Here is a 72089-nt window from a genome sequence, read left to right on the forward strand (position 1 = left end):
GTTATTACCATTTCTATCTCAGCATTGCCTCCAAATGTAGCCCTGTTATAGGGGGGCCATATAAAGTTGCCCTCTCCTCCCAGGCTATGGCGATAACTTGCAGGTAACCGAAGGAGCCAGAGCCTTCGCTAAAGGTAGACTGGACTATGAATATATAATTGGCAGTGCCTCCACCCTAGAGTAGGGCTCCAGTGTATGTAGAGACAATCCCTTTCTAGGACAATAACTAGTAACTCACACCCAAAATAACTGACAGCAATAGTACTCATATACCCAGCACAGATTTCTAAGAGTAAAGATATGCAGACATATCAGCAGGTGATAATTGTAACTTTATATATGATAAAGTGATGGCATTACATACAACCAAATCAATAACAAAAAGAATGTACAAATGTCTGAAAAGAACAGTGTATATATGTATCCGGATATATAACTAAAGGCCTTTAACACCAATACCTCCAATTAGGCACTGTGGCACAGTTCAGTTGCAGGGGCCCCTGATGAGCTGGCTTGCAAGGTGTAACACAATCCAGCTTGAGAGGATGAACGCTGATGCATCTGTGGAGTGGTGGCTTCCTGGGGACGCTTGTACAGATGAACACAAGTCTGGAACACGCCACCTGCAAGGCAAATCAGGCCTATCTAGCCTATCTCTTGGTCCCTAACCAAACCAACTGACAGGACTTGGATCTGTGTGTTTACACACACAGATCCATGGTCCTGCTCTGTAACGAGCGATTGCAAGTGCCCGGCGATCAGCGCACGCCCCCAATGCCGTCGGGAAGCCGAGGATGTCATATAACGCCCACCCAGGAAGTGGTTAAGGCTCCATTCACACTAATGTTTTTTTTCATGCTTTTTGCAGAAATGCAGGACATTTTTTTAACATGGGTTCCTATGGAACATGTTCACATCAATGCATTTTTGTGCCTCTGCATTTTTGGAAAGGGTCAGGGACTTTTTAAAATGCAAAACGTTACATTTTTACTTTTTTTGGTTCAATAGATTTCAATGGAGAAGCTGCAGAAAAGCATGTGATGCGTTTTTACCTCATTTTTGCGGCGATTTGCATTTTTAAATCTGCCCAACAACAAATCCCCCCCCCAAAAAAAACAAAATTGCGGTAAAAAACACAGAAAGTACAACAAAAAGCACTGCAGAAATGCTCAAAAGCAACATGCATAGATGTGAATCAAGATTAAAAGAGCTACCAGGCTGTGCTGCATTGGCTTGGCCTCCACTGACATTATCCCTTGTGACTGCAGAATAGCTGGCCCTACTTACCCTAGGGACAGGTACAGCATAAGAAATTACAGCATTCCTTGCACCATCCTGCACACCACTTTTATTGTATATTCTATTCATATTCTTCCAACTCCCAGTTCCAATCCCCCCTCCCAGCACAAATCTTTGCCCCCCCAATCCTGCCCCCCCAGCTCAAATCCGACCCAAATCCCCTCTCCTAACACAAATCTCCCTCACCCCAAAAACAACACCCTATCTAGCACACATTCTCTTTCTTCTCAAACTTTGTATCCTAGCACAAATCTTTTTCCCCAAATCCCCCCAACCCCCCCCCAATCCCTCCTATTAGCCAAAATCCTCCACCCCCTCCTGGCACAAAATCACCTCCCCCCCCATCCAGCACAAATCTTCGTTCTTCATTTCCCCTCCTGGGACAAATACCCTCAAACCCCTCCTCCTAGCCAAACCTCCTCTAAATGACCCTCCCTACCTAAATCCCCCACCCCCCACCTAACACAAATACCCCATCTCCTGGCACATATCCCCTGTCCTCCAGCTTACAAGGGAAGCCACTACAAAGCCAGGAGTAAGAATGAGCCGAACACCCTCCGGTTCGGTGCGCACCAAAACACCCTAACATGCAAAAAAGTTTGTTCGAACACGTGAACACCGTTAAAGTCTATGGGACACGAACATGAAAAAACAAAAGTGCTAATTTTAAAGGTTATATGCAAGTTTTTACCCTAAAAAAGTGTTTGGGGACCCGGGCCCTGCCCCAGGGGACATGTATCAATGCAAAAAAAAGTTTTTGGGGGGAGCAGTGATTTTAAGAATGCTTAAAGTGAAAAAATAAAAATGAAATATTCCTTTAAATATCGTGCCTGGGGGGTGTCTATAGTATGCCTGTAAAGTGGCGCAATTTACCAGTGTTTAGAACAATACCACAGCAAAATGACATTTCTAAAGGAAAAAAAGTAATTTAAAACTGCTTGCGGCTGTAATGTATTGTCGGGTCCCGGCAATATAGATGAAAATCATTGAGAAAAACGGCATGGGTCCGCCCCCACCCCCAAGCCCATTACAAGGCTCTTTGGGTCTGGTATGGATATTAAGGGGAACACCGCACCCAAATTTAAAAAAAAAATGGCGTGGGGGGCCCCAGGCACTATATACTCTGAACAGAAGTATATACACGATACAGCCTGCCCTATATACTCTGCAGAAAATTGAGCCTTAGGTGTTGGTGGTGCCAGAACACTGTAACCCCTCACAGTTACTCTTTTTGGGCGAGGAACAGGCCCTGCTGTTAAATATTATTTCAAAAACTGTAATTACATGTCCGTATTAAACCGGGCAGAAAAATTTGGCCTTTGGTGGTGGTGCCACAACACTGTAACCCCTCACAGTTACTCTTGGTGGGTGCAGGAACGTGCCCGCTGTGAAATATTAGATCAAGAATTGTAATTACATGCCCCTGTTAAACAGGGGCAGAAAAATTGGGCCTTTGGTGGTGGTGGTGCCACAACACTGTAGGCACTCACAGTTACTCTTGGTGGGTGCAGGAACGGGCCCTGCTGTTAAATATTATATCAAAAATTGTAATTACATGCCCCTGTTAAACAGGGGCAGAAAAAATGGGCCTTGGGTGGTGGTGCCACAGCACTGTAACCCTTCACAGATACTCTTGTTGGGCGCAGGAACGGGCCCTGCTGTGAAATATTAGATCAAAAATTTTAATTACAATACAGTGCAGCCATAGTGCAGTTGCTACTACTTTTCTGGTGGTGTACACAGTACACAATACAGTGCAGTGTGGTGTTGCAAAACAAAATATACATCATGTACGGAAGGCCACCAAGGAGAGGCAGACGCTCACAGGCCAATAAAAGAGGGAAAGCAGGCTCTGTGTCTACAGTCAACAGTGGCTCTGTGTCTACAGTCAACAGTGCTGGTCGTGGACATGGTGCATCCTCTGTAGGTGGCTGTGGGGCACGCTTGTCCTATTTCTCTGCTGCTGGCCGTGTTATTGAGCCACAACATGCAGAAGAGTTGGTGGAGTGGATAACAAAGCCATCCTCATCCTCCTCATCTTCTGTCACCCAGGCTCAGAGTAGTTTGCCTTCCTATGCAGCTGCTAAAGCGGCCTATTCCAATTTGAAGACTCCGATGTTGGTTCCTAGGTTGGGGAAGGGAGTAACGTGAGCCTAGAGAGAGGGGGTGCCCAAGAAGGACAAGAAATGGGCTGTCATGTTCCCCCAGCTGCAGCATAGTGCCAGGTTTGCTCCAGTGACGAGGAGGGAGGGGATGATGAGGTCACTCCCTCTACTTGGGTGCCTGATAGAATAGAGGAGGAGGAGGCACAATTCCAATGAGGCAGGATGTCCTCTAGGGGGCAGCTTAAGGGCAGCCACCCTACTGCATCACACCGCAGAGCTCCACAGGTGCAGGGCGCTGCGGACTCCCCGCTGATTTTGAAAAGTTCCTTGGTGTGGGCATTTTTTGACACATATGCAGCAGATCGCACCGTTGCTGTTTGTAACCTATGTCTGAAGCGGATCAAGCGTGGCCAGAACAACAGCCGCTTTGGCATCACATGCTTGACCAGGCATATGACGGCCTCCCATGCAGTCTGTTCCCGTATACTATATTTGAGATTTAATATCTCTCAGATATGATTTGGGTTAAATGAGAGTGCTTTGACCATGAGTGAAAGCTTTAACACAATAACAACATTTATTGGTGAGTACTAGTTGAAAGTCTAATACACGACCATCTATCTATAGTCTACACACCAAGGAAGAAAATATTAGGTTAAAATAAGAGAATTACATGAAGGAATACAGAGTATATTTCTTAAAACATTAATCTACAAACATATTTAGTTACAAGTAAAATGCAGACCTTTCCCATAATTACCCTTTGCACCAATGTTCCATTCTGATCTGTTCCATAAAAGTGTGTGTTTCCCTCTCATCTAGTCTGTGTATATCATTACAGGTGTTTTGGAAATGTTTATACCTGACTTAAATGATTAACGATACAAAATATAAGTGATTAAACCTTTGTCTATATAAGAATAAAAACGAACGATAACAGGGCAAAAAGATAAACAATTACATTTATTTACACAGAAAAGAAATGTTAGAATAATTAGAATCTATCATATATCTCAATCAATATTACAGGTACAGTGTAGTCAGGCTACCGAGATGATTTAGGCCAAACTTAGATAAGGTTACCATGGACATACACAGGCTATCAATGTTATAAGACAAATCCTAGGATACAAAAGGTTAGGGAAGAAACTTGGAGATACAAAAATACTTTACAAGGACATCCTCTGGTCTCGATGGTCTGGAGCTGGACAGAGACCAAACAGCTGGATCTTTCCCTATATTATATACATTCTCCACCAATCAAGCCACGCATTCATTGGTTCAGAGTTACCTCAAAGTCTGGTTGGCTACATTTGAAGCTTACTGTTCATTGGTTTACAGTTGCCTCACATTCTGATTGGCTGCACCTCAAGCCTCTTTGAGTACCATGCCCAGGACTAAAACTTCCAGTGCCTTTCTGTCTGAGAACCTGAGTACCTGTTTAACTATCTCTTGATTTCCAACCGTCAGTCCTCTGTGATAACATAAATTTGCATTTCAAGGACTTGAGAGACACAATGTCTGCCCTGTCTCTCTCTATGAACAATAGGGTAACTTAGTTACTATGCAAACAGGGCAGCACAGTGGTGTAGTGGGTAGCACTCTCGCCTAGCAGTAAAAAGGGTCGCTGGTTCGTATTCCAACCACGACACTACCTGCCTTGAGTTTGCATGTTCTCCCTGTGCCTGCGTGGGTTTCCTTCGGGTACTCCGGTTTCCTCCCACACTCCAAAGACATGCTGGCAGGTTAATTGGCTTCTGTCCAAAATTGGCCCTAGTATATGAATGTCAGTTGGGGACCTTGGATTGTGGACTCTTTGAGGGTAGGGACCAATGTGAGTGTGCGATGTATGTGTGGAGCGCTTCGTAAATTGACGGCACTCTATGGATACCTTAAATAAATAAGGATAATTGTAGACATGCACCCACACTCACTCAGGTTGAACTGGATGGACTGATGTCTTTATTGAACCTTACTAACTATGTAACTATGTAGCAGACCAACACATAGGTGTGTTTGAGATACCAAAAACAGTAAATAGGCCCACCTTCTAGTATACATGTTGCTATAACAAATACACCTATATACACCCATATACCTTAATTTTATATATATATATATATATATATATATATATATATATATATATATACATAAACATACACACACACACATACGAAATGGGTTATGGTAATCTAATTAGAAAGTCCTCACGATCGTTCCCTTGATATAAGCTCCTTGATATAAATATGAATATTCAAAATCTCCATCACATTCCCCCCTGAATTCTTGTTCATTCTTGAACTTATGTCCTTCAATGATTCTGTACCCACCCACAACAGCCCAGAAGCCCCGACCCTTCCCCACCACCATCACGGCCTCCTCTTCCTTTCTTGAACACGCCTGAGCTCCTCAAGGTAGGCTTGAGACAGCAAAGAAATCCTAGTGCCTTTGAGACTTCACATCCAAACCATGAGTGTCTGTACTGCAATGTTTCATCACCCCTCTGCCTTGGAAGAGCGGAACTCCAACAATGATGGCGGGATCCTGACATATCTAGTCCTGTAACTTGGTAAGACCGTGTAATGGTAGCACCGATTGGATTGGACCGCTAGACAGCACTTTTCTTATTTGCTGCACATTTGTCTCAAGAAATGACTTGGTTGTCTTCTGGTGGTGGTTGAGTGGGCCTCTGGACAGTCGTACATGAATACAAAAAGAGAGAGAAGAATGTCAGTGTACAGTTATTGGAGGAATGCCAGACAGGAGCGGCGGTGTGGCCATTAAGGCTAAATACTTATGAGGGGTGTAATGTGGACGAGTAAAGTGGGATCCCCACAGGGTACAGAGTCCGAGCAACAGCCAGTATCATTCATGGCCCTTGATGGTAGGGATAGTCAACACTGCCTGCCCTGGGTTCACCACACCTGCTCACGGGGCTCAGGTTAAAGCAGTGGGTGGACTAGGGGAGGTAGAATTACGTTAAGACATAAAATCTGGATGTCCAGGGATACTTTGTGAAATACGGTACTTGTATGTTTCAGGAAACCATTCTATAGGACTCACTGGACTTTTAAAAACGGAGTCTGGCAGAAACGGTAAACAATTCACAGCTCATCTCTGATACTAATACATTTACTTTTAAAGATATAGCTAATGGACTGGTACCATCACTCAAAGTAATTAAAGATAAGAATATGAAACAAAGAAAGTAGGAACGAGAAAGAATAGAAAAAATAAAATAAAATAAGCAAAAAACAAACATACATACAGGTTTAATGCTGCTTCAACCCAGCACTTTATGTCAAAGAGCATTGAATCTGCATTTATAAAAACAAACGAACAATATAAAACTGTCCTGAAAAATTATTATAAAGTGCCTTGAAAAATAATACATTGCAGCTGTTGCAGCAGCAACTTAACAATAAACAAAAAATAAAGAGGAACAAAACAAAAGCGAAAAAAAAATAAAAAATAAAAATAGATAACTCCTCTCCCATATTAGTGATCAGCAGGTGAACAGGATCACTGTCACTAAAAATTTACAAGTCGGGTACAAAAAAAAAAAAAAAAGAGAATAAAACAATGGTTGCCAAAAACTTTTAGAATTTAGTCAAACCCGACTACACTTTATTGCTCAAACATTTTTTAGAGGCCTTTTCCCAAAACAACAAAAAGAAAAATATACTTCTAGGGTCCTCTTTTTAAATTTGCACAATACTCTACATCGGTCTCTTAATAGCTACCCACATCAGGACAGCAACAGGGTGGAGTTTACTAAAGCTGTGGCCCTACGACGGTAAACCTGAATAAACTTTTCCCACTAAGAAAGCTTAGTTTGAGATATTTGGATTAACCTCTTTTGATCTTGAGATCACCCAAATCGTGCACTTCACTCTCCCTAAGACATCCTGATTTTCAGCTCCATTGTTACCTCCCCCTACGCTCAACCCTTAGGACTGCTCCAGAACCTCTGGAACTCCCCACCCTGATATGTCCAGCCAGGCCCTACCCTTTTCACACTTTTATCCTGGGAAGCCTACCCCGCCTCCACCTAAAATGTTACCTTAGCCAGCTCCATATTCCCAGCCGCTATTATTTTTGTACCACCCTCCTCCCCTTAGATCATAAACAGGGCGCTTCTCTTCATGCCCTGCACAGACTGTTGGCACTATCTACCTGTTGCCCAAACTACCCAACTACCCCAACTTTTAACTCCTCCCCGAATCCCAACGGAAGTTTCAGTAGGTGTAAGGGGATGTCAGGTTTTCTAAAAAACCTTTCTTCAGGGTTGATCGGGGTACAACCCTTGTGTCCCTGCTATATCTATTCCAAGGACAGGGGAAGATGTGCAGTAGACTCCCTCGGGTAGTGTACCACGCTGAGTACAGTTCAACCTGTATGCAGAATATAGGGCATCACTGGATATTCGCTACCAGCACCAATACCCTTGTCTCAGGTCTCAAGTATTTTTAACTTTGTTTAGGACCAGTTGGGACACTACCCTGGCATCCACTAGACATGACCCCCTCCTGTGCCAGAATTGTTGCCTTTTCCCATATCACAACACCTTCCTTTCTCCAGCATTCATCAGTACCAGTCATCTGAGGCTGTCCAGACTCAAACTATCAGAACAAGATGGACTCCAGGGTGTAACACAGTAGAGTCTGATAGGATAGTACCCAGATTGACCGTGATATCTGCACAATGTTCCATCCCTGCCATTAGGGATGAGAACAGTGCAAGTTAGATTTTTGATGATCCTGGAACTGAGTCATCCACCAATCTATTACGACTCATAGGCAACCTGGATACTACCCCCACCTGTCTGTCCTTGCAAAGTGATGCTGGACAGAGCAAGTTGGCTTTCCTAACCCCTTCCTTGATATGTAGCACAAGACCCCACTAATGTGATCCTGAGTATCTCCAGCTCCATAGTGTTTTAAGGTACCCAGTGCCCCACCTCCAGCTCCAAAGACAGTCTCCATTAAGCCTCTCTTTCCTAAGGATAGCAAATAGTCAGAATACCCGGATTGAAAACCACCTGCCACCAGGTACACTTGTTTCTTTATAGAGGCTGCACACCTTCTCGCTCCTTTATCAATTCGGTAATCAGACCATTTTATCCTTTGTCCATACAAAATAAACTGTCTACACTATTCAGACAGGACTCACATGAATGACAGGGGCATAGTGCAACACTGGGGCACTGGTCTTCCTGGCATGCAGGACACAGACCACTAGTTAAGGTACACAAGGAGTCTAGGACAGGAAGGACACCTATGGGCATTAACTTAGGAGAATACAGCATGCCCACACATTTAACCAAAGTGAGGGCCCTTGGAACAACCACGAGCTGGTAACACCCCACATCATCTTCCTGCACAACTCTTCTCCAGACTCACCCAAAACAATACAATACGAGGCCAGACCTATTCACTCTCAACTTGTATTCCGTCAGGCAGGCCCTTATACTACACATCTGAAGGTAAATCTAAAGGAAACTGAACAACAAAAATTGCATAATGTGTATCCAGCTCGAGGAACTGCTGCTACCAAACACAACTGTCCAAAGGGCAAAGAAAAATCCCTTGCAGCACTGAGGCGCCGGGATCACTGAACAGTAGCGGGTACACGAGCCGACCGGTGTGCCTTGAAACACAGATATTAGTGACAGACACGCCACAGACACATTAGACAATTGGTAACAAATAGCCACATAAAAACAGTGACACTGGGCAGGAAGCAGGTTTCAAATACACTTGGAGACACACAGATTGCTAGGGACATTAACATACCTTAGCCTAAGGGCAAAGAGCAGAGCTGGAACAGCCAGGCATGGCTGGGCATGTAACTAATTACAATAACAGCAGGGGGGATTAAGCAGTCTTAAACAAATCTACAGAAAAGTCAGCATAGCCACTGATTTTTTTTTAGAATTGGATCAGAACATACAACACACACTTAGGTAGTCAAAAACACAGCCGAATGGGCTGACAATTAGAAGCACCAACTAGATAATGGTGCTGAAAGCAGGAAAAATAAAAACATTGTCTATGGAGGCTGTGATATTCTTTGTTCTGAAAGCCATGAAACCCAATTATCGAATCTGAGGGATAAAATAAATAAATAAAATTTAGTAATAAACATTCCATTTTTCGCCTAGAAACAACAAACCAATGGTTATATACCTGTAACAAGACATTAGCATATGACACACAAATATACATTACATTACATTACATAAACAGTGCACTTTTTTTAAATTACCAAAAATTGTTGAGCTCAACTTATTATTAATATGTATTACTTAATACATATTAATACCACGTGGATTTTTGTTTTATGGTATACCAATAATTCCCCAAAAAAAAATTATTCACCATGGTGAGAAAAAAAAATTAGCAACTTGTAATAAACCTTTTAGCAGTACCATTTCCTCTTGCAGAACTGTCATCTCTAGAAAACAAAGACAATTTAGTAAATGCCCCTTTCTATTCAGTATTAGATAATTATCTTGGCTCAGGTAATTTGCATGTCAATACAGTTCGCTTTACACTTTCACTGACCTGGTCAGAAAGAAGGGGGGTCATTTGGGTGGGCTGTCAGCGGCTGAGAACAAACGTCACACGACATACTATATATTGCATATTCCACACACACATTCACACAATTAGCTAGGTCAAAGATGACCTCTAGACATCACACATATCAACATGTTTTCTATAATAACCTGTACTTCTTCTTAAACCCATAACATCTGTTTGGTAAGGTTGAAATTCTTTCAGAGATCCATCCCATTTCCTTAGCCCCTTCTCCGCCTGTATGTATGCATTCTCAGGATTTTGGAATGGGACCCATGATGTAGGCGGTTCATACTTCGTACACTTCGTAATCACGTGTTGTGGTCCTGTATGGATTATGCTTACAGACTTTTTGACTGGAAATGGATAGACAGAATCTCGCGATGTGGCCAGATAAACCACATAAGTGACATTTTATCTTATTTAAAGTGGTACAACATCTCTTAAGAAAAGACTTTGTTTTAGACGACTGAGAATGTGGGATGGCCTTTTTTGGATTAGTAGTTTTTACCTGCGGCTTACAAAATATAGGGGCAATTTTTAAAGAGCTCTTACCTTCCTGGGATTAATTCTTGTTGGTACATACCTTAGGTGTGGAGGACATCCCTCTGAATTCAGACCTACCCAAATCAGTTACCCTGTTATCTTCTCTATCTGAAAACTGAGCCAACGGCTCCTGGCAGCTGACAGATAATGGTTTCACTTCTCTTTCTGCATCCTCCAGTCTTTCTCACAACAAATGAATGTCTTCCTGTAATCATTGGTTTTCTAGTACTAATTGCTGGTGGATAGCCTCAGAATTTAACATAGAAGCTTCTAGAGTGACGGATGTTACCTTTAGTTATTTCTAGCGCTTCTTTTAGGGATGTGTTTTGCACTTTCAAATGTTCATACTGTTTCACTAACCACCTGGCCGCAAAGATTAGTGGCGTTTTTCCCATGCGCTTACTACAGCTTCTTTCAGTGAAATTTAATTTCACATCCTCTCCCGTCAGCGGGACAGAAAGTGTCCCTTCTGCCCGGAGACTTTCGTCCCTTAATGCCAGCATGGCCATTTCGTCTCCATGTCCTGCTACTCTGCCTTCCTCTTCCTGTACCTCACAATCCCCCTGTAATCCACATTTTACTGGGATATCAGACTTGTGTTGTGGCTCTCTCTTTTTGTCCACCACTAAAGGGTGACAATTCATGTCAGCCCATAAGCACTCTGCTGACAAGGGCTGGGCAACTGCATAAGGCCCAAGTCCTGACAACTGCTCCTTGTCTCCCTGAAAATCACGGTCACCACTTGTTGGGGGTGTTGTGATGGTTTCCGCCTGTCCCTGCGTTCAAGCATTGTTTGGAATGATTTCTCCTTAAATCCCATAGTAGTAACATTAATTTCCTCTGTTTTATTCACTGACTCCAGCATCCATATAAATAAAGTATCTTTTTCATATGGCCGTGTCATCTTTTTGTGGTGAGCACGGTACAGATCTTCCCATATTTTAAGTTTAAAAGTACCTTTCTTAGAAAAACTCGTTTTCATCCACCTATCCCACTCACACATATATTTTACCACCCAGGGCCCATATTTAGCTATCATCTCTTCCCTTGGGGTAATTTCATAGGGTTTACCCCATTCGGACCCCCTCTTTGAAGCGATTCTATTACCCATCCTTATGGGCGCTTGGACCCTGACCTGATTTCCCAACCTTTTATAGGTTACTCCTCCAGAGGTAGCTACTCTCTGGACCGTGATTGAGTTGACAGGTACCGCCCCTGTCATGGTTGCTGCTTTTCACTACTTGTCAGAACAATATTTTCCCTGTTCGTGACGATAGTCCTTCAAGTCAGCCTGGAGATTTTCCCAAACTCTTTAGTTCAATCTCCCCCGTGGACTTTTTCAAAATATTCTAAAAGAAATGCTTAACGAAAGGCTATTACTTCTGTTGCCTCAAGAATGATTATCACAAACTTGGATAATCAGGACCCTATGCTTGTAGTGCAGGAGGTAGTTAACTGATGCACACCTAATTGCAATATGATTTGTTAGAGTTACAACACAGCCAGTGCCTACAGATCTAATTACAAAGCTTACGACCCTCACTTAGTAGTTTACACAGAAAGATAGATTCATACAAATCGAAGATCATTCAGTGTGACCTAGGCCCACAGGTGCAATTCAATCTCAAAGATCGGGAAGTGTCTTGACCTAGACTAATCCAAGGGTCAATCAGAAGTGCTTGTTGGCAGAAAGGCCCAGATCCTAATTCTTTTCACTGTCTTTAAGCGTCCAATCAGAGTCCCTTATCATTCACGCTGACACCCTCCTGCAGTTTTGGCCCAACAAAGCAGGATGTCTTCTCATACACTCTCAGTACAATTTTATTTCACTTATACTGTTCATATCAGTCTCATCAAAGTATTAGTACAGACAAAAGGTTATATATATATATATATATATATATATATATATATATATATATATATATATATATATAAACAATGTTAGACAGACATACAAACAAGGACATAAAAAAGCTTACCGTTTTTGGAGTTAGACTTGTCTTCCACACACAAAACCACAAATCACCCAAATGTCAAGCTTCCTCACACGAAGGGCACCATATGTTTTGGAAATGTTTGTACCTCACTTAAATGACGATACAAAAAATAAGTGATTAAACCTTTGTCTATATAAGAATAAAAACGAACAATAACAGGGCAAAAAGATAAACAATTACATTTATTTACACAGAAAAGAAACGTTAGAATAATTAGAATCTATCATATATCTCAATCGATATTACAGGTACAGTGTAGTCAGGCTACCGAGATGATTTAGGCCAAACTTAGATAAGGTTAACATGGACATACACAGGCTATCAATGCTATAAGACAAATCCTAGAATACAAAAGGTTAGGGAAAAAACTTGGAGATACAAAAATACTTTACACGGACATCCTCTGGTCTCGATGGTCTGGAGCTGGACAGAGACCAAACAGCTGGCTCTTTCCCTATTTTATATACATTCTCCACCAATCAACAGATGCCACACATTCATTGGTTCAGAGTTGCCTCAAAGTCTGGTTGGCTACATTTGAAGCTTACTGCTCATTGGTTTACAGTTGCCTCAAACTCTGATTGGCTGCACCTCAAGCCTCGTTGCGTACCATGCTCAGGACTAAAACTTACGGTGCCTTTCTGTCTAAGAACCTGAGTACCTGTTTAATCATCTCTTGATTTCCAAACGTCAGCCCTCTGTGATATAACATAAATTAGCATTTCAAGGACTTGAGAGACGCAATGTCTGCCCCTGGCTCTCTCTACGAACAATAGGGTAACTTAGTTACTATGCAAACAGCAGACCAACACATAGGTATGCTTTGAGATTCCAAAAACAGTAAATAGGCCCACCTTCTAGTACACATGTTCCTATATCAAATACACCTATATACACCCATATACCTTAATAAATATATGTTACATGATACATATGATAAATTCTAGATATTCTAACTTTCTTTTCTGTGTAAATAAATGTAATTGTTTATCTTTTTACCCTGTTATCGTTCCTCTTTTTATTCTTATATAGACAAAGGTTTAATCACTTATTTATATATTGTTAATCATTTAAGTGAGGTATATACATAGTCAACACACAGGCTGATGCCTCATTGGTTGGCATAGCGTGGCTCTGATTGGTGAGCTTCCCTATCCCTGGTTAAGGACTGGCTACATCTGCAATCCCTATACTTTGCATAAGTCAGCCCCCTTTAATGCAAATTCTTGTGACTATTAACTATATTAAGTATTGATTACGGGTTGGCCTCCCTTCATTGCATATCCCAGCATGGGATCCTTTTAAGTGAGTATGTATAAAACAATGAGGTTTGGATCCCATTGTTCGTATACACATGCCTAGGCACCGACTTGTCTGGTCTACCAGAGATTTCTATTAAGATATGTTCCACCCTACATAGATATAAGCTAAATTAAATATATTCATAATTACAATATTTTACAGCTATTAATGGAGATTTCACATAAACTCATAAGGCAACAAGTCCGTTGGCAACAGCAGACTTCTCCTTGCTCCTCATCTGGGATCTCCAACCCTACTATACCGCCAGTCCTCTCAAAAACCTGCACTGAGAGGAATGAAGGTATAGCAATAGGTGTCCCAAGTACTTGTAGCCAATCTGGTAGCAGTACACCACCATTTGATTTTAGCAGGCAAATTTCCCTACCCCAGTTGCTAAACCTTAAAAAGAAATTCGGTCCCAGCCATCCACATGCTCAGCGTCTAAATGCTAGCTTGGCCAAATTGCTAGCACTACAACTACTGCCTTTTCAGCTGGTAGACTCTGCCCCCTTTTGTGAATTGGAATGTGCTGTACCTTAGTGGCAGGTTCCAAAACGCCATTTCTTTTCACAGAAGGCCATTCCGACTCTCTACCAGCACGTGGAAGGCAATGTTTTTGTCTCGTTGGAGAGGGCAGTCAGCAGTAAGGTGTATATTACCGCTGACTCATGGTCTAGCAGGAATGGGCAGGGATGTTACCTTTCCTTCACGGCACACTGGGTAACTCTGCTGGCAGCTGGGAAGGATGCAGGACAGGGTTCAGTAATGTTGGAGCTTGTTCCACCACCACGCCTCCAAAATGCTAGCAGTGATTCTGCCACAGCTCTCTCCTCCACCCCCTCCTCTTCTTCTTCCTCTATGGCCTCTTCTGCAGATTTGTCTTCGGAACCAGCGGTGCTCCATAAGCATTCAAAGGGCTACGCAAGCACTCAGGCAAAAAGATGCCATGCGGTGCATGAGTTACATAGTAGGTGAGGTTGAAAAAAGACACAAGTCCATCAAGTCCAACCTATGTGTGTGTGATTATATGTCAGTATTACATTGTATATCCCTATATGTTGCGGCCGTTCAGGTACTTATATAATAGTTTCTTGAAACTATTGATGCGCTGAGACCACCACCTGTGGAAGGGAATTCCACATCCTTGCCGCTCTTACAGTAAAGAACCCTCTACTTAGTTTAAGGTTAAACTACTGCTTAGGGGACAGGAGCCACGCTGGGGCAGAGATTCTGTCAGCTCTGCAGGGGAAGGCTCAGAGGTGGTTGACGCCACGCCAGCTTCAGCCAGGAATGGTTGTATGCGACAATGGCACCAACCTTTTCTTCGCCCTCCGACAGAGACACTTGACACCATGTTTGGCACACATCCTGAATTTGGTGGTGCAGCGGTTCTTGAGCAGGTACCCAGGCTTACAAGATCTCCTGAGGCAGGCCAGAAAAGTCTGTGATCATTTCCACCGATCATACAATGCCAGGGCTCAGCTGGCTGACATTCAAAGGGAATGCAACATGCCCACCAACTGCCTCATTTGTGACATGTTCCCCAGTAGAACTCAACATTGGCAATGCTGCAGCGGCTGCACATGCAGCAGAGGGCCATCAATAAGTACCCGTGTGAGTATGGCACCAAGACAGGGTCAGAGGAGCTTGGCTTCTTTTCGCCACGCCAGTGGCTACTGATCAAGGATGCATGCACTGTCCTGTCACCATTTGAGGAGGCCACGAGGATGGTGAGCACCAACAATGCATGCATCAGTGATACTGTCCCTCTTGTTTTCCTGTTGGAGCATACGCTTCATGGAATAATGGACATGGCACTTGAGGCAGAACAGCGGGAGGAAGAGGAGGACTTCCTTACCTCTCAAGGCCCCTTTTATCCAGATATTATTCCTGCGGGCCTGCCATACACACAGGAAGAAGATGGTTTTCAGTCCTCAGAAACCCAAGGAGTTGTACGTGGCTGGGAGGAGGTTGTTACAGATCATGTTATCCTTAGTGACCCAGAGGACTCAGAATCGAATGCCTCTGCAGACTTTTGCAGGCTTTGCAGAATCAGGAAGGCCATGCAGCGTAAGGACCCTAGGATTCATGGTATCAAAGAGAGGGATCAATAATGGCTGGCAACCCTTCTTGATCCATGTTACAAGGGTAAGGTTGCAGAACTCTTCCTGCCTTGGCAGAGGGAGCAGAGGATGAAACATCTTCAGGAGGCCTTGAAGAAAGGTTTGCATTTCCAGACCCTGGGAGGTTACAATTTCCTGGTGCTGGACAACGTGTTGCTCAGTCACACAAAGAGTGGTGGAGAAGGTGGCCGGCTGACCGATGCCTTAAGACAATTTTTCAGTCCTCAGCGCCAAGGTCTGATTTGTTCAAGCAACCATCGCCAGCGTCTGCATTACATGGTTCAGGAATATCTAGGGGCAAGAGCAGACTTGGAGACCTTTCCAACAGAGCATCCACTGGGTTACTGGGTCTTGAGGACCACTGGCCATAACTTGCCCAATATGCAATTGAGCTACTGGCCTGCCCTTCATCCAGCATGCTTTCTAAACTCACATTCAGTGCTGCTGAAGAGTTTGTAACGGATCAAAGAGTGCACCTGTCCACAGACTCTGTTGATGGCTCACATTCATAAAAATGAATCAGTCTTGGATCAGCAGCTATCAGGCACCTGATGCTGATGTAACTGATTGAATTTGGTTTTGATCTGGGATCCCTTGAAGACTGCCTATGCTGACTATCCTATTCCTCCCCAATCTTGATGATGCTAGCTTTCAACAATATTTTTGGTTTAGGGCACCACCACCACTGCCTAAGGCCCAATTTTCCTGTCCCTGTTTAACAGGGGCATGTAATTACAATTTTTGATCTAATATTTCACAGCAGGGCCCATTCCTGCACTCAACAAGAGTGTCTGTGAGGGGTTACAGTGTTGTGGCACCACCACCACTAAAGGCCCAATTTTTCTGCCCCTGCCCCAGCAGCAGAAAAAAAGGACAAGTGTGCCCCACAGCCACCTGCATAGGATGCACCATGTCCACAACCAACACTGTTGACTATAGACACTAGACATGTGCACACTGAAATATTTCGTTTCGGAATTTCGTTTTCGTCCGAGAAATAAATGTATTTAGTTACTCCCGAAATTCGTTTTTATTTATTTCGTTTTAGTTAAAAATTGCATTCGTCTGAAAATCCAAATTAAGGTTGAATCTGTCATTGAAGGCTTATGGTGTCTTTTGAATGTTCAAAGAAGATTCGGCGGAGCAGCTAACTGTACAACGCTGTATAGTTTACCTGCCCGTCGAATCTTCTTAGAACTTTCGACACCATAAGCCAAAGAACGTGTGTACTTAGTTCTAGTTAATTTACTTCTGCTCCTCCTTGGTTACAATCAGCCAATAACATTCATCATCATCATTATTTTTATTTATCTTTTCTCCCCTACGTCGAATCTTTTCTCCACGACGTCGAATCTTTCTCCCCTACATCGAATCTTTTCTCTCTATGTCGAATCTTTTCTCTCTATGTAGAATAATCTTGGACTAATAGAGTTAAGGTTAGGCACATTCGACCAGAGGTTCGATGGACACAGATTGTTATTGTCATCATCATGTCAAATCTCCTATCTATATCGAACTGTTGTAGCAACGAAAATGAAAATAAAGCATTTGTTTATGTCGGATCTTTCGTTTTTCGGATTCTGCACTTTCGTTATCGTTTGTTAAAACGATAACGAAAATACCTGAAATTCGGACGACTGCACATGTCTAGTAGACACAGAGCCTGCTTGCCCTCTTTTAGTGGCCCGTGAGCATCTGCCTCTCCTTGGTGGCCTTCCGGACATGATGGGGATTTTGTTTTATAGAAGCAAGAAAAATCTTGGACTGCCTCACAGTCAGACATCTTTATTGCATAATCGATTAAAATCCAACGATAGCCATTACATGGGAACAGAGTGTAGCAAAGCTAACGCATTTCACATCAAGAGATGCTTACTCATAGCTAATGTGTTCAAAGGCAAAGATACAAATAAGTAGAAAACAGGATAAAAGGCCACCAATGAAAAATTGGCAGGAAAAATAATTAAACAACTAAAAAAGGTACAATTTCTGGGGAAATTGTGAAAAGTGTTCTTGCCTCTACAACTGGAGTGGGTGGAATAACTGGGTGGAGTGGCTTGAGTAACTGTTGTGTGGTTGGAGTGGCTGGAGTAACTGTAAAAAGTGTTAAAAAGCTTATTATTTTAAAAAGCATAATTAGTAGTAAAACTGTTAAAGAAGTCCCATTATTAGCTGAAAGAGCTGAACATTTTTTTTAAAAATGATTTTTTTTTCAAAAATGATTTTTTTTTCAAAAATGTTTTTTATTTATTTTCAAAAAATATTTTTTTAATGATTTTTTTTCAAAAATATTTTTTTTAATGTTTTTTTTTTTCAAAAAATGTTTTCTTCAAAAATTTTTTTTCAAAAATTATTTTTATTTATTTTCAAAAATTATTATTTGTTTTAAATGATTTTAATCTTCAAAAATGTTTTTTTTTCAAAAATTATTTTTATTTATTTTCAAAAATTATTATTCTTTTAATGATTTTTTTTCAAAAATTATTTTTTTAATGATTCTTTTTTTCGAAAATGTTTTTTTTTCAAAAATGGTATTTTTTTTCACAAATGATTTTTTTTCAAAAATGATTTTTATTTATTTTCAAAAAATATTTTTATTTATTTTCAAAAAATATTTTTATTTATTTTCAAAAAATATTTTTATTTATTTTCAAAAAATATTTTTATTTATTTTCAAAAAATATTTTTATTTATTTTCAAAAAATATTTTTATTTATTTTCAAAAATTATTTTTTTTAATGATTTTTTTCAAAAATTATTTTTTTAATGATTCTTTTTTTCAAAAATGTTTTTTTTTATCAAAAATGGTAATTTTTTCACAAATGATTCTTTTTTTTCAAAAATGTTTTTTTTTCAAAAATGATTTTTTTTTAATAAATTTTTTTTCAAAAATGATGTTTTTTTCAAAAATTTTATTTTTCAAAAACGATTTTTTTTAATGTTTTTTTTCAAAAATGATTTTTTTCAAAAATATATATATTTTTTTTTCAAAAATATATATATATTTTTTTTTTTTCAAAAATGATTTTTTTTTCAAAAATGAAATTTTTTTTTTCAAAAATGAATTTTTTTTTCAAAAAGAATTTTTTTTTCAAAAATGAATTTTTATTTTTTTTTAAAAAAAATAAATTTTTATTTTTTTTAAAAATGAATTTTTTTTTTCAAAAATATTTTTTTTTCATGGAGTGGTCATAATGTTTTGGCTGATCATGGGGTGGTCATAATGTTTTGGCTGATCATGGGGTTGTCAGCTTTTGTCACCTCCCACTCTAGTTTTGAACATTTTGCCATTCATTCCTATGGGACCAATTTCGCCGCAAAAACAACGATATTTCGTGAACCATTCGGCGAAATGTTCCACAAAGTAATAGCACACCAATCCGCTTGTTTCGGTATATTACTTGTCTATGTAGTGTAAAAACTGTGGGAGGAGTTAGGGTGGTAAATTTGGCTATAATAATAATAATAACTAGAAAAGCTACAATTTCTGGGGAAATTGTGAAAAGTGTTCTTGCCTCTACAACTGGAGTGGGTGGAATAACTGGATGGAGTGGCTTGAGTAACTGTGAAAAGTGTTAAAAAGCTTAATATTTTAAAAAGTATAATTAGTAGTAAAAAAGTTGAAGTCCCATCATTAGCTGAAAGAGCTGAACATTTTTTTCAAAAGTTTTTTTTTTCAAAAATTAATTATTTTTTTTCAAAAATGATTTTTTTTTTTTTTAAATGAAATTTTTTTTTATCAAAAATAATTTTTTTTTCAAAAATGAATTTTTTTTTTTTCAAAAATGAATTTTTTTTTTTTCAAAAATGAATTTTTTTTTCAAAAATGAATTTTTTTTTTCAAAATGATTTTTTTTTTCAAAAATGATTTTTTTTTTCAAAAATGATTTTTTTTTCAAAAATAATTTTTTCTTTTAAAAAGTGTATTTTTTTTTTTCAAAAATGAATTATTTTTTTTCAAAAATGATTTTTTTTTTTTCAAAAATATTTTTTTTTATGGGGCGGTCATAATGTTTTGGCTGATCATGGGGTTGTCAGCTTTTGTCACCTCCCACTCTAGTTTTGAACATTTCGCCATTCATTCCTATGGGACCAATTTCGTCGCAAAAACGACGATATTTCGTGAACCATTCGGCGAAACGTTCCAGAAAGTAATAGCACACCAATTAAATGACATTAATTCCGGATTCACACTGGTATATTTCAGCTTTTCACAAAGTTCCACAAGGTAATAGCACACCAATTAAATGACATTGAACATTTCACCATTCATTCCTATGGGACCAATATTGCCGCAAAAACGACGATATTTCGTGAACCATTCGGCGAAAAAAGTTCCACAAAGTAATAGCACACCAATTAAATGACATTGAACATTTCGCCATTCATTCCTATGGGACCAATTTTGCCGCAAAAACTACGATATTTCGTGAACCATTCGGTGAAACGTTCCACAAAGTAATAGCACACCAATCGGGAACAATCCGCACGTTTCGGTATATTACTTGTCTCTGTAGTGTAAAAACTGTGGGAGGAGTCTACAAGCATTATCAAGTCTAGCAGATGAAGTCACATGCATTTGAGGTGTCTCAGCATCTTGTGTTTACAACCACTGTTTCCTAGCAACGCTCATGCCCTGTTTATGCTTCACAAATACTGCTCAATACACAATACATAGGACCATGATAGATGTAGTAACTATGCAGTAATTCAAATGGCCATATTTTAAAAACTGTAAATCCGACAGCGAAGATCTTTATATTGTGAGAATCACAAGACCCAGACCTAGATTTTGATGTATAGTATGTCTCTGAAATATTAAAAATGGAGGCACGGTCACAGTTTAGAAATTGCCCTTCAAATTTGAAGGGGCTAGAGTGTAGTTTCAATGAATGTCAATGGACGGCGTGAATTGCAAACAAATGGTCATATTGTGAAAACTATCAGGACTATGGCTTAGCCGTGGACATGTTTAGTGGCAGCAGGGATAGCTGAACGTTTTGATATAAGATTTGTGTAGGTGGGCTTGAAAATGAGGGAGTGGCGGCAGTTTAGAAATCATGTTCTGATTTTTCAGCTTTTGTCATCCCCCACTCTAGTTTCCCCATTCATTCCTATGGGACCAATTTCGCCGCAAAAATGACGATATTTCGTGAACCATTCGGCGAAAAGTTCCACAAAATAATAGCACACCATTCGGGAACAATCCGCACGTTTCAGTATATTACTTGTCTATGTAGTGTAAAAACTGTGGGAGGAGTTAGGGTGGTAAATTTGGCTATAATAATAATAACTAGAAAAGGTACAATTTCTGGGGAAATTGTGAAAGTGTTCTTGCCTCTACAACTGGAGTGGGCGGAGTAACTGGGTGGGGTGGAGTGGCTTGAGTAACTGTGAAAAGTGTTAAAAAGCTTAATATTTTAAAAAGTATAAATAGTAGTAAAAAAGTTCCATCATTCGCTGAAAGAGCTGAACATTTTTTTCAAAAGTAATTTTTTTTTCAAAAATGAATTTTTTTTAATCAAAAATGATTTTTTTTTCTTCAAAAATGATTTTTTTTTTCAAAAGTAATTTTTTTTTTCAAAGGTAATTTTTTTTTCAAAAATGAATTTTTTTATTTCAAAAATAATTTTTTTTTCGAAATTATTATTTTTTTTAAAGTAATTTTTTTTCAAAAATAATTTTTTTTTTCAAAAATATTTTTTTTTTCAAATATATTTTTTTTTCAAAAATAATTTTTTTTTTAAAAGAAATTTTTTTTTCAAAAATATTTTTTTTTTTCAAAAATATTTTTTTTTTCAAAAATATATATATTTTTTTTCAAAAATGATTTTTTTTTTTCAAAAATTATTTTTTTACTTTTTTCAAAATTTTTTTTTTTTTTTCAAAAATATATTTTTTTTTACATGGGGCGGTCATAATGTTTTGGCTGATCATGGGGTGGTCATAATGTTTTGGCTGATCATGGGGTTGTCAGCTTTTGTCACTTCCCACTCTAGTTTTGAACATTTCGCCATTCATTCCTATGGGACCAATTTCGCCGCAAAAACGTCATTTCGTGGACCATTCGGCGAAACATTCCACAAAGTAATAACACACCAATCGGGAACAATCCGCTCGTTTCGGTATATTATTTGTCTCTGTAGTGTGAAAACTGTGGGAGGAGTCTACAAGCATTATCAAGTCTAGCAGATGAAGTCACATGCATTTGGGGTGTCTCAGCATCTTGTGTTTACAACCACTGTTTCCTAGCAACGCTCATGCCCTGTTTATGCTTCCCAAATACTACTTCATCAAAACTGCCCCATCATATTCCTCTATTATAAATCAGTACATGGTGTGTCTGTCCCCTCCCCCGGGCTCTGTAATCAGAGCTGAGATGCTCCAGCCACCTCCCCCCCCTGTGTATAACAGAAGCTTTGGTAACCATGGCAACAAAACAAACACTAACAGTACACTCTGATTAATGGCTAAAATTTCCTGAAATGACCTCTAAACAAATGGCCGTATTTTAAAAACTATACATCCTACAGCGAAGATCTTTATATTGTGAGAATCACAAGACCCAGACCTAGATTTTGATGTATAGTATGTCTCTGAAATATTAAAAATGAAGGCACAGTCGCAGTTTAGAAATTGCCCTTCAAATTTGGAGGGGGCTAGAGTGTAGTTTCAATGAATGTCAATGGACGGCGTGAGTTGCAAACAAATGGTCATATTGTGAAAACTATAAGGACTATGGCTTAGCCGTGGACATGTTTAGTGGCAGCAGGGATAGCTGAACGTTTTGATATAAGATTTGTGTAGGTGGGCTTGAAAATGAGGGAGTGGCGGCAGTTTAGAAATCATGTTCTGATTTTCCAGCTTTTGTCATCTCCCACTCTAGTTTCCCCATTCATTCCTATGGGACCAATTTCGCCGCAAAAACGACGATATTTCGTGAACCATTCGGCGAAACGTTCCACAAAGTAATAGCACACCATTCGGGAACAATCCGCACGTTTCGGTATATTACTTGTCTATGTAGTGTAAAAACTGTGGGAGGAGTTAGGGTGGTAAATTTGGCTATAATAATAAGAATAATATATATGTGAGATAACAGTAAGTGGTCTTGCTATGCAAGAACACTTAACTAGAAAAGGTACAATTTCTGGGGAAATTGTGAAAGTGTTCTTGCCTCTACAACTGGAGTGGGCGGAGTAACTGGATGGAGTGGCTTGAGTAACTGTGAAAAGTGTTAAAAAGCTTAATATTTTAAAAAGTATAAATAGTAGTAAAAAAGTTCCATCATTAGCTGAAAGAGCTGAACATTTTTTTCAAAAGTAATTTTTTTTTTTCAAAAATGATTTTTTTTTTTTCAAAAATGAATTTTTTTTTCAAAAATGAATTTTTTTTAAAAGTAATTTTTTTTCTCAAAAATAATTATTTTTTTCGAAATTATTTTTTTTTTTAAGTAATTTTTTTTTCAAAAATATTTTTTTTTTTTTCAAAAATAATTTTTTTTTTTCAAAAATAATTTTTTTTTCGAAATTATTTTTTTTTTAAAGTAATTTTTTTTTCAAAAATATATATATTTTTTTTTCAAAAATATATATTTTTTTTTTCAAAAATAATTTTTTTTTTTCAAAAATAATTTTTTTTTTCAAAAATAATTTTTTTAATGTTTTTTTTTTTCAAAAAATGTTTTCTTCAAAAAATTTTTTCAAAAATTATTTTTATTTATTTTCAAAAATTATTATTTGTTTTAAATGATTTTAATCTTCAAAAATGTTTTTTTTTCAAAAATTATTTTTATTTATTTTCAAAAATTATTATTCTTTTAATGATTTTTTTTCAAAAATTATTTTTTTAATGATTCTTTTTTTCGAAAATGTTTTTTTTTTCAAAAATGGTATTTTTTTTCACAAATGATTTTTTTTCAAAAATGATTTTTATTTATTTTCAAAAAATATTTTTATTTATTTTCAAAAAATATTTTTATTTATTTTCAAAAATTATTTTTTTTAATGATTTTTTTCAAAAATTATTTTTTTAATGATTCTTTTTTTCAAAAATGTTTTTTTTTATCAAAAATGGTAATTTTTTCACAAATGATTCTTTTTTTTCAAAAATGTTTTTTTTTCAAAAATGATTATTTTTTTAATAAATTTTTTTTCAAAAATGATGTTTTTTTCAAAAATTTTAATTTTCAAAAACGATTTTTTTTAATTTTTTTTTTTTTCAAAAATGATTTTTTTTCAAAAATATATATATTTTTTTTTTCAAAAATATATATATATTTTTTTTTTTCAAAAATGATTTTTTTTTCAAAAATGAAATTTTTTTTTTCAAAAATGAATTTTTTTTTCAAAAAGAATTTTTTTTTCAAAAATGAATTTTTATTTTTTTTTTAAAAAAATAAATTTTTATTTTTTTTAAAAATGAATTTTTTTTTTCAAAAATATTTTTTTTTCATGGAGTGGTCATAATGTTTTGGCTGATCATGGGGTGGTCATAATGTTTTGGCTGATCATGGGGTTGTCAGCTTTTGTCACCTCCCACTCTAGTTTTGAACATTTTGCCATTCATTCCTATGGGACCAATTTCGCCGCAAAAACAACGATATTTCGTGAACCATTCGGCGAAATGTTCCACAAAGTAATAGCACACCAATCCGCTTGTTTCGGTATATTACTTGTCTATGTAGTGTAAAAACTGTGGGAGCAGTTAGGGTGGTAAATTTGGCTATAATAATAATAATAACTAGAAAAGCTACAATTTCTGGGGAAATTGTGAAAAGTGTTCTTGCCTCTACAACTGGAGTGGGTGGAATAACTGGATGGAGTGGCTTGAGTAACTGTGAAAAGTGTTAAAAAGCTTAATATTTTAAAAAGTATAATTAGTATTAAAAAAGTTGAAGTCCCATCATTAGCTGAAAGAGCTGAACATTTTTTTCAAAAGTTTTTTTTTTCAAAAATTAATTATTTTTTTTCAAAAATGATTTTTTTTTTTTTAAATGAAATTTTTTTTTTTCAAAAATAATTTTTTTTTCAAAAATGAATTTTTTTTTTTCAAAAATGAATTTTTTTTTTCAAAAATGAATTTTTTTTTCAAAAGAATTTTTTTTCAAAAATTAATTTTTTTTTTTAAAAATGATTTTTTTTTTCAAAAATGATTTTTTTTTTCAAAAATGATTTTTTTTTCAAAAATAATTTTTTCTTTTAAAAAGTGTATTTTTTTTTTTCAAAAATGAATTATTTTTTTTTCAAAAATGATTTTTTTTTTTTTCAAAAATGATTTTTTTTTTTTTCAAAAATATTTTTTTTTATGGGGCGGTCATAATGTTTTGGCTGATCATGGGGTTGTCAGCTTTTGTCACCTCCCACTCTAGTTTTGAACATTTCGCCATTCATTCCTATGGGACCAAATTCGGCGAAACGTTCCAGAAAGTAATAGCACACCAATTAAATGACATTAATTCCGGATTCACACTGGTATATTTCAGCTTTTCACAAAGTTCCACAAGGTAATAGCACACCAATTAAATGACATTGAACATTTCACCATTCATTCCTATGGGACCAATATTGCCGCAAAAACGACGATATTTCGTGAACCATTCGGCGAAAAAAGTTCCACAAAGTAATAGCACACCAATTAAATGACATTGAACATTTCGCCATTCATTCCTATGGGACCAATTTTGCCGCAAAAACTACGATATTTCGTGAACCATTTGGTGAAACGTTCCACAAAGTAATAGCACACCAATCGGGAACAATCCGCACGTTTCGGTATATTACTTGTCTCTGTAGTGTAAAAACTGTGGGAGGAGTCTACAAGCATTATCAAGTCTAGCAGATGAAGTCACATGCATTTGAGGTGTCTCAGCATCTTGTGTTTACAACCACTGTTTCCTAGCAACGCTCATGCCCTGTTTATGCTTCACAAATACTGCTCAATACACAATACATAGGACCATGATAGATGTAGTAACTATGCAGTAATTCAAATGGCCATATTTTAAAAACTGTAAATCCGACAGCGAAGATCTTTATATTGTGAGAATCACAAGACCCAGACCTAGATTTTGATGTATAGTATGTCTCTGAAATATTAAAAATGGAGGCACGGTCACAGTTTAGAAATTGCCCTTCAAATTTGAAGGGGCTAGAGTGTAGTTTCAATGAATGTCAATGGACGGCGTGAGTTGCAAACAAATGGTCATATTGTGAAAACTATCAGGACTATGGCTTAGCCGTGGACATGTTTAGTGGCAGCAGGGATAGCTGAACGTTTTGATATAAGATTTGTGTAGGTGGGCTTGAAAATGAGGGAGTGGCGGCAGTTTAGAAATCATGTTCTGATTTTTCAGCTTTTGTCATCCCCCACTCTAGTTTCCCCATTCATTCCTATGGGACCAATTTCGCCGCAAAAATGACGATATTTCGTGAACCATTCGGCAAAACGTTCCACAAAGTAATAGCACACCATTCGGGAACAATCCGCACGTTTCGGTATATTACTTGTCTATGTAGTGTAAAAACTGTGGGAGGAGTTAGGGTGGTAAATTTGGCTATAATAATAATAACTAGAAAAGGTACAATTTCTGGGGAAATTGTGAAAGTGTTCTTGCCTCTACAACTGGAGTGGGCGGAGTAACTGGATGGAGTGGCTTGAGTAACTGTGAAAAGTGTTAAAAAGCTTAATATTTTAAAAAGTATAAATAGTAGTAAAAAAGTTCCATCATTAGCTGAAAGAGCTGAACATTTTTTTCAAAAGTAATTTTTTTTTTTCAAAATTGATTTTTTTTTTTTCAAAAATGAATTTTTTTTAAAAGTAATTTTTTTTCTCAAAAATAATTTTTTTTTTCGAAATTATTTTTTTTTTTAAGTAATTTTTTTTTCAAAAATAATTTTTTTTTTTCAAAAATAATTTTTTTTTCGAAATTATTTTTTTTTTTAAAGTAATTTTTTTTTTCAAAAATATATATTTTTTTTTTTCAAAAATAATTTTTTTTTTTTTCAAAAATAATTTTTTTTTTTCAAAAATATTTTTTTTTTTCAAAAATATTTTTTTTTTCAAAAATAATTTTTTTTTTCAAAAATATTTTTTTTTTCAAAAATAATTTTTTTTTTTCAAAAATATTTTTTTTTTTTTAAAAATATTTTTTTTTTCAAAAATAATTTTTTTTTTCAAAAATATATTTTTTTTTTTCAAAAATAATTTTTTTTTTTCAAAAATAATTTTTTTTTTTTCAAAAATATTTTTTTTTTTTCAAAAATAATTTTTTTTTCGAAATTATTTTTTTTTTAAAGTAATTTTTTTTTTCAAAAATATTTTTTTTTTTTTCAAAAATAATTTTTTTTTTCAAAAATAATTTTTTTTTTTCAAAAATATTTTTTTTTTTTTAAAAATATTTTTTTTTTCAAAAATAATTTTTTTTTTCAAAAATAATTTTTTTTTTTCAAAAATAATTTTTTTTTTTCAAAAATATTTTTTTTTTTTCAAAAATATATATATATTTTTTCAAAAATATATATATATTTTTTCAAAAATATTTTTTTTTTTTTCATGGGGCGGTCATAATGTTTCAGCTAATCATGTGGGGTTGTCAGCTTTTGTCACCTCCCGCTCTAGTTTTGAACATTTCACCATTCATTCCTATGGGACCAATTTCACGGCAAAAACGACGATATTTCGTGAACCATTCGGCGAAACGTTCCACAAAGTAATAGCACACCAATTAAATGACATTGAGGCCGGATTCACACTGGTATTTTTCAGCTTTTCACAAAGTTCCACAAGGTAATAGGACACCAATTAAATGACATTGAACATTTCGCAATTCATTCCTATGGGACCAATATTGCCGCAAAAAACTACGATATTTCGTGGACCATTCGGTGAAATATTCCACAAAGTAATAACACACCAATCGGGAACAATCCGCACGTTTCGGTATATTACTTGTCTATGTAGTGTAAAAACTGTGGGAGGAGTCTACAAGCATTATCAAGTCTAGCAGATGAAGTCACATGCATTTGGGGTGTCTCAGCATCTTGTGTTTACAACCACTGTTTCCTAGCAACGCTCATGTCCTGTTTATGCTTCACAAATACTACTTCATCAAAACTTCCCCATCAGAATTACCCCATCAAAACTGCCCCATCATATTCCTCTATTATAAATCAGTACATGGTGTGTCTGTCCCCTCCCCCGGGCTCTGTAATCAGAGCTGAGATGCTCCAGCCACCTCCCCCCCTGTGTATAACAGAAGCTTTGGTAACCATGGCAACAAAACAAACACTAACAGTACACTCTGATTAATGGCTAAAATTTCCTGAAATGACCTCTAAACAAATGGCCGTATTTTAAAAACTATACATCCTACAGCGAAGATCTTTATATTGTGAGAATCACAAGACCCAGACCTAGATTTTGATGTATAGTATGTCTCTGAAATATTAAAAATGGAGGCACAGTCGCAGTTTAGAAATTGCCCTTCAAATTTGAAGGGGCTAGAGTGTAGTTTCAATGAATGTCAATGGACGGTGTGAGTTGCAAACAAATGGTCATATTGTAAAAACTATCAGGACTATGGCTTAGCCGTGGACATGTTTAGTGGCAGCAGGGATAGCTGAACGTTTTGATATAAGATTTGTGTAGGTGGGCTTGAAAATGAGGGAGTGGCGGCAGTTTAGAAATCATGTTCTGATTTTCCAGCTTTTGTCACCACCCACTCTAGTTTCCCCATTCATTCCTATGGGACCAATTTCGCCGCAAAAACGACGATATTTCGTGAACCATTCGGCGAAACGTTCCACAAAGTAACAGCACACCATTCAGGAACAATCCGCACGTTTCGGTATATTACTTGTCTATGTAGTGTAAAAACTGTGGGAGTAGTTAGGGTGGTAAATTTGGCTATAATAATAATAAGAATAATATATATGTGAGATAACAATAAGTGGTCTTGCTATGCAAGAACACTTAATAACTAGAAAAGCTACAATTTCTGGGGAAATTGTGAAAGTGTTCTTGCCTCTACAACTGGAGTGGGCAGAGTAACTGGGTGGGGTGGAGTGGCTTGAGTAACTGTGAAAATTGTTAAAAAGCTTAATATTTTAAAAAGTATAAATAGTAGTAAAAAAGTTCCATCATTAGCTGAAAGAGCTGAACATTTTTTTCAAAAATGAATTTTTTTTTTTTCAAAAATGAATTTTTTTTATTCAAAAATAATTTTTTTTTTTCAAAAATAATTTTTTTTTTTTCAAAAATATTTTTTTTTTTAAAGTAATTTTTTTTTCAAAAATATTTTTTTTTTCAAAAATAATTTTTTTTTTCAAAAATAATTTTTTTTTTTCAAAAATAATTTTTTTTTTTTTTCAAAAATAATTTTTTTTTTTTCAAAAATAATTTTTTTTTTTCAAAAAAAATTTTTTTTTTTTTCAAAAATAATTTTTTTTTTTCATGGGGCGGTCATAATGTTTCGGCTGATCATGGGGTTGTCAGCTTTTGTCACCTCCCACTCTAGTTTTGAACATTTCACCATTCATTCCTTATGGGACCAATTTCACCGCAAAAACGACGATATTTCGTGAACCATTCGGCGAAACGTTCCACAAAGTAATAGCACACCAATTAAATGACATTGAGGCCGGATTCACACTGGTATTTTTCAGATTTTCACAACGTTCCACAAGGTAATAGGACACCAATTAAATGACATTGAACATTTCGCCATTCATTCCTATGGGACCAATTTCACCGCAAAAACGACGATATTCCTTGAACCATTCGGCGAATGTGTAAAAACTGTGGGAGGAGTTAGGGTGGTAAATTATCAGCATTATCAAGCCTCGCAGATGAAGGTATGGCCACATGCATTTGGGGGGTTTCAGCATCTTGTGTTTACAACCACTGTTTCCTAGCAACGCTCATGTACTGTTTATGCTTCACACGCACTGCTCAATACACAACACAATGTAATTTCTACACGATACAATTCCTATCAAAACTGCCCCATCATATTGCCACCATCAAAACTGCCCCATCATATTGCCACCATCAAAACTGCCCCATCATATTGCCACCATCAAAACTGCCCCATCATAATTGGCCCATTAAAACTGCCCCATCATATTCCTCTATTATAAATCAGTACATGGTGTGTCTGTCCCCTCCCCCGGGCTCTGTAATCAGAGCTGAGATGCTCCAGCCACCTCCCCCCCTGTGTATAACAGAAGCTTTGGTAACCATGGCAACAAAACAAACACAGTACACTCTGATTAATGGCTAAAATTTCCTGAAATGACCTCTAAACAAAAAGCTTTTTCTCAAAAACTATAAATCCTACAGCGAAGATCTTTATATTGTGAGAATCACAAGACCCAGACCTAGATTTTGATGTATAGTATGTCTCTGAAATATTAAAAATGGAGGCACAGTTGCAATTTAGAAATTGCCCTTCAAATTTGAAGGGGCTAGAGTGTAGTTTCAATGAATGTCAATGGACGGCGTGAGTTGCAAACAAATGGTCATATTGTGAAAACTATCAGGACTATGGCTTAGCCGTGGACATGTTTAGTGGCAGCAGGGATAGCTGAATGTTTTGATATAAGATTTGTGTAGGTGGGCTTGAAAATGAGGGAGTGGCGGCAGTTTAGAAATCATGTTCTGATTTTTCAGCTTTTGTCACCTCCCACTCTAGTTTCCCCATTCATTCCTATGGGACCAATTTCGCTGCAAAAACGACGATATTTCGTGAACCATTCGGCGAAACGTTTCACAAAATAATAGCACACCATTCGGGAACAATCCGCACGTTTCGGTATATTACTTGTCTATGTAGTGTAAAAACTGTGGGAGGAGTTAGGGTGGTAAATTTGGCTATAATAATAATAATAAGAATAATATATATGTGAGATAACAGTAAGTGGTCTTGCTATGCAAGAACACTTAATAAGAATAATATATATGTGAGATAACAGTAAGTGGTCTTGCTATGCAAGAACACTTAACTAGAAAAGCTACAATTTCTGGGGAAATTGTGAAAAGTGTTCTTGCCTCTACAACTGGAGTGGGCGGAGTAACTGGGTGGAGTGGCTTGAGTAACTTGTGTGGTTGGAGTGGCTGGAGTAACTGTGAAAAGTGTTAAAAAGCTTAATATTTTAAAAAGTATAAATATCAGTAAAAAAGTTGAAGTCTCATCATTAGCTGAAAGAGCTGAACATTTTTTTCAAAAATTATGATTTTTTTTTCAAAAATTATGAATTTTTTTTTCAAAAATGATTTTTTTTTTTCAAAAATAATTTTATTTTCAAAAATAATTTTTTTTTTTCAAAAATATATATTTTTATCAAAAATGATTTTATTTTATTTTTTTCAAAAATGATTTTATTTTATTTTTTTCAAAAATGATTTTATTTTATTTTTTTCAAAAATGATTTTATTTTTTTTTCAAAATTTTTTTTTTTTTTTCATGGGGCGGTCATAATGTTTTGGCTGATCATGGGGTGGTCATAATGTTTTGGCTGATCATGGGGTTGTCAGCTTTTGTCACCTCCCACTCTAGTTTTTAACATTTCACCATTCATTCCCATGGGACCAATTTCGCCGCAAAAACGACGATATTTCGTGGACCATTCGGAGAAACGTTCCACAAAGTAATAGCACACAAATCGGGAACAATCCGCACGTTTCGGTATATTATTTGTCTCTGTAGTGTAAAAACTGTGGGAGGAGTCTACAAGCATTATCAAGTCTAGCAGATGAAGTCACATGCATTTGGGGTGTCTCAGCATCTTGTGTTTACAACCACTCTTTCCTAGCAGCGCTCATGCCCTGTTTATGCTTCACAAATACTGCTCAATACACAATAGACAAGATAATGATAGATTTAACATAGAAATTGCCCTTCAAATTTGAAGGGGCTAGAGTGTAGTTTCAATGAATGTCAATGGACGGCGTGAGTTGCAAACAAATGGTCATATTGTGAAAACTATCAGGACTATGGCTTAGCCGTGATCATGTTTAGTGGCAGCAGGGATAGCTGAACGTTTTGATATAAGATTTGTTTAGGTGGGCTTGAAAATGAGGGAGTGGTGGCAGTTTAGAAATCATGTTCTAATTTTTCAGCTTTTGTCACCTCTCACTCTAGCTTCCCCATTCATTCCTATGGGACCAATTTCACCGCAAAAACGACGATATTTCGTGAACCATTTGGCGAAACGTTCCACAAAATAATAGCACACCATTCGGGAACAATCAGCACGTTTCGGTATATTACATATCTATGTAGTGTAAAAATTGTGGGAGGAGTTAGGGTGGTAAATTTGGCTATAATAAGAATAAGAATAACTAGAAAAGCTACCATTTCTGGGAAATTGTGAAAGTGTTCTTGCCTCTACAACTGGAGTGGGCGGAGTAACTGGGTGGGGTGGAGTGGCTTGAGTAACTGTGAAAAGTGTTAAAAAGCTTAATATTTTAAAAAGTATAAATAGCAGTAAAAAAGTTCCATCATTAGCTGAAAGAGCTGAACATTTTTTTCAAAAGTAATTTTTTTTTTTCAAAAAAGAATTTTTTTTATTCAAAAATGATTTTTTTTTCTTCAAAAATGATTTTTTTTTCTTCAAAAATGATTTTTTTTTCTTCAAAAATTATTTTTTTTTTTCAAAAATGATTTTTTTTTAAAAGTAATTTTTTTTCTCAAGAATAATTTTTTTTTCGAAATTATTATTTTTTTTTAAGTAATTTTTTTTTCAAAAATATTTTTTTTTTTCAAAAATAATTTTTTTTTTTAAAAATAATTTTTTTTTCGAAATTATTTTTTTTCAAAAATATTTTTTTTTTTTTCAAAAATAATTTTTTTTTTTTCAAAAATAATTTTTTTTTTTCAAAAATAATTTTTTTTTCAAAAATATATATATATTTTTTTCAAAAATATTTTTTTTTTTTTCATGGGGCGGTCATAATGTTTCAGCTGATCATGGGGTTATCAGCTTTTGTCACCTCCCGCTCTAGTTTTGAACATTTCACCATTCATTCCTATGGGACCCATTTCACTGCAAAAACGACGATATTTCGTGAACCATTCGGCGAAACGTTCCACAAAGTAATAGCACACTAATTAAATGACATTGAGGCCGGATTCACACTGGTATTTTTCAGCTTTTCACAAAGTTCCACAAGGTAATAGGACACCAATTAAATGACATTGAACATTTCGCAATTCATTCCTATGGGACCAATATTGCCGCAAAAAACTACGATATTTCGTGGACCATTCGGCGAAATATTCCACAAAGTAATAACACACCAATCGGGAACAATCCGCTCGTTTCGGTATATTACTTGTCTCTGTAGTGTAAAAACTGTGGGAGGAGTCTACAAGCATTATCAAGTCTAGCAGATGAAGTCACATGCATTTGGGGTGTCTCAGCATCTTGTGTTTACAACCACTGTTTCCTAGCAACGCTCATGCCCTGTTTATGCTTCCCAAATACTACTTCATCAAAACTGCCCCATCAGAATTACCCCATCAAAACTGCCCCATCATATTCCTCTATTATAAATCAGTACATGGTGTGTCTGTCCCCTCCCCCGGGCTCTGTAATCAGAGCTGAGATGCTCCAGCCACCTCCCCCCCTGTGTATAACAGAAGCTTTGGTAACCATGACAACAAAACAAACACTAACAGTACACTCTGATTAATGGCTAAAATTTCCTGAAATAACCTCTAAACAAATGGCTGTATTTTAAAAACTATACATCCTACAGCGAAGATCTTTATATTGTGAGAATCACAAGACCCAGACCTAGATTTTGATGTATAGTATGTCTCTGAAATATTAAAAATGGAGGCACAGTCGCAGTTTAGAAATTGCCCTTCAAATTTGAAGGGGCTAGAGTGTAGTTTCAATGAATGTCAATGGACGGCGTGAGCTGCAAACAAATGGTCATATTGTGAAAACTATCAGGACTATGGCTTAGCCGTGGACATGTTTAGTGGCAGCGGGGATAGCTGAACGTTTTGATATAAGATTTGTGTAGGTGGGCTTGAAAATGAGGGAGTGGCGGCAGTTTAGAAATCATGTTCTGATTTTCCAGCTTTTGTCATCTCCCACTCTAGTTTCCCCATTCATTCCTATGGGACCAATTTCGCCGCAAAAATGACGATATTTCGTGAACCATTCGGCGAAACGTTCCACAAAGTAATAGCACACCATTCGGGAACAATCCGCATGTTTCGGTATATTACTTGTCTATGTAGTGTAAAAACTGTGGGAGGAGTTAGGGTGGTAAATTTGGCTATAATAATAATAAGAACTAGAAAAGGTACAATTTCTGGGGAAATTGTGAGTGTTCTTGCCTCTACAACTGGAGTGGGCGGAGTAACTGGGTGGGGTGGAGTAGCTTGAGTAACTGTGAAAAGTGTTAAAAAGCTTAATATTTTAAAAAGTATAAATAGTAGTAAAAAAGTTCCATCGTTCGCTGAAAGAGCTGAACATTTTTTTCAAAAGTAATTTTTTTTTTCAAAAATGAATTTTTTTTAATCAAAAATGATTTTTTTTTCTTCAAAAATGATTTTTTTTTTCAAAAGTAATTTTTTTTTTCAAAGGTAATTTTTTTTTTCAAAAATGAATTTTTTTATTTCAAAAATAATTTTTTTTTCGAAATTATTATTTTTTTTAAAGTAATTTTTTTTTCAAAAATAATTTTTTTTTTTCAAAAATATTTTTTTTTCTCAAATATATATTTTTTTCAAAAATAATTTTTTTTTTCAAAAATATTTTTTTTTTTCAAAAATAATTTTTTTTTTCAAAAATATTTTTTTTTTCAAAAATATATATTTTTTTTTTCAAAAATGATTTTTTTTTTTTCAAAAATTATTTTTTTACTTTTTTCAAAATTTTTTTTTTTTTTACATGGGGCGGTCATAATGTTTTGGCTGATCATGGGGTGGTCATAATGTTTTGGCTGATCATGGGGTTGTCAGCTTTTGTCACTTCCCACTCTAGTTTTGAACATTTCGCCATTCATTCCTATGGGACCAATTTCGCCACAAAAACGTCATTTCGTGGACCATTCGGCAAAACATTCCACAAAGTAATAACACACCAATCGGGAACAATCCGCTCGTTTCGGTATATTATTTGTCTCTGTAGTGTGAAAACTGTGGGAGGAGTCTACAAGCATTATCAAGTCTAGCAGATGAAGTCACATGCATTTGGAGTGTCTCAGCATCTTGTGTTTACAACCACTGTTTCCTAGCAACGCTCATGCCCTGTTTATGCTTCCCAAATACTGCTTCATCAAAACTGCCCCATCAGAATTACCCCATCAAAACTGCCCCATCATATTCCTCTATTATAAATCAGTACATGGTGTGTCTGTCCCCTCCCCCGGGCTCTGTAATCAGCTGAGATGCTCCAGCCACCTTCCCCCCTGTGTATAACAGAAGCTTTGGTAACCATGGCAACAAAACAAACACTAACAGTACACTCTGATTAATGGCTAAAATTTCCTGAAATGACCTCTAAACAAATGGCCGTATTTTAAAAACTATACATCCTACAGCGAAGATCTTTATATTGTGAGAATCACAAGACCCAGACCTAGATTTTGATGTATAGTATGTCTCTGAAATATTACAAATGAAGGCACAGTCGCAGTTTAGAAATTGCCCTTCAAATTTGTAGGGGCTAGAGTGTAGTTTCAATGAATGTCAATGGACGGCGTGAGTTGCAAACAAATGGTCATATTGTGAAAACTATCAGGACTATGGCTTAGCCGTGGACATGTTTAGTGGCAGCAGGGATAGCTGAACGTTTTGATATAAGATTTGTGTAGGTGGGCTTGAAAATGAGGGAGTGGCGGCAGTTTAGAAATCATGTTCTGATTTTCCAGCTTTTGTCATCTCCCACTCTAGTTTCCCCATTCATTCCTATGGGACCAATTTCGCCGCAAAAACGACAATATTTCGTGAACCATTCGGCGAAACGTTCCACAAAGTAATAGCACACCATTCGGGAACAATCCGCACGTTTCGGTATATTACTTGTCTATGTAGTGTAAAAACTGTGGGAGGAGTTAGGGTGGTAAATTTGGCTATATTAATAAGAATAATTTATATGTGAGATAACAGTAAGTGGTCTTGCTATGCAAGAACACTTAATACTAGAAAAGGTACAATTTCTGGGGAAATTGTGAAAGTGTTCTTGCCTCTACAACTGGAGTGGGCGGAGTAACTGGGTGGGGTGGAGTGGCTTGAGTAACTGTGAAAAGTGTTAAAAAGCTTAATATTTTAAAAAGTATAAATAGTAGTAAAAAAGTTCCATCATTCGCTGAAAGAGCTGAACATTTTTTTCAAAAGTAATTTTTTTTTTCAAAAATGAATTTTTTTTAATCAAAAATGATTTTTTTTTCTTCAAAAATGATTTTTTTTTTCAAAAGTAATTTTTTTTTCAAAGGTAATTTTTTTTTTCAAAAATGAATTTTTTTTATTTCAAAAATAATTTTTTTTTCGAAATTATTATTTTTTTTAAAGTAATTTTTTTTTCAAAAATAATTTTTTTTTTTTCAAAAATATTTTTTTTTTCAAATATATTTTTTTTTCAAAAATAATTTTTTTTTTAAAAGAAATTTTTTTTTCAAAAATATTTTTTTTTTCAAAAATAATTTTTTTTTTTCAAAAATATTTTTTTTTTTTTCAAAAATGATTTTTTTTTTCAAAAATGATTTTTTTACTTTTTTCAAAAATTTTTTTTTTTTTTCAAAAATATTTTTTTTTTTACATGGGGCGGTCATAATGTTTTGGCTGATCATGGGGTGGTCATAATGTTTTGGCTGATCATGGGGTTGTCAGCTTTTGTCACTTCCCACTCTAGTTTTGAACATTTCGCCATTCATTCCTATGGGACCAATTTCGCCGCAAAAACGTCATTTCGTGGACCATTCGGCAAAACATTCCACAAAGTAATAACACACCAATCGGGAACAATCCGCTCGTTTCGGTATATTATTTGTCTCTGTAGTGTGAAAACTGTGGGAGGAGTCTACAAGCATTATCAGGTCTAGCAGATGAAGTCACATGCATTTGGGGTGTCTCAGCATCTTGTGTTTACAACCACTGTTTCCTAGCAACGCTCATGCCCTGTTTATGCTTCCCAAATACTACTTCATCAAAACTGCCCCATCAGAATTACCCCATCAAAACTGCGCCATCATATTCCTCTATTATAAATCAGTACATGGTGTGTCTGTCCCCTCCCCCGGGCTCTGTAATCAGAGCTGAGATGCTCCAGCCACCTCCCCCCCCTGTGTATAACAGAAGCTTTGGTAACCATGGCAACAAAACAAACACTAACAGTACACTCTGATTAATGGCTAAAATTTCCTGAAATGACCTCTAAACAAATGGCCGTATTTTAAAAACTATACATCCTACAGTGAAGATCTTTATATTGTGAGAATCACAAGACCCAGACCTAGATTTTGATACATAGTATGTCTCTGAAATATTAAAAATGGAGGCACGGTCGCAGTTTAGAAATTGCCCTTCAAATTTGAAGGGGCTAGAGTGTAGTTTCAATGAATGTCAATGGACGGCGTGAGTTGCAAACAAATGGTCATATTGTGAAAACTATCAGGACTATGGCTTATCCGTGGACATGTTTAGTGGCAGCAGGGATAGCTGAACGTTTTGATATAAGATTTGTGTAGGTGGGCTTGAAAATGAGGGAGTGGCGGCAGTTTAGAAATCATGTTCTGATTTTCCAGCTTTTGCCATCTCCCACTCTAGTTTCCCCATTCATTCCTATGGGACCAATTTCGCCGCAAAAACAACGATATTTCGTGAACCATTCGGCGAAACGTTCCACAAAGTAATAGCACACCATTCGGGAACAATCCGCACGTTTCGGTATATTACTTGTCTATGTAGTGTAAAAACTGTGGGAGGAGTTAGAGTGGTAAATTTGGCTATAATAATAAGAATAATATATATGTGAGATAACAGTAAGTGGTCTTGCTATGCAAGAACACTTAAATATATATGTGAAATAACAATAAGTGGTCTTGCTATGCAAGAACACTTAATAATATATATGTGAGATAACAGTAAGTGGTCTTGCTATGCAAGAACACTTAATAAGAATAACTAGAAAAGGTACAATTTCTGGGGAAATTGTGAAAAGTGTTCTTGCCTCTACAACTGGAGTGGGCAGAATAACTGGATGGAGTGGCTTGAGTAACTGTGAAAAGTGTTAAAAAGCTTAATATTTTAAAAAGTATAAATAGTAGTAAAAAAGTTGAAGTCCCATCATTAGCTGAAAGAGCTGAACATTTTTTTCAAAAGTTTTTTTTTTCAAAAATGAATTATTTTTTTTCAAAAATGATTTTTTTTTTTTTAATGAAATTTTTTTTTTCAAAAATAATTTTGTTTTTCAAAAATGATTTTTTTTTTTTTCAAAAGAATTTTTTTTTCAAAAATGATTTTTTTTTTCAAAAATGATTTTTTTTTTCAAAAATAATTTTTTCTTTTAAAAAATGTATTTTTTTTTTTCAAAAATGAATTTTTTTTCAAAAATGAATTATTTTTTTTCAAAAATGATTTTTTTTTTCAAAAATATTTTTTTTTTTAACCACTTCAGCCCCGGAAGGATTTACCCCCTTCCTGACCAGAGCACTTTTTACAATTCGGCACTGCGTCGCTTTAACTGCTAATTGCGCGGTCATGCAATGCTCTACCCAAATGAAATTTGCGTCCTTTTCTTCCCACAAATAGAGCTTTCTTTTGATGGTATTTGATCACCTCTGCCGTTTTTATTTTTTGCGCTATAAACGGAAAAAGACTGAAAATTTTGAAAAAAAATGATATTTTCTACTTTTTGTTATAAAAAAAATCCAATAAACTAAATTTTAGTCATACATTTAGGCCAAAATGTATTCGGCCACATGTCTTTGGTAAAAAAAATGTCAATAAGCGTATATTTATTGGTTTGCGCAAAAGTTATAGCGTCTACAAACTAGGGTACATTTTCTGGAATTTACACAGCTTTTAGTTTATGACTGCCTATGTCATTTCTTGAGGTGCTAAAATGGCAGGGCAGTACAAACCCCCCCCAAATGACCCCATTTTGGAAAGTAGACACCCCAAGGAAATTGCTGAGAGGCATGTTGAACCCATTGAATATTTATTTTTTTTGTCCCAAGTGATTGAATAATGACAAAAAAAAAAAAAAAATTTACAAAAAGTTGTCACTAAATGATATATTGCTCACATAGGCCATGGGCATATGTGGAATTGCACCCCAAAATACATTCAGCTGCTTCTCCTGAGTACGGGGATACCACATGTGTGGCACTTTTTGGGAGCCTAGCCGCGTACGGGGCCCCGAAAACCCAGCACCACCTTCAGGATTTCTAAGGGCATACATTTTTGATTTCACTCCTCACTACCTATCACAGTTTTGAAGGCCATAAAATGCCAAGATGGCACAACCCCCCCCCAAATGACCCCATTTTGGAAAGTAGACACCCCAAGCTATTTGCTGAGAGGCATGGTGAGTATTTTGCAGCTCTCATTTGTTTTTGAAAATGAAGAAAGACCAGAAAAAAATTTTTTTTTTTTCTTTTTTCAATTTTCAAAACCTTGTGACAAAAAGTGAGGTCTGCAAAATACTCACTATACCTCTCAGCAAATAGCTTGGGGTGTCTACTTTCCAAAATGGGGTCATTTGGGGGGGTTTTGTGCCACCTGGGCTTTCCATGGCCTCCGAAACTGTGATAGGCAGTGAAGAGTGAAATCAAAAATTTACGGCCTTAGAAAGCCTGAAGGCGGTGCTTGGTTTTCGGGGTCCCGTACGCGGCTAGGCTCCCAAAAAGTCTCACACATGTGGTATCCCCGTACTCAGGAGAAGCAACAGAATTTATTTTGGGGTGTAATTTCACAAATCCCCATGGCGTGTTTGAGCAATATAACATTTAGTGACAACTTTGTGCAAAAAAAAAAAAAAAAAAAAAAAATTTGTCTCTTTCCCGCAACTTGTGTCACAATATAAAATATTCCATGGACTCGACATGCCTCTCAGCAAATAGCTTGGGGTGTCTACTTTCCAAAATGGGGTCATTTGGGGGGGTTTGAACTGTCCTGGCATTTTATGCACAACATTTAGAAGCTTACGTCACACATCACCCACTCTTCTAACCACTTGAAGACAAAGCCCTTTCTGACACTTTTTGATTACATGAAAAAATTATTTTTTTTTGCAAGAAAATTACTTTGAACCCCCAAACATTATATATTATTTTAAAGCAAATGCCCTACAGATTAAAATGGTGGGTGTTTCATTTTTTTTTTTCACACAGTAATTGCGCAGCGATTTTTCAAACGCATTTTTTGTGGAAAAAACACACTTTTTTAAATTTTAATGCACTAAAACACACTATATTGCCCAAATGTTTGATGAAATAAAAAAGATGATCTTAGGCCGAGTACATGGATACCAAACATGACATGCTTTACAATTGCGCACAAACGTGCAGTGGCAACAAAATTAATACATTTTTAAAAGCCTTTAAAAGCCTTTACAGGTTACCACTTTAGATTTACAGAGGAGGTCTACTGCTAAAATTACTGCCCTCGATCTGACCTTCGCGGTGATACCTCACATGCATGGTGCAATTGCTGTTTACATTTGACGCCAGACCGACGCTTGCGTTCGCCTTAGCGCGAGAGCAGGGGGGACAGGGGTGCTTTTTTTTTTTTTTTTTTTTTTCTTTATTATTTTTTTACTTTTTTATCTTATTTTTAAACTGTTCCTTTCATATTTTTTTTTAAATCATTTTTATTGTTATCTCAGGGAATGTAAATATCCCCTATGATAGCAATAGGTAGTGACAGGTACTCTTTTTTGAAAAAATTGGGGTCTATTAGACCCTAGATTTCTCCTCTGCCCTCAAAGCATCTGACCACACCAAGATCGGTGTGATAAAATGCTTTCCCAATTTCCCAATGGCGCTGTTTACATCCGGCGAAATCTAAGTCCTAAAATGCTCGTAGCTTCCGGTTTCTTAGGCCATAGAGATGTTTGGAGCCACTCTGGTCTCTGATCAGCTCTATGGTCAGCTGGCTGAATCACCGGCTGCATTCTCAGGTTCCCTGTTGAGACAGGAGAGCCAGAGAAAAACACGGAAGACGGTGGGGGGGGGGGCATTCCCTCCCACTGCTTGTAAAAGCAGTCTAGAGGCTAATTAGCCACGAGGATTGCTTTTACATGAAAGCCGACCGCTGGCTGAAAAGAATGATACCAAGATGATACCTAAACCTGCAGGCATCATTCTGGTATAACCACTCAAAGTCGTGAATGGCGTACCTGAAGACAAAAAAATGGTTAACAATAAAGCACAGTAAACGGTAAAGTATAAAAAATTGCATACCTGAAAAGCAAACATGATAAAACATAATAACAATAAAACATTGCAGAATAGAATACAGTAAAAAAGAGCAGAACACCAGAGAGAGAATAGAGAGAGAGAGAACAATAAAACGACAACTATTTTTTTTTATTTTTGTTTGTGTTTTTTTTTTTTTTTTTACACTTTTTTTTTGTAACTGTAACTTTTATAACTGTAACCGGTTCCAGGTTCGGGTCTCTCAAAATGCGATGGCATCTTGGGAGACCCTGTGAAAGTGTGTCCTAGTCTGTGCAATGCTGTACCCTACGCTAATACTCAACTAGTGAATGGTAGCGTTCAAAACATTCACCAATGCAAAGACCAGGATTATCAGGACAGGAGGGACAATAATAGCGGGTGTCACGTCTATATACGCGCTTGCTGCAGACACATCTTTTTTGGGGGGGTTCATTGGGTAGGGGTACTCGGGAGGACATATAAATGCCTCTCATGCAGCCGACTGCATTTGGTTGGGGATGTGAATGGGGGAAATACGGGCGCTGCAGAAGTGGTGGGTTCCCAATTAGGATTGGCGAATGCAGCAGGAAGGGCATTATGGGCACGACGGGCCTGTGTTTGTCTTTTTGGTGGCAGCGGGACACTACTTGTGCTTGCCACCTCACCAGCTTGAACTGCACTTATGGGACTCGCCACGTCACCAAGTGTTACTGCAGTGCTGGTATGACTACGACTGGGGTGTACTAGGCCGCTGGCGCTTGCCAGTTCACCAAAACGCTACAAAAAAAAGTGACAGTGATCGATCGATACTGCACTTGGGTGGGCTGGGCTGGGCCGGGCGGAGGGGCAAAACGCAGGTGCTAGCAGGTATCTGGGCTGATCCCACTAACACTGCGTTTTTGGGAACCCTAAACTGCTGGGGATGCTAGTATAGATCTGATCGGATCAGATATTGATCCGATCAGATACTATACCACTAAGGGAGGTGTACGGTGTGTGCGTGGGTGTTAGTGGTACTGGCGCTAATCTGACGCTGCTTGGGGCTGGTGCTTGCCAGTTCACCAAAATGCTACCAAAAAAACTGTTAGCGATCGCAGGGATCAGGCCTGACTCTGCGAACGCTGCAGTTATGCGTTTAGTGTTTTGTAAGTGACAGTGATCGATCGATACTGCACTTGGGTGGGCTGGGCGGAGGGGCAAAACGCAGGTGCTAGCAGGTATCTGGGCTGATCCCGCTAACACTGCGTTTTTGGGAACCCTAAACTGCTGGGGACGCTAGTATAGATCTGATCGGATCAGATATTGATGTGTTCAGATACTATACCACTAAGGGAGGTGTACGGTGCGTGTACGGTGCGTGCGTAGGTGTTCGCGGTACTGGCGCTAATCTGACGCTGCCTGGGGCGACGCATATCACCGCCGGGCGATCAGGGGGCTAAACCTTTATTCAGTAATAAACGGCGGGTGCCCTGACACTAAAAAAAATAAACAAACTAACCAGCGTCACCCGTAACAGTTATACGGTGATCAGTGGTGAAAGGGTTAACTAGGGGGCAATCAAGGGGTTAAAACATTTATTAGGTAGTATATGGGGGTCCCTGTCGCTATAAAACGCTGACAGCGAACCTAAATATTTACGTTCCTAACTAGCGTCACCAGCGACACTAATACAGCGATCAGAAAAATGATCGCTTAGCGACACTGGTGACAGGGGGTGATCAAGGGGTTAAAACTTTATTAGGGGGGGTTAGGGGGGTACCCTAGACCTACAGGGGGCTAATACTAACTGTCCTACCACTGCTAACTGTCACAAACTGACACCATGCAGTAATCAGGAAAAAAACAAAACAAAACAAAAAAACCTGCTTGCTGTCAGTTTGTGACAGGGGGGGGGGTGATTGGGGGGGGATCGGGGGGCGATCGGGGGGGGGATCGGGGGTGTTTAGTGTGCCTGGCATGTTCTACTGTGTTGTGTGTGTGTTGGTGCACTTACATGTCTTCTCTCCTCGGTGCTGGAACGGAAACTGGCCAGCCGAGGAGAGATGACATCACATCCTCTGCCTCTGTGTACTATACAGAGGCAGGGGATGTTTCTCATTGGCTGGGAGCGATCGCGAGGGGGGGGCCACGATCGGATGGTCTCCCCCTCGTCTCTCAACTCTCCCAGCCAAACGCCGACCGCCGATGGCACCGGGGGGGGGTCCGATCGGACCCCCCGCCCGCGGGAAGGCAATCACGTACCAGGTACGTGATTTTGCCTGCCCGTGCCGCTCTGCTCACGTATATATGCGTGAGGCGGTCGGCAAGTGGTTAAGGGGCGGTCATAATGTTTTGGCTGATCATGGGGTTGTCAGCTTTTGTCACCTCCCACTCTAGTTTTGAACATTTCACCATTCATTCCTATGGGACCAATTTCGTCGCAAAATCGACGATATTTCGTGAACCATTTGGCGAAACGTTCCAGAAAGTAATAGCACACCAATTAAATGACATTGAGGCCGGATTCACACTGGTATATTTGAGCTTTTCACAAAATTCCACAAGGTAATAGCACACAAATTAAATGACATTGAACATTTCACCATTCATTCCTATGGGAACAATTTCGCCGCAAAAACTATGATATTTCGTGAACCATTCGGTGAAACGTACCACAAAGTAATAGCACACCAATCGGGAACAATCCGCACGTTTCGGTATATTACTTGTCTCTGTAGTGTAAAAACAGTGGGAGGAGTCTACAAGTATTATCAAGTCTAGCAGATGAAGTCACATGCATTTGGGGTGTCTCAGCATCTTGTGTTTACAACCACTGTTTCCTAGCAACGCTCATGCCCTGTTTATGCTTCACAAATACTGCTCCATACACAGTACACAGGACCATGATAGATGAAGTAACTATGCAGTAATTCCGTATTTTAAAAACTATAAATCCTACAGAGAAGATCTTTATATTGTGAGAATCACAAGACTCAGACCTAGATTTTGATGTATAGTGTGTCTCTGAAATATTAAAAATGGAGGCACGGTCACAGTTTAGAAATTGCCCTTCAAATTTGAAGGGGCTAGAGTGTAGTTTCAACGAATGTCAATGGACGGTGTGAGTTGCAAACAAATGGTCATATTGTGAAAACAGTCAGGACTATGGCTTAGCCGTGGACATTTTTAGTGGCAGCAGGGATAGCTGAACGTTTTGATATAAGATTTGTGTAGGTGGGCTTGAAAATGAGGGAGTGGCGGCAGTTTAGAAATCATGTTCTGATTTTTCAGCTTTTGTCACCTCCCACTCTAGCTTCCCCATTCATTCCTATGGGACCAATTTCGCCGCAAAAACAACGATATTTCGTGAACCATTCGGCGAAACGTTCCACAAAATAATAGCACACCATTCGGGAACAATCCGCACCTTTCGGTATATTACTTGTCTATGCAGTGTAAAAATTGTGGGAGGAGTTAGGGTGGTAAATTTGGCTATAATAATAAGAATAAGAACTAGAAAAGGTACAATTTCTGGGGAAATTGTGAAAGTGTTCTTGCCTCTACAACTGGAGTGGGCGGAGTAACTGGGTGGGGTGGAGTGGCTTGAGTAACTGTGAAAAGTGTTAAAAAGCTTAATATTTTAAAAAAGTATAAATAGTAGTAAAAAAGTTCCATCATTCGCTGAAAGAGCTGAACATTTTTTTCAAAAGTAATTTTTTTTTCAAAGGTAATTTTTTTTTTCAAAAATGAATTTTTTTATTTCAAAAATAATTTTTTTTTCGAAATTATTATTTTTTTTAAAGTAATTTTTTTTTCAAAAATAATTTTTTTTTTCAAAAATATTTTTTTTTTCAAATATATTTTTTTTTCAAAAATAATTTTTTTTTTAAAAGTAATTTTTTTTTCAAAAATATTTTTTTTTTTCAAAAATAATTTTTTTTTTTCAAAAATATTTTTTTTTTCAAAAATATTTTTTTTCAAAAATGATTTTTTTACTTTTTTCAAAAATGATTTTTTTACTTTTTTCAAAAATTATTTTTTTTTTTCAAAAATATTTTTTTTTTTACATGGGGCGGTCATAATGTTTTGGCTGATCATGGGGTGGTCATAATGTTTTGGCTGATCATGGGGTTGTCGGCTTTTGTCACTTCCCACTCTAGTTTTGAACATTTCGCCATTCATTCCTATGGGACCAATTTCGCCGCAAAAACGTCATTTCGTGGACCATTCGGCAAAACATTCCACAAAGTAATAACACACCAATCGGGAACAATCCGCTCGTTTCGGTATATTATTTGTCTCTGTAGTGTGAAAACTGTGGGAGGAGTCTACAAGCATTATCAAGTCTAGCAGATGAAGTCACATGCATTTGGAGTGTCTCAGCATCTTGTGTTTACAACCACTGTTTCCTAGCAACGCTCATGCCCTGTTTATGCTTCCCAAATACTGCTTCATCAAAATTGCCCCATCAGAATTACCCCATCAAAACTGCCCCATCAGAATTACCCCATCAAAACTGCCCCATCATATTCCTCTATTATAAATCAGTACATGGTGTGTCTGTCCCCTCCCCCGGGCTCTGTAATCAGCTGAGATGCTCCAGCCACCTTCCCCCCCTGTGTATAACAGAAGCTTTGGTAACCATGGCAACAAAACAAACACTAACAGTACACTCTGATTAATGGCTAAAATTTCCTGAAATGACCTCTAAACAAATGGTCGTATTTTAAAAACTATACATCCTACAGCGAAGATCTTTATATTGTGAGAATCACAAGACCCAGACCTAGATTGTGATACATAGTATGTCTCTGAAATATTAAAAATGAAGGCACGGTCGCAGTTTAGAAATTGCCCTTCAAATTTGGAGGGGGCTAGAGTGTAGTTTCAATGAATGTCAATGGACGGTGTGAGTTGCAAACAAATGGTCATATTGTGAAAACTATCAGGACTATGGCTTAGCCGTGGACATGTTTAGTGGCAGCAGGGATAGCTGAACGTTTTGATATAAGATTTGTGTAGGTGGGCTTGAAAATGAGGGAGTGGCGGCAGTTTAGAAATCATGTTCTGATTTTCCAGCTTTTGTCATCTCCCACTCTAGTTTCCCCATTCATTCCTATGGGACCAATTTCGCCGCAAAAACGACGATATTTCGTGAACCATTTGGCGAAACGTTCCACAAAGTAATAGCACACCATTCGGGAACAATCCGCACGTTTCGGTATATTACTTGTCTATGTAGTGTAAAAACTGTGGGAGGAGTTAGGGTGGTAAATTTGGCTATAATAATAAGAATAATATATATGTGAGATAACAGTAAGTGGTCTTGCTATGCAAGAACACTTAACTAGAAAAGCTACAATTTCTGGGGAAATTGTGAAAGTGTTCTTGCCTCTACAACTGGAGTGGGCGGAGTAACTGGGTGGGGTGGAGTGGCTTGAGTAACTGTGAAAAGTGTTAAAAAGCTTAATATTTTAAAAAGTATAAATAGTAGTAAAAAAGTTCCATCATTAGCTGAAAGAGCTGAACATTTTTTTCAAAAGTAATTTTTTTTTCAAAAATGAAATTTTTTTTATTCAAAAATGAAATTTTTTTTATTCAAAAATGATTTTTTTTCTTCAAAAATGATTTTTTTTCTCAAAAAGAATTTTTTTTTTTCGAAATTATTATTTTTTTTAAGTAATTTTTTTTTCAAAAATATTTTTTTTTTTTCAAAAATAATTTTTTTTTTTTTCAAAAATAATTTTTTTTTTTTCAAAAATAATTTTTTTTTTCTTCAAAAATAATTTTTTTTTTCAAAAATATATATATTTTTTTCAAAAATATATATATTTTTTTCAAAAATATATATATTTTTTTTTCAAAAATATATATTTTTTTTTTTCAAAAATATATATTTTTTTTTTTCAAAAATATTTTTTTTTTTTTCATGGGGCGGTCATAATGTTTCAGCTGATCATGGGGTTGTCAGCTTTTTTCACCTCCCGCTCTAGTTTTGAACATTTCACCATTCATTCCTATGGGGCCAATTTCACCGCAAAAACGACGATATTTCGTGAACCATTCGGCGAAACGTTCCACAGAGTAATAGCACACCAATTAAATGACATTGAGGCCGGATTCACACTGGTATTTTTCAGCTTTTCACAAAGTTCCACAAGGTAATAGGACACCAATTAAATGACATTGAACATTTCGCAATTCATTCCTATGGGACCAATATTGCCGCAAAAAACTACGATATTTCGTGGACCATTCGGCGAAATATTCCACAAAGTAATAACACACCAATCGGGAACAATCCGCTCGTTTCGGTATATTACTTGTCTCAGTAGTGTAAAAACGGTGAGAGGAGTCTACAAGCATTATCAAGTCTAGCAGATGAAGTCACATGCATTTGGGGTGTCTCAGCATCTTGTGTTTACAACCACTGTTTCCTAGCAACGCTCATGCCCTGTTTATGCTTCCCAAATACTACTTCATCAAAACTGCCCCATCAGAATTACCCCATCAAAACTGCCCCATCATATTCCTCTATTATAAATCAGTACATGGTGTGTCTGTCCCCTCCCCGGGCTCTGTAATCAGAGCTGAGATGCTCCAGCCACCTCCCCCCCTGTGTATAACAGAAGCTTTGGTAACCATGGCAACAAAACAAACACTAACAGTACACTCTGATTAATGGCTAAAATTTCCTGAAATGACCTCTAAACAAATGGCCGTATTTTAAAAACTATACATCCTACAGCGAAGATCTTTATATTGTGAGAATCACAAGACCCAGACCTAGATTTTGATACATAGTATGTCTCTGAAATATTAAAAATGGAGGCACAGTCGCAGTTTAGAAATTGCCCTTCAACTTTGAAGGGGCTAGAGTGTAGTTTCAATGAATGTCAATGGACGGCGTGAGTTGCAAACAAATGGTCATATTGTGTAAACTATCAGGACTATGGCTTAGCCGTGGACATGTTTAGTGGCAGCAGGGATAGCTGAACGTTTTGATATAAGATTTGTGTAGGTGGGCTTGAAAATGAGGGAGTGGTGGCAGTTTAGAAATCATGTTCTGATTTTCCAGCTTTTGCCATCTCCCACTCTAGTTTCCCCATTCATTCCTATGGGACCAATTTCGCCGCAAAAACTATGATATTTCGTGAACCATTCAGCGAAACGTTCCACAAAGTAATAGCACACCATTCGGGAACAATCCGCACGTTTCGGTATATTACTTGTCTATGTAGTGTAAAAACTGTGGGAGGAGTTAGGGTGGTAAATTTGGCTATAATAGAACTAGAAAAGGTACAATTTCTGGGGAAATTGTGAAAGTGTTCTTGCCTCTACAACTGGAGTGGGCGGAGTAACTGGGTGGGGTGGAGTGGCTTGAGTAACTGTGAAAAGTGTTAAAAAGCTTAATATTTTAAAAAGTATAAATAGTAGTAAAAAAGTTCCATCATTCGCTGAAAGAGCTGAACATTTTTTTCAAAAGTAATTTTTTTTTTCAAAAATGAATTTTTTTTATTCAAAAATGATTTTTTTTTCTTCAAAAATGAATTTTTTTTTCTTCAAAAATGATTTTTTTTTCAAAAGTAATTTTTTTTTTCAAAGGTAATTTTTTTTTTCAAATATATATTTTTTTTTTTCAAAAATAATTTTTTTTTTAAAAGTAATTTTATTTTCAAAAATATTTTTTTTTTTCAAAAATAATTTTTTTCTTTCAAAAATATATATTTTTTTTTCAAAAATTATTTTTTTATTTTTTTCAAAAATTATTTTTTTTTTTCAAAAATATTTTTTTTTTTACATGGGGCGGTCATAATGTTTTGGCTGATCATGGGGTGGTCATAATGTTTTGGCTGATCATGGGGTTGTCAGCTTTTGTCACCTCCCACTCTAGTTTTAAACATTTCGCCATTCATTCCTATGGGACCAATTTCGCCGCAAAAACGTCATTTCGTGGACCATTCGGCGAAACATTCCACAAAGTAATAACACACCAATCGGGAACAATCCGCTCATTTCGGTATATTACTTGTCTCTGTAGTGTAAAAACTGTGGGAGGAGTCTACAAGCATTATCAAGTCTAGCAGATGAAGTCACATGCATTTGGGGTGTCTCAGCATCTTGTGTTTACAACCACTGTTTCCTAGCAACGCTCATGCCCTGTTTATGCTTCCCAAATACTACTTCATCAAAACTGCCCCATCAGAATTACCCCATCAAAACTGCCCCATCATATTCCTCTATTATAAATCAGTACATGGTGTGTCTGTCCCCTCCCCCGGGCTCTGTAATCAGAGCTGAGATGCTCCAGCCACCTCCCCCCCTGTGTATAACAGAAGCTTTGGTAACCATGGCAACAAAACACACACAGTACACGCTGATTAATGGCTAAAATTTCCTGAAATGACCTCTAAACAAATGGCCGTATTTTAAAAACTATACATCCTACAGCGAAGATCTTTATATTGTGAGAATCACAAGACCCAGACCTAGATTTTGATACATAGTATGTCTCTGAAATATTAAAATTGAAGGCACTGTCGCAGTTTAGAAATTGCCCTTCAAATTTGAAGGGGCTAGAGTGTAGTTTCAATGAATGTCAATGGACGGCGTGAGTTGCAAACAAATGGTCATATTGTGAAAACTATCAGGACTATGGCTTAGCCGTGGACATGTTTAGTGGCAGCAGGGATAGCTGAACGTTTTGATATAAGATTTGTGTAGGTGGGCTTGAAAATGAGGGAGTGGCGGCAGTTTAGAAATCATATTCTGATTTTCCAGCTTTTGTCATCTCCCACTCTAGTTTCCCCATTCATTCCTAGGGGACCAATTTGGCCGCAAAAATGACGATATTTCGTGAACCATTCGGCGAAACGTTCCACAAAGTAATAGCACACTATTCGGGAACAATCCGCACGTTTCGGTATATTACTTGTCTATGTAGTGTAAAAACTGTGGGAGGAGTTAGGGTGGTAAATTTGGCTATAATAATAATAATAATAACTAGAAAAGGTACAATTTCTGTGGAAATTGTGAAAGTGTTCTTGCCTCTACAACTGGAGTGGGCGGAGTAACTGGGTGGGGTGGAGTGGCTTGAGTAACTGTGAAAAGTGTTAAAAAGCTTAATATTTTAAAAAGTATAAATAGTAGTAAAAAAGTTCCATCATTCGCTGAAAGAGCTGAACATTTTTTTAAAAGTAATTTTTTTTTTCAAAAATGAATTTTTTTTAATCAAAAATGATTTTTTTTTCTTCAAAAATGATTTTTTTTTTTCAAAAGTAATTTTTTTTTTCAAAGGTAATTTTTTTTTTCAAAAATGAATTTTTTTATTTCAAAAATAATTTTTTTTTCGAAATTATTATTTTTTTGAAAGTAATTTTTTTTTCAAAAATAATTTTTTTTTTTCAAAAATATTTTTTTTTTCAAATATATTTTTTTTTCAAAAATAATTTTTTTTTTTTAAAGTAATTTTTTTTTCAAAAATATTTTTTTTTTTCAAAAATATTTTTTTTTTAAAAAATATTTTTTTTTTTTTTTCAAAAATGATTTTTTTTTTTCAAAAATTATTTTTTTACTTTTTTCAAAAATTACTTTTTTTTTTCAAAAATATTTTTTTTTTTACATGGGGCGGTCATAATGTTTTGGCTGATCATGGGGTGGTCATAATGTTTTGGCTGATCATGGGGTTGTCAGCTTTTGTCACTTCCCACTCTAGTTTTGAACATTTCGCCATTCATTCCTATGGGACCAATTTCGCCGCAAAAACGTCATTTCGTGGACCATTCGGCAAAACATTCCACAAATAACACGCCAATCGGGAACAATCCGCTCGTTTCGGTATATTATTTGTCTCTGTAGTGTGAAAACTGTGGGAGGAGTCTACAAGCATTATCAAGTCTAGCAGATGAAGTCACATGCATTTGGAGTGTCTCAGCATCTTGTGTTTACAACCACTGTTTCCTAGCAACGCTCATGCCCTGTTTATGCTTCCCAAATACTGCTTCATCAAAACTGCCCCATCAGAATTACCCCATCAAAACTGCCCCATCAGAATTACCCCATCAAAACTGCCCCATCATATTCCTCTATTATAAATCAGTACATGGTGTGTCTGTCCCCTCCCCCGGGCTCTGTAATCAGCTGAGATGCTCCAGCCACCTCCCCCCTGTGTATAACAGAAGCTTTGGTAACCATGGTAACAAAACAAACACTAACAGTACACTCTGATTAATGGCTAAAATTTCCTGAAATGACCTCTAAACAAATGGCCGTATTTTAAAAACTATACATCCTACAGCGAAGATCTTTATATTGTGAGAATCACAAGACCCAGACCTAGATTTTGATGTATAGTATGTCTCTGAAATATTAAAAATGAAGGCACAGTCGCAGTTTAGAAATTGCCCTTCAAATTTGGAGGGGGCTAGAGTGTAGTTTCAATGAATGTCAATGGACGGCGTGAGTTGCAAACAAATGGTCATATTGTGAAAACTATCAGGACTATGGCTTAGCCGTGGACATGTTTAGTGGCAGCAGGGATAGCTGAACGTTTTGATATAAGATTTGTGTAGGTGGGCTTGAAAATGAGGGAGTGGCGGCAGTTTAGAAATCATGTTCTGATTTTCCAGCTTTTGTCATCTCCCACTCTAGTTTCCCCATTCATTCCTATGGGACCAATTTCGCCGCAAAAACGACGATATTTCGTGAACCATTCGGCGAAACGTTCCACAAAGTAATAGCACACCATTCGGGAACAATCCGCACGTTTCGGTATATTACTTGTCTATGTAGTGTAAAAACTGTGGGAGGAGTTAGGGTGGTAAATTTGGCTATAATAATAAGAATAATATATATGTGAGATAACAGTAAGTCGTCTTGCTATGCAAGAACACTTAACTAGAAAAGGTACAATTTCTGGGGAAATTGTGAAAAGTGTTCTTGCCTCTACATCTGGAGTGAGCGGAGTAACTGGGGGGAGTGCCTGGAGTAACTGTTGTGTGGTTGGAGTAACTGTGGAAAGGTTGAACTGGGCAGATGGGCAGAGTAACTGTGTGGAGTGTTTGTAGTGAGTAAAGATAGTAAACATTACACTAACCAATTGATTGATCAAATTTAAAAAGTGCACAAGTGCTAATGGTGTAGAAGGTAGAAATATCGGTAAATGACTTTGTCGGACACAGACTTAAGGGTTACCAGGATTTATTCCGCCCCAGCCAAAGCATAGCACCTGACGGACTCGCGTCCCAAAATCAAGTGTGTCAAAAACAGTTTACACAGTGTACATATAATTTCAATATATTGCATCACAAGCGAACTGGCGGTATATTTCCGTTATACATTAACATTAACATTTTGAACAGTCAACTTTTTGAACTTTTTGGATACAAGGCAATTCATTAAAGCATATACTTTAAACCCTTACAAATTTTCAGTTTCTCTGCAGTTTTGCTCCTTGCTGTTTCTTTGTCTTACTAATCAGCAAGCAGGCTATAGCACAGGAAGGAGAGGGTGAGTGTGATGAGGACAGTGTGATAGGGCGAGCTGACGTGCTGCATCTACCGTCTCTAGGACGGGTGATCGTTTTAGCCAGCCGGCTTCTTATGCTTATTTGAATCTGCTACACTGTAAGTGTTATTTTAATTCTTTTAATAAACCTCAAAACCAGGATTACGCTATGTTGTTTCCCTCTCTTTTCCCGGGGTACCCCTAAATGAGAACAACCCCCCAGCTAGGAGTCTTTTATTAATCTCCATGATAAGAGTGATTTCCTGTGACTTGGTGGACTAGTGGTATCATCACCCTTTGGCTGTATGAATTGGCATGTCGTTTCCTACAAGCCCATCCAATGAAAGGCCCTGACCGGGTTAAGGTCGCAAGCCCCCTTGTGCTTGCCGTTTGGTAAGCGCGCATTTTATTTTCAGCTACCACCGTGGTGCGGTGGAGGAATTTTTTCTATTTTACATTTCCTGCTTTAAAAAAATGGGGTCTGAGCCTATGTATTTTCACAACATTTATTTGGACTTTATTCACTGTGTTAGGACTGTCCAGTGAACACTTATTGATTTAGGTTTCAAGAACTGTGTTAGTTATTTAATTTGGGTTCTAACCAATTAGTCCTATTCAACATTGGTACTAGTATTTACTCCTATTTACAGCGCTGCTATATTTGTTATATTGTTGTATTAGTGTGTGTATCTCACATAGAGTGGCTGCTTTTGTTATTATGTAGTTTTTTTTAATTTTTTTTCACTAAGTTATTTTCATCACTATTTTGGTTATCCCCTATTTGGTCATTCACAATATTTCACGAACAGGTACCCTTTTTGGGTGCACTACAGCGCGGTATTCCTCTTACTATATGATGAGGACAGATGTCTGTGATGGATGGGGGGGAGTAAGTGAGTTCAGTGTCTAACAAGTACACCGAACATGAAATATAGAGAATGATGTTTAGCTAATTGTAAATGGTCCCACATAACTATGGCCACGTAAACTGACCCTCATTGCCACTTTATCTGTTTGATGACCACTGTCTCACAACCACTGTTTCCTGGCAACACTCATGCCCTGTTTATGCAGGCTCTAAGCGTGTTCACAACCACTGCTCAAAACACAATACACAGGATAATGGTAGCTGTAATAACTGTGCAGTACTCCTGACTGGAGACACTGCTGCACCCTGGAGATGTAAATGTGATCCAACAGTGTGTTTTTTTCTGTGGTGGCTGCCCAGACCAGTTGAGTATATCCTCTTGAGTGAAGAAGGTCAGATATTGGCTTCTTTTCTCTGCACAGAAAATCTTCATTGAAATCTCCACAGAGTATTATAGGTTGGCAATCCATTATTTCCAAAGATTCCAAGAGGCCCAGCAGGTTAGTAAGGAATTGGCCAATACTGTAATCCGGTGGCCTGTAAATGACAGCGATCAAAGCTTGTACAGGGGACTCCAGTTTGACAACCAAGAACTCCAAGTCAGTCACATTGTGATGATACTGCTTTTCATAGGCCTTGAAATGGTTTCTGACATACAAGGCGACACCTCCGCCACTTTTACTTGCAATGTCAGGAAGGTTTGTGTACGAGAGGTGTCTGTTGCGTTTGAACAGGTTGTAGCCCTCCAGCTGGAGACTTTCAGCAACAGAAGAGCCTGAGAGATGAGTTTCAGTGAAACATAAAACATCTCCAAGTGTCAACTCATGGTGAGATTTGATATCTTCAATGTGAGCTGGTAATCCTTCCGTGTTGTGATGGATAATTGTTAATGTTTGCTGTTTGTCTGTTGTCTGTAGAAACTTTAAGAGGGGCATAACACTTTCCAGTGATGCATTCTTCATTGAATCCAGGGAAGCTGTGATTTCAGGATCAGCAAAGATCTTCTTCTCATCAAAGTCGGTTATGTACAGTCCTTGTAGTGTAGTCGTTCTACTCAGAGCAACATAGGCCATTCCCGGTTGGAAGACCCGTTTCAATGAGACCACTGCCGACTGTATCGACATCCCCTGACACTTATGAATCGTACATCCAAAAGCCAACTTCAGGGGGAACTGCCTGCGAACAACTCCTTTCTGTCTCAGGTTTTCCTCTACCCTTTCTATGTACACCAAGTTGTCAGCATCACAAGACGACTTGTTACGGTATCTCTGTCCTGCATTTGGATTGTCCAGCACAAGCCCAAGCTTGTTTACCGTAGTAGCACCATTCTCAGTCTGGATGATTATTCTTGCAATCTTGCCAAATGTCCCGTTAACAAGCCCGTCTTCTACATCAATGTTTCTTGTGATCATGATACGGGCACCTTCAGCTGCTTGCAGTGTGTCAATCAGATTGTCTTTGTGTCCTTTGAAAGGTTGGTGTTGCCTCAGCATCACTCCTGTCTTAGGGTCTTTTCTGTAATCGTCGGCATCTATGTTGGTGACGTTTGAATGGAGAACAGACACAGTTGCAGCATTATGTTTGTGAACCTCTTTGTTGGTGGCAAATATGTGTAGCACGTCATTAGGGCAGTGGGTGGGATCTGTAAAAGCCTGAGCAAGCAAAGCTTTGTCATCATTGCTTAAGGTGCCAGTCTTCTGCTTGACTGAATTGATTCTATTCAAAAGCTCAGCAAATGAAATGTCTTCCTTCTGTCGCATGATCTCTGTCAGCGTGATCATCTGAAAGTTGTCTTTCCAGACGTCATTGGTATTTTCCTCAAACACGCAGAGTGGCTTACTTTTTCCCAGCGGGGGGACCTGGTAAAAGTCTCCTACTGCTAGTACTGACATACCACCAAAAGGTTTCTTACTGCCTTTGATTTGCTGTAATCTCCAGTTGATGTAGGCAAACAGGGGCTTTGAAATCATTGACACCTCGTCAATAACAATGATCTCCGCATTTGACAGCTGTGCCCTCACTTCATCTATTAGATTTCCAAGTCCTTGGTAGGGTGGCTTCAAGCTTCTTGGCAACTTCAGCAGAGAATGCAATGTGTTGCCTGAAATGTTGAAAGCTGCTGTTCCTGTAAATGCAGTTAGTAAAACGCTGGGCATGGATATGTCTGCTTCCTCACGTAGTCTGGTAAGTTTACAGAGTATCTTTGTCGCCTCAGCATAGATGCACTTTATCAGGTGTGATTTGCCTGTCCCTGCACCACCAGTGACAAAGTAATAGAATGGGTCAGGATTTAGGCCACGCACACGGTTAGTGCACCAGTCACAAACTGGGTAGAATGTCTGAGCTTGTGTCCGGTTAAGGTTTCTGTACATTTTCCGAAGGAAATCAGGGCACATTTGTGGGGCTTTCACAGTAAGCGCAATTCCACCTGTTTGTTTGTGACGTGTATACTCCGGAACATCATCTTGTTCATTCTCATGAAGTGGCTCCCCTTCTTTGCGTTCCTCTACACATTCCAACCTATCCAACTCAGCTTCTGGGGCAAAGGTGTTCCAAGCATCTTCAACAGGTCCGTTTTTTACAAAGTCATCCAAGACTTGTTCCACAATTTTGTTGTGTTGTTCGAACTTCTTTTGGTTGCTGGTAACAATTGCAGACACTGCTTGGATTGCTTCTTCTCCTGGTAAGCTCACACAGGCGCCTTTGTAAAAATCCTGGTGTGTTGGGAACCTTACAGTTTTCAGTGATGACTCTGAACGGTGGGGGAGGTACAGTTTAAGCAGTCTGCCGTAGTAGTTCTCAGGGTCCTTCTTCTCTGAGAAGCGTGCGTACCTGATGATTGCAGGCTTCCCTCTCGTGCGTTTTTGAATCATTCCCATTTCATTCAATAGGCTGACACGCTTGCTGTCTTCCTTTTGCTTGCCATCTTCCTTCTGCTTGCCATAGACAACCCTGTAATGGGATGCAAAGTCTGCCAGACACATGGACTCAAACTCTGGTGTTTCAGGTCTGGCTCTGTATTTGTCGACAAAACTCGTCATCCACACATTAAGAGAATCGGCTGGTTTGTTCTGCAATGCACTGAGCGGGAGACTCATTTTCAGTGCGTTGTCACCAGTTGGCAGAAAAACAATCTCACGTGAGCAAGACTTCATTTTCAGGCTGCACGTACGGGCCACAGACTCCTGGGCGCTGACCTCTCTGTGTTTTGAATAAGCCTGAAGAACCTCTTTCATTTCTTCTCGTTCTGTCGCTGTTTCTGGGCTCATTTCTTTGACTATTGTTTTGAGATAGTCACTCAGCTCCCGTTCTGGCTTGGATATGTAGGACAACATGTACATGATGCAACCATACTCATCAAGAATGTACTGGATGTCCATGTTGGCGTTCCAGGCCGTCAGCAAATGTGGATTATAGTTGTTCACCCAGCAGTCCTTGACATCACGCTTCATTAGAATCACGCTTGAGGAGGTCAATGCCTGAATGTAGGAGTTGTACTGATTCAAAGTCATATCACACTGTGCCAGTAGCTGTGACATGTCTTCAAGCTGCACTTTTGGGTTATTAAGCAAATCCCAGACTGGTTTCAGTTTGTTTTTGGCTGCTTGTGGTTTCATTGCACAATCTCCTTGTTCTTCTGGCATCGGGTAAGTTATCCTCGTTTTTCTAATAGGTGGCTTTGGAAATCCAAATCTGCATACTCTGTTACCTTTCTTGCATGATTTTGAATGAGATCTGCTGTGCATTTGAAGTTCTGTTACAAATCTGTGAAGTAAGGCCTGTTTGGCTTCATCAGGCAGCTGGCATGAGATGTTATGATCTATAAAGGCACACACCTTGTCATCACTGTCTTGTCCAAATATAGGAGCTCCTGCTACCCAACAGAGACAATGTATATGAGGGCTCCCTCTCGCCTGAAATTCAACCCGGTAAAAGTAATCGATAACTTCACCAATTGGCTGTGCAGGACCCAACAGCAGCTCTCGCATCAGAGCATCAACCCGTTTGTCAAACATGCGCATGGTGGTCACTGGGTTGCCTCGAAGAATGTCACACTTTTCAGCCCAGTCTAGCCCCGCAAAATCCACCTTTTGACCTTGTTGTGCCTTTATTGCCGTTATTACCTCTGGCCATCTGAATTCTGCAGCAGAGAAGGTAAGAAAAAATGTTGGCTTACCCAATTGTCTGACCATGGCTAGCAAATTCTTCAGATTTTTATCCCAGTAAGCTGGACTCCCTCTCAGTGGTTGCATGAACCTTGTGGCATCTCGGTTTCGCACCAACCTCTCAACCTCACACTTGTCCTGTAGCAGCTTGTTGGATATTTTCCGTCCATCCCTGGTATTGGGTTTTCCTTTCCTTAACTGGATGGACATGCTGCTTTTGGCCATGTGTGTTTCTGTGAGAAACTGCGCAAAGAAGAGGTAGCTTGTGTCTCTTGCAAAACGAGTATCAACACAAAAAAGCCTTGCATTGAAATACATGCTCGGGGACAGTTTGACTTGTCTTGCCTGGTCCAATGTATTCTGTCCAGTAGGGAACTGAACAGGGAAAGCCATTGCCTCAAGCCTAGGAACTTTAAAGAAGCTGACAGGTGTGTTTCCTTGTGCAGGTGCAATGCTGAATATTCCATCACCGTGTGTCAGTGCTTCCTCTCCAAGGTCAGATGGCTGCAAACAACTGTCTAGGCCAATTCCAGGTCTTAGTGTATCCTTCTCATCCTCTGCATTGGGAGGTTGTTGGTCATGGCCTTCCTGTTGCTCAGAAGCAGCCGGTAAACATGCAGACTGTACCTCTGATGGATCACAATTTTCGATGCGTTCAAGTATCTCCATCATTTCAGTTTCGTCACAACTGTCGAGTTCCATCCCATCATCATTATCATCATCATCAGCGATTGTCTCATCCACTCTAATTGAAATGTCACTGTAGTCGGGGTGTGTGTCAATGAGTTTTGACAGACCTGCTACTACATTTCCCATGTTGACATAATGAAACAGCTGGTGGCCTTTGTAAGTCAGACGTCTTTTCAGCTTGACTCTGTGTAACTGGGATTTGCTGTGCGATCTTGGTAGAGTATTGACCGTGGTTTCCACCTCGGATGGCACACACACTACAGCGCCATGTATAGCTGCCTGTCGACCTTTGGGAAGTGTGATGATCTTGGCAAATGGCAGTATTTTGGCCAAAAGTTGTCTTTCCAGCACATTCAAATCGCAGAGCTCTGGGGGAATGGGCGCCAGCTCCATGTTGTTAGCTACAGCGATGGATGATTTGTGTCCTGCTTTTAAATGTAAATCACAGTTGTGACAAACCCATTCTTTGGTCCTTTCATCTGGTACGGTGCATTGTTCAGGTCCTTGACAGTGATTGTTGCACATATGGACATATTTCCCTGTCAAACAGGCAGCAACAATGTGTAGATTCTTCTTGTAATTGCTGTGAATGCAATGTTTCACTTGGTTAGGGAAAAGGGTGCGATGACACATCGTGCACACAAATGTTGGCCCAGCTTTAATGCATTCATGGAAAGTGGATATAGCTGTCTGCATTAGGCTGTTGTCCACTGGTTGACTGCATTCCCGCATGACACGAGTCCATCGTCTGTATTTCATTCTTATTTTGAAGGCACATTGCATCTTATGGGTTATGCGAAAATCTGCTTGAGTTTGACGCTTCATTTTCATGTAACTCATGCAATGTTGCAAGTGACGTTTTCTGAAAGCAGGATCATTATGATATTTTCTGGTGATGTATTGCTTCTGCTTCAACTTGAAATCGACATTTGTGGCATATTTTCTGGTGATGTATTGCTTCTTCTTCAAGTTGTAATCTGCATTTGTCGCATATTTTCTGGTGGTGTACTGCTTCTGTTTCAAGTTGAAATCTGCATTTGTCGCATATTTTCTGGTGATGTATTGCTTCTGCTTCAAGTTGAAATTGGCATCTGTTGCATATTTGCGAATGATATATTGCTTCTGCTTCAACTTAAAATCAGCATCTGCTCTGTATCGGCTGGTGATGTATGTCCTTTCCTTATTGGTGACAGACATCTTTGTAGCCTTGAAATCACGCCTTCTTTCATTTCTGTGTCTTGTCTTCAGTTTTTGTCGTCTCTGTGCATTTAATTTGGACAATGCCTTACTGTCCTTCCATATGCCCTGTGAGGATTTCGCATCAACTGACCGTGGAGAATGCTTGCTGGCTGGGAATCCAGTGTGTGTTACATCTTTGGTCATCTGTGTCACTTTGTTCTCCACATGCTTTGCATTATGTGGTTTGTCAGATTGCACCAGTGGGGACAGCAAACCATCTGACAGACGTCTTGCACGATGAAATGAGACTGGCATGAAGTCATACTGCAGTCCATCAATAGGGCCTCTGGTGTCTGTAAGGAGCAATTCATACAACTTATAAATCCTTGCCCCCATATCACTCAAATGTGTAAAAGTGATCATAACAGCTTTTCCTTTTCCAGTGGCAGGAAGTCCATCCTTATTTCGACTATGAGAATCAAACAGTCCATATCTCCCAGACTTGTCTCTGAACAATGCAATGCAATATGGCACTACTATAAAAAGTGCATGTGTAACATCTGCATTGAGGCACTGAAGTCTTGTGGAGAGGTCAACAAACCAACCTTGGTTGTCACCGTCTACCGTGTCTCTCATACATCCCGATAACACTGGAGATTTAACAACGTTATACTCATATTTGTCAGTGTTGACTCTGAGGGGCACTTCTTCCATTGTCAAGTGTTGATGCTGATAGACATTTCTTTGTTTTAGCTGTTTTATTGTTGAGCCATACAAGCTGTTGCCCTTCTTCAGTATTTGATCAAGATCACCCTTTCTCACATCATCAAGCTCACTGTGGTATGCCAAAAATGTCAGAGCCATGCATGTACACTGTTTGTTCCTTAACCTTCCATAGCCATGATGACCCTGATGAAATGATGCCTGCACAGAAATCTCACTTGCTACACATGGTTCTTGCATGCCATGGTTTTCAGAAGTGCCCATCACACTGTCACTGTGCTCTTGAACTTGACACTGAGTTGAACATGAAAATGACACCACAGGTTCACTATGTACCTCCTGGGCACATTCACTGTCACAAACCTCCATATCCACTATGCTGCTGTGGGGCTCCGGATCCAGTTTAGTCCAGCGTATCTTTGCAGCTTTAGATCTCTTTCCTTTAGATGGCATGATGATATTTGTGGAAGGAGCTATAATTCTCCTCAGAGCTTTGTTCGAAGAGCTATAATTCCCCTCAGAGTTGTGTTGGAGGAGGAGCTATAATTCGCCTCAGAGCTGTGTGGGAGGAGCTATAACTCCCCTCTGAGCTGTGTGGGAGGAGCAATAATGCTATAATTCCCCTCAGAGCTGTGTGGGAGGAGATACAATTCCCCTTAGTGTTGTGTGGGAGGAGCTATAATTCCCCTTAGAGCTGTGTGGGAGAAGCTATATTTCCCCTCAGAGCTGTGTGGGAGAAGCTACATTTCCCATCAGAGTTGTGTGGGAGAAGCTATAATTCCCCTCAGAGCTGTTTAAAAGGAGCTATAATTCCCCTCACAGCGGTGTGGGAGAAACTATAATTCCTCTCAGAGTTGTGTGGGAGGAGCTCTAATTCTCCTCAGCTGTGTGGGAGGAGCTATAATGCTAAGCTGTAATTCCCCTCAGAGCTGTGTAGGAGGAGCTATAATTCCCCTCACAGCGGTGTGGGAGAAACTATAATTCCCCTCAGAGTTGTGTGGGAGGAGCTATAATGCTAAGCTATAATGCTATAATTCCCCCTTGAGCTGTGTGGGAGGAGCTATAATTCCCCTCAAAGCTGTGTGGGAGGAGCTATAATTCCCCTCACAGCGGTGTGGGAGAAACTATAATTCCCCTTTGAGCTGTGTGGGAGGAGCTATAATTCCCCTCAAAGCTGTATTGGAGGAGCTATAACTTCCCTCCAAGCTGTGTGGGAGGAGCTATAATGCTATAATTGTCCTTAGAGCTGTGTGAGAGGAGCTATAATTCCCCTCAGAGCTTTGTGATTTTTTTTTTTCAAAAATGATTTTGTTTTTTTGTTTTTTCAAAAATGATTTTGTTTTTTTGTTTTTTCAAAAATGATTTTTTTAAATGATTTTTTTTTTCAAAAATGAAATTTTTTTTTTCAAAAATGAATTTTGTTTTTTTCAAAAATGATTTTTTTTTTAATTTTTTTTTTTTTCAAAAGTAATTTTTTTTTCAAAAATATATTTTTTTTTCAAAAATATTTTTTTTTTCAAAAATATTTTTTTTTTCAAAAATATTTTTTTTTTCAAAAATTAATTTTTATTTTTTTCAAAAATATATTTTTTTTTACATGGGGCGGTCATAATGTTTTGGCTGATCATGGGGTGGTCATAATGTTTTGGCTGATCATGGGGTTGTCAGCTTTTGTCACCTCCCACTCTAGTTTTGAACATTTCGCCATTCATTCCTATGGGACCAATTTTGCTGCAAAAACGACGATATTTCGTGGACCATTCGGCGAAACGTTCCACAAAGTAATAGCACACCAATCGGGAAAAATCCGCACGTTTCGGTATATTACTTGTCTCTGTAGTGTAAAAACTGTGGGAGGAGTCTACAAGCATTATCAAGTCTAGCAGATGAAGTCACATGCATTTGGAGTGTCTCAGCATCTTGTGTTTACAACCACTGTTTCCTAGCAACGCTCATGCCCTGTTTATGCTTCCCAAATACTACTTCATCAAAACTGCCCCATCAGAATTACCCCATCAAAACTGCCCCATCATATTCCTCTATTATAAATCAGTACATGGTGTGTCTGTCCCCTCCCCCGGGCTCTGTAATCAGAGCTGAGATGCTCCAGCCACCTCCCCCCCTGTGTATAACAGAAGCTTTGGTAACCATGGCAACAAAACAAACACTAACAGTACACTCTGATTAATGGCTAAAATTTCCTGAAATGACCTCTAAACAAATGGCCGTATTTTAAAAACTATACATCCTACAGCGAAGATCTTTATATTGTGAGAATCACAAGACCCAGACCTAGATTTTGATGTATATTATGTCTCTGAAATATTAAAAATGAAGGCACGGTCGCAGTTTAGAAATTGCCCTTCAAATTTGGAGGGGGCTAGAGTGTAGTTTCAATGAATGTCAATGGACGGCGTGAGTTACAAACAAATGGTCATATTATGAAAACTATCAGGACTATGGCTTAGCCGTGGACATGTTTAGTGGCAGCAGGGATAGCTGAACGTTTTGATATAAGATTTGTGTAGGTGGGCTTGAAAATGAGGGAGTGGCGGCAGTTTAGAAATCATGTTCTGATTTTTCAGCTTTTGTCATCTCCCACTCTAGTTTCCCCATTCATTCCTATGGGACCAATTTCGCCGCAAAAATGACGATATTTCGTGAACCATTCGGCGAAACGTTCCACAAAGTAATAGCACACATTCGGGAACAATCCGCACGTTTCGGTATATTACTTGTCTATGTAGTGTAAAAACTGTGGGAGGAGTTAGGGTGGTAAATTTGGCTATAATAATAAGAATAATATATATGTGAGATAACAATAAGTGGTCTTGCTATGCAAGAACGCTTAACTAGAAAAGGTACAATTTCTGGGGAAATTGTGAAAAGTGTTCTTGCCTCTACAACTGGAGTGGGCGGAATAACTGGATGGAGTGGCTTGAGTAACTGTGAAAAGTGTTAAAAAGCTTAATATTTTAAAAATTATAAATAGTAGTAAAAAAGTTGAAGTCCCATCATTAGCTGAAAGAGCTGAACATTTTTTTCAAAAGTTTTTTTTTTCAAAAATGAATTATTTTTTTTCAAAAATGAATTTTTTTTTTCAAAAGAATTTTTTTTTCAAAAATGATTTTTTTTTCAAAAATGATTTTTTTTCAAAAATATTTTTTTCTTTTAAAAAATGTATTTTTTTTTTCAAAAATGAATTATTTTTTTTCAAAAATGATTTTTTATTTTTTTTTTAAACAAAATTTTTTTTTCAAAAATATTTTTTTTTCAAAAACTGCCATCAAAACTGCCCCATCATATTGCCACCATCAAAACTGCCCCATCAGAATTGCCCCATCATATTGCCACCATCAAAACTGCCCCATCAGAATTGCCCTATAAAAACTGCCCCATCATATTGCCACCATCAAAACTGCCCCATCATAATTGCCCCACCAAAACTGCCCCATCTTATTGCCACCATCAAAACTGCCCCATCATAATTGCCCCATTAAAACTGCCCCATCAGAATTGCCCTATCAAAACTGCCCCATCATATTCCTCTATTATAAATCAGTACATGGTGTGTCTGTCCCCTCCCCCGGGCTCTGTAATCAAAGCTGAGATGCTCCAGCCATCCCCACCCTGTGTATAACAGAAGCTTTGGTAACCATGGCAACAAAACAAACACAGTACACTCTGATTAATGGCTAAAATTTCCTGAAATTACCTCTAAACAAAAAGCTTTTTTTCTAAAACTATAAATCCTACAGCGAAGATCTTTATATTGTGAGAATCACAAGGCCCAGGCCTAGATTTTGATGTATAGTATGTCTCTGAAATATTAAAAATGGAGGCACAGTCGCAGTTTAGAATTTGCCCTTCAAATTTGAAGGGGCTAGAGTGTAGTTTCAATGAATGTCAATGGACGGTGTGAGTTGCAAACAAATGGTCATATTGTGAAAACTATCAGGACTATGGCTTAGCCGTGGACATGTTTAGTGGCAGCAGGGATAGCTGAACGTTTTGATATAAGATTTGTGTAGGTGGGCTTGAAAATGAGGGAGTGGCGGCAGTTTAGAAATCATGTTCTGATTTTTCACCTTTTGTCACCTCCCACACTAGTTTCCCCATTCATTCCTATGGGACCAATTTCATCGCAAAAACTACGATATTTCGTGAACCATTCGGCGAAACGTTCCACAAAATAATAGCACACCATTCGGGAACAATCCGCACGTTTCGGTATATTACTTGTCTATGTAGTGTAAAAATTGTGGGAGGAGTTAGGGTGGTAAATTTGGCTATAATAATAAGAATAATAAGAACTAGAAAAGCTACAATTTCTGGGGAAATTGTGAAAAGTGTTCTTGCCTCTACAACTGGAGTGGGCGGAGTAACTGGATGGAGTGGCTTGAGTAACTGTGAAAAGTGTTAAAACGCTTAATATTTTAAAAAGTATAAATAGTGGTAAAAATTTTGAAGTCCCATCATTAGCTGAAAGAGCTGAACATTTTTTTCAAAAGTTTTTTTTTTTTTCAAAAATGATTTTTTTTTTTTTTCAAAAATGAATTTTTTTTTCAAAAATGAATTTTTTTTTTCAAAAATATTTTTTTTTTCAAAAAATATTTTTGTTTTTCAAAAATGAATTTTTTTTTCAAAAATGAATTATTTTTTTTCAAAAATGATTTTTTTTCAAAAATATTTTTTTTTTCAAAAATGATTTTTTTTTTCAAAAATGATTTTTTTTTCAAAAATGAATTATTTTTTTTCAAAAATGAATTTTTTTTTCAAAAATTATTTTTTTTTTCAAAAATGATTTTTTTTTTCAAAAATGATTTTTTTTTTCAAAAATTATTATTTTTTTTTCAAAAATATTTTTTTTTTCAAAAATATTTTTTTTTTCATGGGGCGGTCATAATGTTTTGGCTGATCATGGGGTTGTCAGCTTTTGTCACCTCCCACTCTAGTTTTGAACATTTCGCCATTCATTCCTACGGGACCAATTTCACCGCAAAAACGACGATATTTCGTGAACCATTCGGCGAAACGTTCAACAAAGTAATAGCACACCAATCGGGAACAATCCACTCGTTTCGGTATATTACTTGTCTCTGTAGTGTAAAAACTGTGGGAGGAGTCTACAAGCATTATCAAGTCTAGCAGATGAAGTCACATGCATTTGGGGTGTCTCAGCATCTTGTGTTTACAACCACTGTTTCCTAGCAACGCTCATGCCCTGTTTATGCTTCCCAAATACTACTTCATCAAAACTGCCCCATCAGAATTACCCCATCAAAACTGCCCCATCATATTCCTCTATTATAAATCAGTACATGGTGTGTCTGTCCCCTCCCCCGGGCTCTGTAATCAGCTGAGATGCTCCAGCCACCTTCCCCCCTGTGTATAACAGAAGCTTTGGTAACCATGGCAACAAAACAAACACAGTACACTCTGATTAATGGCTAAAATTTCCTGAAATGACCTCTAAACAAATGGCCGTATTTTAAAAACTATACATCCTACAGCAAAGATCTTTATATTGTGAGAATCACAAGACCCAGACCTAGATTTTGATACATAGTATGTCTCTGAAATATTAAAAATGAAGGCACGGTCGCAGTTTAGAAATTGCCCTTCAAATTTGGAGGGGGCTAGAGTGTAGTTTCAATGAATGTCAATGGACGGCGTGAGTTGCAAACAAATGGTCATATTGTGAAAACTATCAGGACTATGGCTTAGCCGTGGACATGTTTAGTGGCAGCAGGGATAGCTGAACGTTTTGATATAAGATTTGTGTAGGTGGGCTTGAAAATGAGGGAGTGGCGGCAGTTTAGAAATCATGTTCTGATTTTCCAGCTTTTGTCATCTCCCACTCTAGTTTCCCCATTCATTCCTATGGGACCAATTTCGCCGCAAAAATGACGATATTTCGTGAACCATTCGGCGAAACGTTCCACAAAGTAATAGCACACCATTCGGGAACAATCCGCACGTTTCGGTATATTACTTGTCTATGTAGTGTAAAAACTGTGGGAGGAGTTAGGGTGGTAAATTTGGCTATAATAATAAGAATAATATATATGTGAGATAACAGTAAGTGGTCTTGCTATGCAAGAACACTTAATAAGAATAATAATATATATGTGAGATAACAGTAAGTGGTCTTGCTATGCAAGAACACTTAATAATATATATGTGAGATAACAGTAAGTGGTCTTGCTATGCAAGAACACTTAATAAGAATAATATATATGTGAGATAACAGTAAGTGGTCTTGCTATGCAAGAACACTTAATAAGAATAATATATATGTGAGATAACAGTAAGTGGTCTTGCTATGCAAGAACACTTAACTAGAAAAGCTACAATTTCTGGGGAAATTGTGACAAGTGTTCTTGCCTCTACAACTGGAGTGGGCATAGTAACTGGGTGGAGTGGCTTGAGTAACTGTGAAAAGTGTTAAAAAGCTTAATATTTTAAAAAGTATAAATAGTAGTAAAAAAGTTGAAGTCCCATCATTAGCTGAAAGAGCTGAACATTTTTTTCAAAAGTTTTTTTTTTCAAAAATGAATTATTGTTTTTCAAAAATGATTTTTTTTTTTTAAAAGAAATTTTTTTTTTCAAAAATATTTTTTTTTTTCAAAAACTGCCATCAAAACTGCCCCATCAGAATTGTCTCATCAAAACTGCCCCATCATAGTGCCACCATCAAAACTGCCCCATCAGAATTGCCCCATCAAAACAGCCCCCTCATATTGCCACCATCAAAACTGCCCCATCAGAATTGCCCCATCATATTGCCACCATCAAAACTGCCCCATCAGAATTGCCCTATCAAACCTGCCCCATGATATTGCCACCATCAAAACTGCCCCATCATAATTGCCCCATTAAAACTGCCCCATCAGAATTGCCCTATCAAAACTGCCCCATCATATCCCTCTATTATAAATCAGTACATGGTGTGTCTGTCCCCTCCCCCGGGCTCTGTAATCAGAGCTGAGATGCTCCAGCCACCCCCCCCCCCTGTGTATAATAGAAGCTTTGGTAACCATGGCAACAAAACAAACACAGTACACTCTGATTAATGGCTAAAATTTCCTGAAATGACCTCTAAACAAAAAGCTTTTTCCCAAAAACTATAAATCCTACAGCGAAGATCTTTATATTGTGAGAATCACAAGACCCAGACCTAGATTTTGATGTATAGTATGTCTCTGAAATATTAAAAATGGAGGCACAGTCGCAGTTTAGAAATTGCCTTTCAAATTTGAAGGGGCTAGAGTGTAGTTTCAATGAATGTCAATGGACGGCGTGAGTTGCAAACAAATGGTCATATTGTGAAAACTATCAGGACTATGGCTTAGCCGTGGACATGTTTAGTGGCAGCAGGGATAGCTGAACGTTTTGATATAAGATTTGTGTAGGTGGGCTTGAAAATGAGGGAGTGGCGGCAGTTTAGAAATCATGTTCTGATTTTTTAGCTTTTGTCACCTCCCACTCTAGTTTCCCCATTCATTCCTATGGGACCAATTTCGCCGCCAAAACGACGATATTTCGTGAACCATTCGGCGAAACGTTCCACAAAATAATAGCACACCATTCGGGAACAATCCGCACGTTTCGGTATATTACTTGTCTATGTAGTGTAAAAACTGTGGGAGGAGTTAGGGTGGTAAATTTGGCTATAATAATAATAATAATAACTAGAAAAGGTACAATTTCTGGGGAAATTGTGAAAAGTGTTCTTGCCTCTACATCTGGAGTGAGCGGAGTAACTGGGGGGAGTGCCTGGAGTAACTGTTGTGTGGTTGGAGTAACTGTGGAAAGGTTGAACTGGGCAGATGGGCAGAGTAACTGTGTGGAGTGTTTGTAGTGAGTAAAGATAGTAAACATTACACTAACCAATTGATTGATCAAATTTAAAAAGTGCACAAGTGCTAATGATGTAGAAGGTAGAAATATCGGTAAATGACTTTGTCGGACACAGACTTAAGGGTTACCAGGATTTATTCCGCCCCAGCCAAAGCATAGCACCTGACGGACTCGCGTCCCAAAATCAAGTGTGTCAAAAACAGTTTACACAGTGTACATATAATTTCAATATATTGCATCACAAGCGAACTGGCGGTATATTTCCGTTATACATTAACATTAACATTAACATTTTGAACAGTCAACTTTTTGAAATTTTTGGATACAAGGCAATTCATTAAAGCATATACTTTAAACCCTTACAAATTTTCAGTTTCTCTGCAGTTTTGCTCCTTGCTGTTTCTTTGTCTTACTAATCAGCAAGCAGGCTATAGCACAGGAAGGAGAGGGTGAATGTGATGAGGACAGTGTGATAGGGCGAGCTGACGTGCTGCATCTACCGTCTGTAGGACGGGTGATCGTTTTAGCCAGCCGGCTTCTTATGCTTATTTGAATCTGCTACACTGTAAGTGTTATTTTAATTCTTTTAATAAACCTCAAAACCAGGATTACGCTATGTTGTTTCCCTCTCTTTTCCCGGGGTAACCCTAAATGAGAACAACCCCCCAGCTAGGAGTCTTTTATTAATCTCCATGATAAGAGTGATTTCCTGTGACTTGGTGGACTAGTGGTATCATCACCCTTTGGCTGTATAAAGTGGCATGTCGTTTCCTAGAAGCCCATCCAATGAAAGGCCCTGACCGGGTTAAGGTCGCAAGCCCCCTTGTGCTTGCCGTTTGGTAAGCGCGCATTTTATTTTCAGCTACCACCGTGGTGCGGTGGAGGAATTTTTCCTATTTTACATTTCCTGCTTTAAAAAAATGGGGTCTGAGCCTATGTATTTTCACAACATTTATTTGGACTTTATTCACTGTGTTAGGACTGTCCAGTGAACACTTATTGATTTAGGTTTCAAGAACTGTGTTAGTTATTTAATTTGGGTTCTAACCAATTAGTCCTATTCAACACTGGTACTAGTATTTACTCCTATTTACAGCGCTGCTATATTTGTTATATTGTTGTATTAGTGTGTGTATCTCACATAGAGTGGCTGCTTTTGTTATTATGTAGTTTTTTTTAATTTTTTTTCACTAAGTTATTTTCATCACTATTTTGGTTATCCCCTATTTGGTCATTCACAATACTTCACGAACAGGTACCCTTTTTGGGTGCACTACAGCGCGGTATTCCTCTTACTATATGATGAGGACAGATGTCTGTGATGGATGGGGGGGAGTAAGTGAGTTCAGTGTCTAACAAGTACACCGAACATGAAATATAGAGAATGATGTTTAGCTAATTGTAAATGGTCCCACATAACTATGGCCACGTAAACTGACCCTCATTGCCACTTTATCTGTTTGATGACCACTGTCTCACAACCACTGTTTCCTGGCAACACTCATGCCCTGTTTATGCAGGCTCTAAGCGTGTTCACAACCACTGCTCAAAACACAATACACAGGATAATGGTAGCTGTAATAACTGTGCAGTACTCCTGACTGGAGACACTGCTGCACCCTGGAGATGTAAATGTGATCCAACAGTGTGTTTTTTTCTGTGGTGGCTGCCCAGACCAGTTGAGTATATCCTCTTGAGTGAAGAAGGTCAGATATTGGCTTCTTTTCTCTGCACAGAAAATCTTCATTGAAATCTCCACAGAGTATTATAGGTTGGCAATCCATTATTTCCAAAGATTCCAAGAGGCCCAGCAGGTTAGTAAGGAATTGGCCAATACTGTAATCCGGTGGCCTGTAAACGACAGCGATCAAAGCTTGTACAGGGGACTCCAGTTTGACAACCAAGAACTCCAAGTCAGTCACATTGTGATGATACTGCTTTTCATAGGCCTTGAAATGGTTTCTGACATACAAGGCGACACCTCCGCCACTTTTACTTGCAATGTCAGGAAGGTTTGTGTACGAGAGGTGTCTGTTGCGTTTGAACAGGTTGTAGCCCTCCAGCTGGAGACTTTCAGCAACAGAAGAGCCTGAGAGATGAGTTTCAGTGAAACATAAAACATCTCCAAGTGTCAACTCATGGTGAGATTTGATATCTTCAATGTGAGCTGGTAATCCTTCCGTGTTGTGATGGATAATTGTTAATGTTTGCTGTTTGTCTGTTGTCTGTAGAAACTTTAAGAGGGGCATAACACTTTCCAGTGATGCATTCTTCATTGAATCCAGGGAAGCTGTGATTTCAGGATCAGCAAAGATCTTCTTCTCATCAAAGTCGGTTATGTACAGTCCTTGTAGTGTAGTCGTTCTATTCAGAGCAACATAGGCCATTCCCGGTTGGAAGACCCGTTTCAATGAGACCACTGCCGACTGTATCGACATCCCCTGACACTTATGAATCGTACATCCAAAAGCCAACTTCAGGGGGAACTGCCTGCGAACAACTCCTTTCTGTCTCAGGTTTTCCTCTACCCTTTCTATGTACACCAAGTTGTCAGCATCACAAGACGACTTGTTACGGTATCTCTGTCCTGCATTTGGATTGTCCAGCACAAGCCCAAGCTTGTTTACCGTAGTAGCACCATTCTCAGTCTGGATGATTATTCTTGCAATCTTGCCAAATGTCCCGTTAACAAGCCCGTCTTCTACATCAATGTTTCTTGTGATCATGATACGGGCACCTTCAGCTGCTTGCAGTGTGTCAATCAGATTGTCTTTGTGTCCTTTGAAAGGTTGGTGTTGCCTCAGCATCACTCCTGTCTTAGGGTCTTTTCTGTAATCGTCGGCATCTATGTTGGTGACGTTTGAATGGAGAACAGACACAGTTGCAGCATTATGTTTGTGAACCTCTTTGTTGGTGGCAAATATGTGTAGCACGTCATTAGGGCAGTGGGTGGGATCTGTAAAAGCCTGAGCAAGCAGAGCTTTGTCATCATTGCTTAAGGTGCCAGTCTTCTGCTTGACTCTGATTCTATTCAAAAGCTCAGCAAATTAAATGTCTTCCTTCTGTCGCATGATCTCTGTCAGCGTGATCATCTGAAAGTTGTCTTTCCAGACGTCATTGGTATTTTCCTCAAACACGCAGAGTGGCTTACTTTTTCCCAGCGGGGGGACCTGGTAAAAGTCTCCTACTGCTAGTACTGACATACCACCAAAAGGTTTCTTACTGCCTTTGATTTGCTGTAATCTCCAGTTGATGTAGGCAAACAGGGGCTTTGAAATCATTGACACCTCGTCAATAACAATGATCTCCGCATTTGACAGCTGTGCCCTCACTTCATCTATTAGATTTCCAAGTCCTTGGTAGGGTGGCTTCAAGCTTCTTGGCAACTTCAGCAGAGAATGCAATGTGTTGCCTGAAATGTTGAAAGCTGCTGTTCCTGTAAATGCAGTTAGTAAAACGCTGGGCATGGATATGTCTGCTTCCTCACGTAGTCTGGTAAGTTTACAGAGTCTCTTTGTCGCCTCAGCATAGATGCACTTTATCAGGTGTGATTTGCCTGTCCCTGCACCACCAGTGACAAAGTAATAGAATGGGTCAGGATTTAGGCCACGCACACGGTTAGTGCACCAGTCACAAACTGAGTAGAATGTCTGAGCTTGTGTCCGGTTAAGGTTTCTGTACATTTTCCGAAGGAAATCAGGGCACATTTGTGGGGCTTTCACAGTAAGCGCAATTCCACCTGTTTGTTTGTGACGTGTA

This window comes from Aquarana catesbeiana, linkage group LG12 (assembly GCF_042186555.1).
Source record: "Aquarana catesbeiana isolate 2022-GZ linkage group LG12, ASM4218655v1, whole genome shotgun sequence".
NCBI lineage: Eukaryota > Metazoa > Chordata > Amphibia > Anura > Ranidae > Aquarana > Aquarana catesbeiana.